General features: G+C 41.9%; 1 long non-coding RNA gene across 7 annotated transcripts; it reads right to left on the bottom strand.

The window, feature by feature from the left end:
- Positions 1 to 35,347: 35,347 nt before the first annotated feature.
- On the bottom strand, positions 35,348 to 70,113 carry LOC118247853 (uncharacterized). 7 transcript variants are annotated; one of them, XR_004778591.2, is made up of 8 exons: positions 69,548 to 70,113; positions 67,038 to 67,184; positions 54,314 to 54,438; positions 52,621 to 52,767; positions 51,587 to 51,709; positions 49,444 to 49,544; positions 40,244 to 40,380; positions 38,838 to 40,134 (listed from the first exon to the last, which is right to left on the bottom strand). It is a non-coding gene; the product is annotated as an uncharacterized LOC118247853 (long non-coding RNA). The 7 variants fall into 7 exon arrangements; XR_007707833.1 differs by lacking the exon at positions 52,621 to 52,767 and having other exon boundaries at positions 54,068 to 54,438; XR_004778592.2 differs by lacking the exons at positions 51,587 to 51,709; positions 52,621 to 52,767.
- Positions 70,114 to 72,089: the final 1,976 nt, after the last annotated feature.

The following is a 72,089-nucleotide window of genomic DNA, read 5'->3' as shown; positions in this document are numbered from 1 at the left end:
CTCTTATAAGCATGAACAGATTCACATCTTCAGGCAGGAAAGCACCCCATCAGTGGTTTCTTTTCTCTTGATTTGTATGCATGCCTCTGACTCTCGCTGTGACTGCCACAGCCAAAAGGAGAACCAGATCTCCATTTCACTCAGCCTTGCATAAATAAAAATATCATTAAGCGCTATTTAAAATATGTTACATTTAACAAACTGACATGAAATCCCTTACAATTTATTGCACTTGGCAATATTAATAAATGTGGTCTATATTTTACAAATCAAGAACATGTTTGCTGGAGGTGTGTGCACTTGAAATCACTTCTATCCAGAATTTTGCTCTTATTTCCATCAGGAAGTGTTTTCTCCTGTTTTACTGGATACATGTCTATCGGAGTGACTAAAAGATACGTTTTAGTCAAACAATATATTTTCTCTCTTCCCACCAGATGGGAAATGCTTTCTCCTCATTGAAAATGTCATCTTGTATTGATTGTCAATCACTATAAGTGCATTACTAGCTTAAATTGGTTCCTTTAAAATAAATTAAAAAAAAAAAAAAAGAATCAGAAGACAGAACAACGGGAACAAGAAAGTATCGCAAAATCCTTTGCCTCTTTACTATGAAAAGTCTTTGGGTTAAGTCAGTAATGCCATCCTCCTCATCCTTATGTGAAATAAATTTGTTACTACTTTTTCTTTTTCTAACTAAAAGGAATATTTTATCAAACTGTCACAAATCACAGACCTTTATACATTCCACAGGTGCTGGTAGATGCAGAGAGGTGTGTCAGTCTATAACCCACTGAAGTCCCTGATACGGCATTTGCATGATACATCTGCCTCATAAAAGGCTACAGAAGCTCCTGTTTTCTACCTGGGCAGAAAGCTAAAGCTTGTACATACAACTCAACTAGAGGAGCGAGCATGCAAGTCATGGTTGTTTTTTTTTTTTTTACTCCAGCTTATTTGGAGTCTCACCTTTTTACACCTTCTCTGAGCAACTCGTAAACCAGCCCAGATACAATTTCCTTGCAACTGTGAATCCTGCAGCTTTCTAGACTCAGATGGAGACATTTGGCCAGACATCTCTTCCTTTGACATCTCTGAGCAACCAAGACCCCAAATCAGTCCTGGGTCAGAGTCTGCCCTTCAAGGAAGAGATGAAGGCAGACATGAGTAAGAAGGCAGCAGGATCTCCTGGAATACTGAAGCCTTTGGTTCAGATATCAAAAATGAACCAGAGGTGAGTGGATCTGCAGAAATGCACCCACTGGTTTCAACCATCTTTGGACAGCTGGTCTTTCATTAACCCAAACACAGAACCAATGAGATCCTCATGCAAAGTGTACCAATGTGAGAACTGTGCTTTAAATGCAATGTAAAATTCAGGGGTTGATCCTCAGACTGCCTTGCTGGGATTACCTGCAGCTCCTTTCCTGTAACCTCCAGGCTTTGCCCCTTGTTGCTCCTGCCCAGGTTAGCCTGTTGACACTCTTTGTACATCCAGGGGCAAGCTGGAACTTTATGGCAAAACTTACAAATCAAGACGTTAGACTGCCTTATTGCATTTAAGTATTTTAAATATTTTCTTTTATGATGAAAGGGCATTTTATGTTCATTGTTAAAACTGTCAGGGCTCATTTTTCTAAATTTGTGGGTTTAAACTAAGCCAACTATTATGCTTACTCCTGATGGGTACGCTACACAGATTTCACTACCTGCCTTGTCCTTTCTGTTATGTATTAAAATTCTTACCCCCCTTCTTCATTGATAGCACTGTAAATGTGATTTGATGCATCTGTTGTCAAGAGGCTGTCATTCTTTTCAGTTTCATATTTCTCAAATGAAAATATGTTGGAGATGAGATTATGTACTCACAAACACATGCTCTTCTCCCACTGTGCTTCTTTATAGCAAGGCTGATTTTGACCGGCTGACCTCAAGTCAGCAGAAACGTTGCATGTGTTCATACTTAGGGGTTGGTGGTATTTTTTTTTTTTTTTTTTTTTTGCATTATTCTGCCCTTGCATTCTCTGTATCTGACTTTCAGTGAATCAACAATACAAATAAGACATTCCTAACTGACATTATTTAATTTATTAATCAGAGCTACAAAGAAGAACAAAGGGTGTTAATTATTCTAAATATATAAATATTTTTGTCATCTCAACTCTTCTCGGTCTTGAAAAAGGTGATCCTATATCACCTTTGCTGCTGAATCCCATCTCATATTTGCAGAAGCATTGCCTGGTTTCAATAAAGTCCTTCTTATCGATCCTCTTTAACTTCAGATACCCAGATGTCCTGTTGAGAGTCATGTCTTGACTTTGCAAAGGCATCATGAGCATCACTACTGGGTGCATTTATTCATTTTACCAGTTACTTTCCCCTGTGCTCACACTACTTGTCTGCAGTAGTGGCTGGGACTTATTTCCAACAACTCATTTTATGCAAAAATATTGGCATAAATCATATTGTCAGAATGGAAAACAAGTTTAAAAAGTAGCCGTAGGAATTCACTGCCTTGTGAAAAAGGCTGGGGGAAAGATAGAAGGTTTTAAGAGTTACTAACTTGTGAAGTGGAGCTTAGCCGAGGAAAAGATTGGGTCCAGGAAATATGTCCACAGTGAAATATGTAGACGTATGGAAGGACTGGACATTCTTCCCAGATAAACTTTCTCTATATTAATGGCTGTGTTTTTAGCATTAAACGACTATTCCACCCAGATTTGGGACAGAATCCAAGGATTTTGTTGCATTGAGGTATGCATTTAAATGGCATCTTGACCTGGGGCCAGAATTCAGGGGCTCCTTTGGGGTGGCTCTGTGCAGTTAGGGGAGTCGTGCCCACGCTGGAGCTGCTTGCCCTCTGAAATGTGCCATCACCCAGCTGCAAACACTCCCAGCTCCTCTTCCAGGAGCTCCTTACTAAAACATACTGTACGCTATACTAGATAAGGGCAAGAATTTCAGGGATTTTTTTCAAATGATTAAAGAAGTTGCATCATTGCTAATACATCATCTCTAACACAGCACTCTCTGCCAAGGAAAATCCCACGCAATCACATAAAGGCAACAAGCAAAGCAGCAGACATGAGCAAACCCAGAATTCCTGAATGCCTGTGTTAGGCTGCTACTGTTGCCTACAACACAGACTTCACATGAAAGACCCAGTACACTGATCCATACATTATTTAGACATCTAAGCTGCTTGCCCACAAATCTCCAAGGCTAGGCAGTGCAGGCTGCCTGGGGAGACGAGAAACAACAGGTACAAAAGGCAGACCCCTAGCCCACGTTGTACTCAATTAATGATAATTAATGATACAAAGGGAACTTGGGAAACATTTTTGAAGGTTTATTTTTTGTCTGTGTGGGAAGCAATACAGGTTTATTTACTAGAGGAGTATTATAAGAGACAAAGGCACTTTCAGAGGTTTTATGTGGCACTGTTTCATAACCATTATCAGCGTCTATATCTGAATCTGTAAAAGTTACCGTGGGTAAAAATGCTCTGGTGACTTAGGACAGCATGTAGAGAGTCCATTCAATAAGTGGGACTCCAAAGTTAAACTCCATGTGCAGCTGGAAGAAGGCAAGATTCAGGCAGCACCGCTCTCACAGGACAGGCTGGGAGGTGTGATGGCAGGTGTGCACCTTCTTGCACACCACAGCAGGGCAGGACTGCTGTGGGTAGGACAGAGTAGGATAAAACTGGGCAGGAGAGGACTTTTCCATGTGCTGTACAGAGGGAGCAAGTGCAAGCAAATCCTTGGGCTCATCTGTTGGGCATTCAGCCCTGGGGCTGTCTGCTTCCAAGGGTAATGCTGTACTCCTTTTTTTTTTTTTTTTTTTTTTGTGTGCAGAGTGATGCTGAGAAACAGGTCTAGGAGCAAGGCTAGAGAGGCCAAGGCTGTTCTGACCAGCACCGTATCCTATGCAACGCACAGTGGAGTGCTCTCTGCCCAGCTCCCACAAGAAAGAGATGGAAGGCCAATTTGAAGGTGTGTGCACACAGATGGCTCTTCCCTCCAAGGTAGATTCAGAAGCCTCAAAAGGACTTCCAGAGAGGATGTCCAAAGCTCCAACACACGAAGAAATACATTTTGTCATCCTGATGGATGTTGGCATGGTATATTCTTAAAACTCCCCCAGTAAGGACATTCTGAAGCCTTTCAAAGTAATCTATTATGGGGCTTCGTTGCCTTACTGACAAAAACATGTTCTTCTCTCTAACCAAAACATTTCTTGCTACAATTTAAGTCCATAACTTCTTTTCCTAACCACAACAGACAGAAAGAAGAAATTATTCCCTTGTGGCCAACAGCAGCCTTTTTTATGTTTGATATTTGCTGTCATATTCTACCCTCAAATTTTTCTCCTTCAGGGTAAGTAATTCCAACTCCTTCAGTCTTCCTTCCCTGTCCTGTTTTCCAGAACCCCATCATTCTCCAGATAGACCGCTTCTGGTTGATTCACATCTATCTCAAAGTATGGCACTACAGTGGAAAGCAGCAGTTCCACAGAGGCTTTGCCAAAGCTGAGAGGAGCAGAAATAGCGCTTAGCCCAGTAGTAAGTCTGGTAATGGTAGTCCAGTAATGGTGGTCACCATTCAAAGTCTGGGTGCAGCACTGGATCTTCACCAAAACTGGGTGCATCCACGGTCAAGGATCCTGTGATCCACTACAGCCTAAAGTCCTTTTCTGCAGAACAGCTGTCAAGCCAGTTGTTTTTACATTGTGTTTCAGCATTTGTGGTATTATCTCTTGAAAGCGTCCATAATATTACTGTTTTAGAGAATCTTAAAGTACTACTCACTTGATAGCATCATCCTTTTTTTTTTTTTTTTTTCAGACTAAATCTCCAGTCCTTCTGGAATTCCAGTCCTGTCCTCTAGTGTATTCCAAGTCCCTCTAAGTTGTTGTGACAGCTTATTTAAAAAGCATTTGACTGCAGCCCAATCTTACCAGCACATGTCGCTAGGGAGGAGACCACAGACCACAGACCACACACTGCAGTTGTTCTGATGTGCTCACTTGGGTCCATGGGATGGAGGCTCTCCATCCCTGTAGTAGCACCTTTTTGGAGCCACAGTATTGGTACATCAGCCTTCCCCCACGAACCGCAAACAAAACTCCAGTGTAGAGGTTAACCCTGGGTCACTGCAGTAGGGACTGCTTGCCCAAAGCTAAATTCTGTTTAAGCAAAGGTCCGTGCTTTTCCTTCCTTATGTTTCTACTAGGAATTTCAGGTCAAGTGATTTCATCAGGAAAAGAATTAAAAATTTTCTCACTTTTCTCTTCCATGGTCAGTGTGTTCAGTATGTCCAAAAACTATCGTAAAAAAAAAAAAAAAAAACAAAAAAAACAAAACAGAAAGGGTCTGAAGCTGAGTAGGAGTAGCTCAGTTTTGAGTACTAGGCATGAGGCAGTAGGATTTTCTTAGAAAATAAAAAACTTTAAAAACACACAGAGCACACGTTATCTTTAAAGTTAAAAAGCTCCACACTGTGCAATAACATAATAGCCATTGAGTGATTTCATGAGAAAAATGTAGCTGGAACCTTTTTCAGTTTAAACTCTAGTTTGTCTTCTCAAATTATTAGAAAATACCAGAGAAGATGTTACCTAAATTTTACATTATGTGGTCCCAATTCATTAAGCTTCTTTGCTGTAGTGTATTCAGTTCTACAGAAATCTGTGTCCAGCTCTCAAAGCTTGCTTGCTAGACATAGGATCCTGCAAGTCAGGATGAGGAGGAATTGTTTAGGGCTCACCAAGAGCATCCAGTGGACATTTTCTTTTGCATCCTGCTAGGCAACAAAATCGTTTGAATCTCAAATTGTTTGTTTTTTTTTTTTTTTTTCCCATACCACAGGACGGAAGCGGTCATTTGCCTCTTTTCATTACTGTCTTCAAGATCAGAACTAACACCAGTGAGGGTGTTAGGGTTATAGCTATATCAGGAGGACCTGGTAAAGCTAGGAGGAGACTCATTCTCAGATTTTCTTTTTTATGGCAGTAAAGAGAAATTTTATGTCATTTCCTATTGAAAAAAATTATCTAAATTCAAAATTTTATTTGTTTAATTTTGCATTTTGCAAAAGTAATACTTGTATTTTACGAGTCAGTTATACAATGAAAGTTATTTTCCCTCTCTTTCCATTCTGCTCCAGTTAATTACGTAATTATTGTCCATTATTCCGAACTTAAAAACTAACTTTTCATAACATACCTCTACATCATTTCAGTATCTCACATTACCAAAATGTTTCAAACTTCTGTTCTGTGACTTAATCGCTTCCAAGTGCTTCTTCAAGAAATCACTGAAAACATTTCCAAGTTTTATCAAGATAACTAGATAGGGAGAAATAAGAAATACCCAGAACATTTCAGTTATAATACAGATTAAAAGTACACCTCTAATACCTAAATTAAACGAAGTACTTTGTGACCAAGAAATGTTCTTTTAGTTTTGTGTCTTAGTTTGCATTCATAAACACCTAGTATAAATATACAGATCTGATTCAAGTCCTGTCATATTCCGATTTTCATACATAAAATGCAAAACTGAAAATATTAGTTTTGCAAAAATTGATTTAAAATAATTCTTAACATTTTTGGTTATCAAAATTCCTGTGTGGGTCTATACACCAAATCTTGGGCAAATATGAACCTAGCAGAGGTGTTTCTGGTACGGTTTTTCAATTTAACTCACCAGAACTCACAGGTGTATATGACCTCCTCTATATCTTAACCTAAGCTGGTGCATTGCCTCCTTCCAGAGTGTTGTACCATAGCTATTTAGAGAAGACTTCTGTACACTGCTTTCAGAGGGGTGTACTCTGGGACCGCTGATGTTTGACTACTTCAGAAAATCCTTCAGCCTGAAGAGATTTTTTGCATTTATGTTTATTTAAGAGCATTTCAAGTTACTGAAAGGACAAAAGCAGCAAGTGCAGATCACACAGGACCTAAAAACCATCTCCCAGCCTGTTGCATTTTGCCTTGAATCTGTGAAGTTGCAGGTTTACAGCTAACGTAGTTGAGACCTACTTCATAATTCGGACCTGAACGTGGCCTTCTATATTGCTGCAGATTTGACACATGTGTGTGCAATCAGAAGCAACCCCCCTGATATCTCTCCTACAGCAAATCCTGTAGCAGTATTATTATAACCATACATAGCTACATATAATATCTGGAATCCAACCAGCAGCCAGATTTGAGGGATCATCCATAAAAATTTCACATAGCTAAAGAGAGCAGTCAACCCACTCTTAATAAATTTAACATTTTCACAGATTCTCTGGTCAGCTTCACAGGCTAAGGTACTCTTTAAAGAGACATATACATTTATATGCATGTACTCAGGTCAGCTGGAAAACATCCAAACCCTTCCTTAAAGCAGTCAGGCACAAATTTCTAGATGTATTAAGCAAGATCTTTGTGCTGTAGTCATGATACTGCTCACAGCACTGCAGATTTATTTGGTGTAGCAGTGGGTTCAACAGAATTTCAGACCTGCAAATATGTCATAAGATAAGCACGTCAGAGGCTGTGGGTATGTCAGGTAATTTGACTTGTACACCTATCTTTGTTCTGGCATCTGCCCATTTGTGATATACACAAATGATACAGCATAGGGAGTACAGAAGACCTGACTGTTACTGGTACTTGTTAAAGTAAGACATAAAATGGTAAATATTATCTATCTACTTGGTTTAGAGAAGTCAGACAATATATTTCTGGCAGGCTGAAAGACTGTCTGATGTGGTACATGACATTTGTATCTGATACATGATTAAATGCCAACATGTAAGTTGAAACCTATGGGTCTGTTTTACTGTACGGTTTCTAACAAAAAGATGTTTAACAGTGGTAGGAGAAAATACATGTTAGAAATAATCTCAGTCTGAAAAAGAGCATACTACATCTTGTGAGCAAGGGCTCACTTCTAAGAGCCGTCACAGGTAGCCTGCTGTGGATGTTGGTGGAGAAGAGGAAAGAAGCAAGGACACAGAAAACAAGTAGTGACCTGGTATTAAGTAGCAGGTTGAAGGCTGTCACTCCACTGGGCTGAACAACATGCTAAGAAGGCTTGCAAATGGATGAAATCTGAGGTTTTCTGGGTTGCAAACTTTGATATGGGTCCAGATGTTGCAATAACCTACATTATGTGTGCAATAATCATAGTAACCGAAGCATACTGACACTTGCACATCACCAGGAGCTGAGCTTCAGAGTCCGAGCTGCCTGTATTTTTCAGCTTAGGTTAACTTCATCAAAAGCAGGCACCAGGACATTTGCACATATGGGTCAAGCTCTTTTAAAATAAGCTCCCTGAATTCTTATGGTTCCTTATTCTAGAATTAGGAATAGTCTCCAGGGTCTTCATGGGGAATGGTCTATACCTATTACTAAAAGAAGGTGCCCCAATGATGGACTGAATGGTAAGAGAAGAGCAAAGTGTCAGCTCCAGCCAAAAAAGAGCAGAAAATGCTTCTTGCAACTTAGAAAGGCCTCAGATGTAAAAAGTCAGGCAGTGTTTAGCAATTATCTGTGTTCGGCAGTCTCACATTTGTATGCCTACTTCTGATGGATCAGGAAGCAGAAAAGTCAGGGTAAAGGCAGCAAGGCTGGTCGTTTTTTTTCAGTATTTTGAACCCAACTAGGAGCAACAAATATTGAGAGAAACACTCGGTGACCTTTCATTACTTCTCAACAAGAAGAATTAATACAAGAATTAACATAATGAATATTTTGGTCAGCACTCTTATTAGCCATCCATATTTCTAAAGTCTGTCTTTTTCTCTCCATGTTTACTTGAACTGAAAAGGGCAAGGGAGCATGTCTTAAGGGAAATACTATCTGGAGGGCATCAATAATGCCATTACAGTTTAATAACAATTCATATATAGTCATTCCCTAATTGGAAAATTAAGTGTACATTGATTGACGCTTACAGTTTCTGATGTCTACTAGGTGGTCTAAATATTAAAACAATCCCCAAGGTATTTTTCTTCATCAAGCCCAGGTTTCTGGTTATTTCTGCAAATTAAGAAGTCACAACACTTCCACCTTTCTATAGCGTTTGCTTTCTCTAAGCTACCAAGAAAGTTATATTTCGTCATGAGAGAGGCAAATGAGAGGCCTGGTTGAATACAGGACCAGTAGATGAGAACACCCAATCCAATTCCATCCTAGCCAAAGCCCTCAGCATGCAACCTGTTGGAAAGGAAGAACAGCCCATATATAAATTACCAAGTTTAATAGGTGAAACTCAAGCCATTAATTTTTATGTAATATTTTAAGATAAAAATCTACATAAATATAGTCTTTTATGTTTTTTAGCTGTAGAGAGCATATGGTTTCAAGTCTTTTAAAAAGTTTTTAGTGTTTTAAAGGCTTTTAGGTCTTTCAAGTCTTTAGATTTTATAGCATATATGGTTAAAAATAAGCACGGAAAACAGTTTGCAAGAGTAAACAGATGAAGTAATTTAATTAGCAGCTAGAAGCTATCCCTTGTGTATTCTGAAGGGTAGCTTACAAGTGTATTAACCTAAAATCATTTTAACAGTATTTGAACTGAAGTCTTGCTGGAGAATCTTAGCAATTTATTGCTCTTATTGATATACTTAGGCCTCTTGTTATCACGGTGGCTATAATTGGAGTGTACAGAAATTGGTATTAGTATTTGGATTCGAGAGCTGTACTTGATAATTATGGGAACTGTAGGTGAGAACCACTCCAAGGAGACTATGCTTGCAAATAGCAGCTTTGTGTGTGTCCAGGACGCATGCAAAGCCATAGCATGGGTGTGGATGTTGATACAGAGACAGTCACCAGTTTGCTGAAAGTTTTCACTGGTGTTAGTTTCTAGACCTTTATACTTGAGTAGTTCAACCCAAGCAGAAGTCGTGCACATAAGACACAGAGTCACACTAAAAGATATCTCCAGGCGCCAACAGTCCTACTAGTCACCACCCTCCTTACCTGCTCTCTTCCATGCTCAGCTGGCCTGAAATAAACACTATCTGCACCATTCCTCAGTAATATCTGCTCCCCCTGCCATTTCTATAGCTACCAGTGGCACTAAAATCACCATCCATTTTCTGAATACATGCTTTTCAAGATCCAGCAATTAATTTAGCCTTGCAACATCTTTTTCTCTGTTTCTGTATACCAAGAAATTTTCTCTGTTTTCTAATACCAAGATGAAGCATGGGCTCAGCTTTAAGTGAAACACCACTAATTCCAACTTATTCAATGGGCTAGTGGGACTTACTGGGCTGTGGATGAATGAGTATCCCTAAGGATCAGCTTAGGGTTAGAGCCCATGGTTACAACATAGAATCTTAGAATCATTTAGGCAGGAAAAAGCCTCTGAGATCATCAGGTCCAAACATTAACCTATCACTGCCAAGTCTACATTAAACCACGTCCCTAAGAACCACATCTACATGTTTTTTGAAGACCTACAGGGATGGTGGCTTAACCACTTTCCTGGGCAGCCTGTTCGAATTCTTCACAACACTTTCAGTGAAGAATTTTTGCCTAATGTCCAGCTAAGCCTCCCATGACACAACTTGAGGCTGTTTCCTCTTGTCCTATTATTTGTTACTTGGGAGAAGAGACCGATCCCCACCTTGCTGTAGCCTCATCTAAGATAATTGTAAAGTACAATAAGGTCTCCCCTGAGCATCCTTTTCTCCAGGCTAAACAACACCAGTTCCCTCAGCTGCTCCTCATAAGACTTGTTCTCTAGACCCTTCACCAGTTTTATTGCCCTTCTTCAGACATGCTCCAGCACCTCGATGTCCTTCTTGTAGTGAGGGGCCCAAAGCTGAACACAGTACTCGAGGTGAGGCCTCACCAGAGCCGAGTACAGGGGGACGATCACCTCCCTAGTCCTGCTGGCTACACTATTTCTGATACAAGCCAGGATGCTGTTGGCCTTCTTGGCCACCAGAGCATACTGCTGGGTCATATTCAGCTGGATATCAATGAATACCCCCAGATTCCTTTCCTCCAGGCAGGTTTCCAGCCACTCTCCCCCAGCCTGTAGCATTGCTTGGGGTTGTTGTGCCCCAGGTGCAGGACCCGGCACTTGGCCTTGTTGAACTTCATACATTGGCCTCGGCCCATCAGTCCAGCCTACCCAGATCCCTCTGTAGAGCCCTCCTACCCTTGAGAAGGTCAACACTGCCTAACTTGATGTCACCTGAGAACTTACTGAGCGTGCACTAAGACCTGCCACAGCATCAGAAAATGCTGGTGCTGCAGGATTGGGCCATCTCAGTCTATGGAGGACAGTGAACACAGGTCGCCCGCATGTGGGTGAATGCTTTAACCATTGGGATGTAAGCACCTCAGACTGTGACTGAAAAAAAAAAATTATCCCCACCTCTTCTGAGTGCAGAGTATAATCTGATTGGCATGTGATAAGAGTAAGGAGAAAGTGATAATCCGACCAGATCACTCAGCTCTTGCTGCTGAAAGAACGTCCAGTTTATTAACCCATGCCAGAAGCAAGTGCCAAACTTCTCTAAGCAGTCCATGTAGAGGCAAGGGCAAAGCTCTGGTGATCTAGAAAACTTTGGCCCAAAGAAGGAGACTTAAAGTGAGTCCATGTACTACACAGGAGTTCAACTCATTTGCCCTGCAGAAACTTTGTTTGTTCAGGTCCTCTGCAACCCAAACTTTTGTACCTAGATGTACAGGTTTTTTTTTTTTTTCCTGATGTGGTCTGTTGAATGATACTGCTGTGTTTTTGCAATGTTTTCCATGGCCACAGCCATATCCACAAAAACATCTGAAACCAAATATTAACATGTTTTTAAACACAAGCACTAGTTCAAATTGATTTTCTATTCCTTCAAATTGTTTTTACTGCTATTCACCTGTTCAAAGTCCTTTATTACTATTTACAGTGAAGATGTGGTGCCTCTTAGCTGACATAGACCATCTTGTACCAGGAAAAACAGCCACTAACAAAGAAACAAGCAGCTCTGGAATAATCCAGAGATTTAAGTTCCTTTGCATAAACTATTCCTTTAGTATTTATGAATAACAAATGCACCCACTGAAATAAGGTTGTGAATGACTCATGTTCAGAAAAAGGCCAAATTTCATTGGGCATTCTGTTTATAAAAAATAATTTAACCACTCTAAAAATATTTTGGGGGTTTTTCCTTACAGGGAAAAAAAAAAGTGTCTCACCAAAATGAACTTGTTAAAAGGGAAAAAAAGTCCTCGGACTGGCTCGTAACCCTGCAATCCAGCCCAAATAAGGACAGCATGTGGCTGTGCTATCCCAGGAGCAGACCGTTGACCAGACTGTGCCTGAAAATCTGATACTTCCCCTCTGAGGCGTGGGAGAGAGAAACCACTCAGCTGCAGCCTCACAGCTCCTCGCCTGACCCAGCGTTGGCTGGAGGAGCCTGGAGGTAAAGCTGGCAGGCTCTGCACCCCTCCAGCACTCTGACCAGCTCTGGTGACACAAGTCACTCACCTGGGGAGCTGGGCAGCACCTCGGACTTTTATCCTTGCACTGACATGCAAGGAATCGCTGCTTGGGTCCAAGTCTGCGAAACTCCTTTTCCAAATCTTGTGCAGTAGGTGGGTTATATAATGTTGTAATGTTATAATGTTGATATAGTTTAAAGTGTGTGAATATCTCACACTTTTGCTTGTATTCTCTGGGTTCTCGGTGCCCCGACCCACTGCTGAACCGTTGCCTCTGACAGCTCCTGCCTCACTGTCCCTCTAATGCTTTCTGACTTACTGGGATTGCACCGATGTGTGGTAGAACACTAAATGCATTCCTGAAATCCAAAGAAATTATGTCTATCCAGCTGGGATAATGTACCTCCAAAAATCCAAATACACTTATCAGACATGAGCTATTTTTTAATTGTTTCATGCTGAGTGACCTTTAACAAATCCAAGCTAAAAAAAGCCCTTATACGTCAATGCATGTATTTCCTCCCCTTAATGTGCTCCAGTCTATGGGCAGGTAGGAAAATGCTTAACTTCACAGCCTCCTGCAAACTTCTCCTAAGTGCAACAAGAATTAGTGCTGTTTTGGCTGGGAGCCTGTATGCATAAAATCTTGTAAGAGTTCATCTTACAAAAATGTTGCTCCCTCGTATGGCACGGGTTAGGCAGAATCAGCCTTACCCTGCTAGGACTGCCTGTGACATGTCTCCCCTAGCCCAGAAAATGTGGGAATAAGATGCCACCATTCAGACAGAAGCAACACGGGGAAATGCATGGATGCCTGCAAGGTGCAACCACTGTTCTCTGGGATCTCTTCAGGAAAATAGTCTGACATTGGAGAACAGAACATAAGAACAAGGAGACCAGTGTGTGATGATGACCAATGAGGGTGAAGCTGCTCCTGGTGAAAGGCCTGCTTGAATTATGGAAACAGCAAAGGGAGGCAGAAAACAGCAACACATAGTTCAAAAGAGAAGCTATGTGCAAGAGTGAACTCTTGAATCTAACACCATAGATTGCTTAGGAGCCCAGATGAAACCATGATCATGAACCATACACACCAGGTCACTGTAGTTTAGTTTAGTTTAGTTTAGTTTTGCATGTTTCTCAGACTCCCAGGGTGGCTGAGGCCGGCAGGGCCCTCTGGAGCCACCCAGTGCCACCCGTGCCCAAGCAGGGACACCCAGAGCAGGGTGCCCAGCACCACGTCCAGGCGGCTTCTGAAGGGCTCCAAGGAGGAGACCCCACAGCCTCTGGGCAGCCTGTGCCAGGGCTCCGTCACCCGCACAGCACAGAAGTGCTCCTGGTGCTCAGGGGGAGCCTCCTGGGGCCCATTTTTGGTTTGTGCCCATTACTTCTTGCATGTTTGTTGGGATATTGATAGGGTGAGTGGTCTGTGAACCTTTCAGGAAAAAAAAAAAAAATATATATATATAATAATAATAATTTCCAAAGCCTGTGTAATTTTTTGCTGTGCAAATGACTGTAGATTGATTCTTTAAGATAAAACTCTTGGTTCTATCTGAATAAAACACTTGCTTTTACCAGCTTATTTAAGAAAATACATTCATCTGGGCAGAAGATGGGCAGAGTGTCTGTATGTCTTGGCATTAGTCTGTGCAGACTCATGGGTCATGTCATATGTATGCAGTCACTCCAGCAGCATAATCCACACTCACAAGCTAGTGTCTCTGGCATCCAGAGTAGCATTATTGCTACCTACCTACCTAGCACAGCATACAAAGACTTGCTGCAAGTTCATATTACTGCAGTGGTTCCCTTGTTACATCAGGATCAGGAGATAAATAGCCTTACACCGGGGGGGATTAAATGATTCAGAGTACAACACTGGAAAAAGGTACGTGGAGGCTCACGGTTCATCCCTACCTCTGGGCTGTGGGACCCCAGTGAGGCACATTTCTGTCTTAGAGCAAATGGGATGCAAATTCCCAGTACACAAGTTAAAATGCAACTTGCAGCTATGTTAGAAGCAAATGAAATGAGTGCTCAGAAGCAGCTGAATGCTTTCAACTGCACGGTCCAAATACAGCTTCAATTCAGTTAGTCCACGAGGAAGGACTTCTTGCCCATACAGAGCATATTGCAGGATTGGGGCCAAAACCAGCAAAATTCTTCTGGAGCACTGAAGACATGAGTGATTTTTGTAACATAATATTTATACCAGCACCAGCCATCATATATCTTGTTTCTGCCACATTCTGGAGAAAGCACTTCACAAGATATTTACTGTTTATACATTTTTATTGATATTATGTATGTTTGGGAAGTCCAGAAGCTTTTATGAACTATACACAGCCCTTGAAATTAAAAAAAAAGAGTTTTTCCAACTGCCCTAAAATAACTTTTTGATGCTATCCTGGGAGTTGCAAGATTCATGTCCATTGTTTTTGCATAACTGTAGACAGAAAAATTGTACTCCTAAACTGAGCACCTCAAACAGGCATGCCCAGATCTGGCTGATGAGCCAGAACCCAGTGCCCTGTACCTATTACAGGTCTCTGTTGTAGACTGATGTAATTTGGGGCAGGGGGCTAAGAATGGAAACTCCATGTTTATAATGGAAAGAAGGAAACTTCCTGTGACAGGGTTTTAGCATAGGCTCAGGGTTGAGCATGAGCTGTTTGAGTGCTGCTCAGAGGTTTGCAGTGCCAGAAGTGGTCCCAGCAGAAATGGATTAGTGGGCAAAGAACAAGTAAGGAGATCAAAAGGTGAAAACTAAATGTAATTTATCATGTGGCTCTGGTGTTTATGACCTCGATAGAGAAATTAAGGAAATAGCATGGATATCATCACTTTGCATAGGATGACCCTACACACATACGATCTGATCTACTACTCTGGATTAGCTTCTTAAACCTGTGAAAAGGGACAGAGAAATAGACCCAGCTACTTTGCATCGTCTGGCAGGCTCCTGTTTGGGAATTAAACACATGTCAATATCTTTAACATGATCAGTCTCCACAGTAAAGGGACCGAGAGGAGAATTCATGCCCAGACTGGGAAATTTCCACGGCAGTTTTACAGTTCAGAAAATATACATATCACACACACACGCATATGCAGTAAGCATAAAAGATTAGCATTGGAACTGACAACTTGTAAGCCAAGTTTTAGCTTTATGTGATTCGAAACAGCTGAGTGATAAATTAAAATAAAAACAAATGCCAGCAGCTCCTTAGCGCTAGTGGGATTGGTGGGTGCTCCTGTCATGAGAGCCTGGTGAATACATATTGTTATAATTGGCCGGGTGGAGGTGGTAGAACAAACGTGACTCTTCCAAGGCAGTGTTGGCACTGACAATAATTGTTAACAGATTTGGTTTCCTATTCACCTCTTTTTTTCCCTTATAGCTCCTTCTTAACTTATCAGCAGATTTTATTTTTGAGTTATTAGAAATTGCATCCTTCTTTTATTGATTCTTGCGAGTTGCCAGCCAGCCACTAATTGCTTCCAGCTCTGGCTTTTCAAAATTACCAATTTCCTTTTAGATACTTTAATCATTCATATATCTTCCTCTCCATTCCTCCACCCCCTTTTGACTTTCTTTGGCTTGAGCTTTTCTCAGAGGAGCAGTGAGCTTAGTTAACCCTAGTAGTTCTAGCCAAGCACTGCTCTCATTCCTATGGCAAAGGGTAGTCAAGAACTGCTGATAAATGTAAATCCTCATCTAACTTAACTCCTAGCTCAAGCAGTCTGAATCCAAATACTTTGAATTTGAGCATCTAGTTCATGTGCTGTGCAGGTGTACACATATATTTTTATATATGCATGCACACATACATACACACACATTTATACTTACATATATGTACTCTCATAAAGTGAGTTTCTGTGTTTCCATGTAAATTTATGTAAATATATATCTTATATAAATATAATATGTAAAAAAATGCATAGCTGTATTTTGTAAAGGAATGGAAGCACTTGTCTTTAAGGTCCAGTATACTTCCCCTCCCGGCCTGATGGCTCTGGGGGCAGGGCAGACCTCATGGCACTGAGGCTGTCAGAGTCACCCAGGAGTCACCAATTAGCAAGTCACCACACATTATCCAAGCAACAGGAACTGCTGACAGATTTGCTGCTAACCCAGGGCAAAGGGAAGGAGAGCTGACTGCTTACAAGAGCTCTCTGAGTGTGAGCAAAGATAACTTGAATTAATACACATTCTCCTGGCACTAGAAGTGACTTGCCAAGGTGCAGTATCTGGTGGATGAGCCCGAGCTCTGCAGTCATGGTCTGCACAGCCTGCTTCCCCAGGCTGGAAAACCCCATCACAGCCTCACCAGGTCTTTGTCCTGGGATGCACACCTTGCTACTGCTGTCACCCTATACACACAGCCCTGCACTTCCCATCCACCCTAGAGACATCCCAGCCTGCAAGCCCAGCCTGCTGTGGACCAGGACTTTCCACGCTATCAGTCCTGTTCAGCTGCTCAGGAGGCTAGCACTTTCCCAGGTGCATGCTCTGAGCTGTCAGCAGCGTGTCCCATAAAGTAATCAATATAGGACCTGGGGTCACTTGAGGACATTCCTCCTTTCCCTGTTGCATAGTCACTTCTTCCCCAGACCTCACGTAAACTACTCCACTGCTTAGCTCAAAGAAACTAATGGCAGCTGCTAAACATATGGTTTAATTTTAGGGATCAGTCACAGTCATGCAAATTAGTTTTCACTTGTGTTAAATGCAAGCAGCAATTAAGAGCCTCTTTGCATAGTGAGAACAGAAGCAATTGGAAGCTGCTGCCCAAAGCAAGATCCTGCCTGAGAAGACCAGTAGTCCTCAGGGTGCAAATAGGAGTGCAGGCACAAAGGTGAAGAGAACGACTGGCTGTAGCTGAGCTCAGTAGTAAGGCAAAAGCCTGAAGATGGACATAGCTTTGGGAGAAAGATGCATTCCTCTATGCCACGATGCTCATTGGAAAGACGAGCTTGCCGAGGGTAAAATTGCAAAGCTTTGTCAGTCTTATTATAGTACTGTTTTGTCCTGTTTAGAACAGACCTCCAAAAATTTGTGACATGGAATATTTTAAAGAGCTAATTTTAAGAAAAGCAAGAAGAAAGGCATTATTTCAATAACCAGAATTTGCCATGTCTTTTTCTTCCACAGGCCACTTCCAATCTTATGCATTCTGTTTGGGTTGTAAATGCACTGCAGGAAACATGCTCAGGTTTCTCACTGAGTAGCAGTCAATATCCAGAGATGATGTAGATAACAAGTATCTATATGATGAAATTATGAAATTAGTTTGTTTTTTTTTTTCATTTAAGAGGACCGAATGTTCCTCCTCGTGCAGTAGTTGATGATCTTGTACACAGTTTATAAGACTTTTTGCCAATGAAAAGCATATTTCATTGGCAAAATTTCTGTTTAATAACCAGCTTCCATGGTGTTGATGTCAACCAAAATAAAGGTGGGTTCAAAGCTTCATGTTTTCAACCTGTAATGCTGATTGGTCGGTGAGGGTCAACATGCCACAACATCACAGTTACAAACCAACTCAGTGCATGTCAGTCAGTCTTAAAGTATTGTTTTTCTCTTCATATATGCAACAGAGGTTGTGACCCTAGTAGTAAGGGAGAACTAGCATGTCTCTGTGTGTCCTGAAGTTAAAATAAAATATATATTCACTGTGGGCAAGCCAAATCCTCTATCCAAGCCTGGCCCCTGTTCCAGATCACAGGTTAGAGTATACAGCTTTCCCATTCAGCAAAAACTTCAGTTTCCTGAGAGCTTTAAAAGTCTGCAGCAGAGCTAGCAAGTAGCCAAGGAGGGGCAATTCTATTTCCAAATTCACAAACTCACCCTTAAAATTGCAGTCTTGAATTCTTGTCTTATTTCTGTGGTAGAACCATGTCCCTTGAGTGATTTCTCATTCAAAAGAACATTTTTAGTCCTTTCTTTGACTTTCTAGAAGCACCACTGTATCACTAACTAGTTGGCTTTTGACAGATAAAGGGGATGTTACAACTGGGGAAAAAAAAAAAAGGAAAAAGAAAAGAGAAAAAAATCTTGACTGTTACGGAAGATTCTTCCTTTTAAGTTATGCGGGAGAAATGGTTACCCTGTTGAATCACAGGGGTGCTGTGGCTGGGTAATTTAAAAGATTTGCTGCCTGAGAAAGCACATTTAAAAATTATCTTTTCTTTCTTCAGCTATCAAGATACCATTGGGACTTCACCAGGTCCACAGATCTGCTACATAATGTGTGAATAGCTGTATCTCACCATGGAGTCAAGAGTTGAGCTGTTAGGAATACTATGTAAGTAAGACCAAAATCAGAGTTGATTTGTGTGAGAAGACTTTATAGCTGCATGCAAAAAGCAGGAAGGTCGAGGATGGAGAAATGTGATGAGTAAAATATAAAAAACAGCAAATATAAACAAATTGACTAGATGGATTTGCAACATTCAGCATCATCTCAAACAGTTTTATCAAACCCTACTAATCATTTGAAAATAGCAGTTCGTTTACGTCAACTCACAATTATTGAAGGGAGAGGTAGCACAGTTTTCTCAAGCTTACCTGTATGATCACCTGTATGATCTAGCAGCATTTCATACCTCTCCTGCAAATGCATCACCTTTTCTTTTTTCATGCTCTTACTATGTTAGTTCATGGTGATCATTCTGGAACTGAATTCTGGAACTGAACTGATCATTCTGGAACTGATTCATCATCCTTGCCTGATGTTATACCCATTTCATGAGCTTCCAGTTTTAACATGCTACTTATGTTCATCCTTGAATATCTGACTGTGCTTTTTGTACTAAGGACCTTAGTGTTCTCCTTGTGCCATCTTCTGCATGTTGTTAGTGCTATTTGCACAATATTCTGAGCCTACAGTGTTAAATGGTGCCACCTGCTAGCCAATAGTCTCTAATTATACTTAATTATACTCAAGCAATTAATATCTCCTCAGAAGCTACTTTCCCAGCTTGATCACTGTTCTTGTTCTAATCTCTCCCATCTTCTTGAACATGACTGTATCAAATGACACGCTGAAGTCCAACTGGATTGTATCTAGACTTGTAGCTTTGTCTAAATTACCAGACAAATATCTTTAAGTTGTCTAATGTGTCCTCATGGACTGTATTATGCTTTTTTTTTCCTGCATTTCTACACTTATTGTGCAATGTGGGTGAAAATGGGGAAAACTTACCTTAACCCGACAGCTAGAGGAAAATGTTAAATGAAGCTTGTTTTCCTCACAATAAGATGCCTCTCCAGGGTGGTATGCACATCATATTACAGAAAAGTTACATCACTGCTCATTTTTTGACATATTTGTAGTAGATGTGAGAGGACTGTTTTTGACCAACAGCTGTACCCACACTAACTCCCAAGGTAACTCCATTCAAAACTCCTCTTCTTCTAGGAAAGCAACCTCCCTTAGTCTTGGCAGATAGTTTGTGCTTCCTTCTTCTGTCTCGTCACTGAGGACAGAACTGGCTCCCAGTAGGCTGGGAAGGAGCCCAGCCCCAACAGCAGGGTAATTCCCAGCCAGGGGTATCTCCTTGGAAGCAGTTCTCTAAATAAACTTTACAGTCTTTTCTGACTGTAAAATTATTGTTCATTGTTTTGATACTCTGTCTGATCAGCATAATAGATTGGCACAGCTTGTCACATAAAATGGCAAGCAGAAAGATAGTGTCAAAATCCATCCATTATTTTGCAATGTAAAGTGTAATACCTTGCAGGAATCCAAAGGACTAATGCAATGTTTTCTTCTATGAAATGAAAGATTCATTTCAAATCAAACTGATACTCTGTTCAGCCTACAGAAGATAAGGCTCTGGGATGACCTCATTGCAACCTTTCAGTACTTGAAAGGGACTTATAAAAAAGATGGGAAGCAACTCTTTGCTCAATTGGATAATGACAGGATGAGGGGGAATGGTTTTAAACTAAAAGAGGGGAGATTTAGATTAGTGGTTAGGAGGACATTCTTCACTCAGAGGGTGGTGAGGCACTGGCACAGGTTGCCCAGAGAAGCTGTGGTTGCCCCATCCCTGGAGGTGTTTAAGACCAGGTTAGATGAGGCCCTGAGCAACCTGATCTAGTGGGTGGCGTCCCTGCTCATGGCAGGGGAGTTGGAACGAGATGATCTTTGAGGTCCCTTCCAACCCAAGCCATTCTACAATTCTGGTACAAAGCTGTGATTTCATCACCACATACAAAACTACAAAAAATATCATTTAAAAGATATTACTTCTGAGCCAGATCATCATATGTCACAAATTCAGATTAATTTAAACAGAGCTGCTTTAGTTTTTACCAGTTCTATATCCACTTCTCTTTTCCCCGTGGTCTGGAACATTATAAAATATTTCCAAATTTTGGATTTTTTAATATTTTCCAAATGTTGTTAGAATTTTAGGGAAGGGGGGTTATACTTCCCTTTTTCCTGCCTTTTACCACTCTGCTATCTTTCATAAGAAAAGCATCTTTCATATCTTTCATATCTTCTTCTTGATTTGACTGAGGATCTGTTTAATAAAAACAAAAAAAAAAAAGCTCATCTCCTAGTTTTTGTTAGCCAACACTGTAAAATGTCAGTCAGGTGGAAAATAGCTAAAGAATTGGACATTAAAATCTGTAAAATACTAGTCTTAGAAAAGCAGATATAAAATAAATGACAGGAAGGAAACTTTCTGCTCAGTACTTTAGAAATTGGCTACTGTTGAATGCAAAGATCAGAATAAATGCAAGGTAAAATGAACTGTTGTTAAACTCCTAAGTCTTGATTCATTTTTTTGTTCTCATAACAACAACTTTCTTTAAAAGTCCATTTAGCATGCAGGTTCACTATCTGTTTGGGACTGTGAAAAATAATATTCAGTTACTAAAAATTCATATTATTTCTTCAGTCATACTTTCTATTAACTCCAATTTTCACTGTAAGGAGTGAACCAGGGACTTGTAAGCCACATCTTGGGGAGAATACAAGGAACAGTATATGAAGAGAAAAAATCAGGAAGGCCAAAGCCCAGCACGAGCTCAACAAGGCCACTATGGTCAAGAATAACAAAAAATGTTTTTATAAATATATTAATGGAAAGAGGAGGACCAAAGAGAATCTCCATTCCTGACTGGACACAGGGGGGAACATGGCTACAGAGGACAAGGAAAAAGCTGAGGTACTTAATGCCTTCTTTACATCTGTCTTTACTAGCCAGACCACTTATCCTCAGGGTACTCATCCTCCTGACCTGGAAGTCTGGGACAAGCAGCAGAAGAACTCTTCCACAGTTCAGGTGGAAACAGAGACCTGCTGCTCCACCTGGACTGTCACAAGGGTGCTGAGGAAGCTGGCAGATGTGATTGCCAAGCCGCTTTCCATCATCTATCAGAGGTCGTAGTCATCCGGAGAGGTCCTGAATAACTGGAGGCTTGTTAATGTGATACCCATCTATAAGAAGGGTCATAAGGAGGAACCAGGGAACTACTGGCCTATCAGCCTGACCTTGGTGCCAGGAAAGGTGATGGAACAGGTCATCTTGAATGTAATCACACAATGTATGCGGGACCACTGGGGGATCAGGCCCAGTCAGCATGGGCTCATGAAAGGCAAGTCCTGCCTGACCAACTTCATCTCCTTCTATGACCCAGTGATGCGCCTGGTGGATGAGGGAAAGCCTGTTGATGTAGTCTACCTTGACTTCAGCAAGGCCGTTGACACAGTCTCCCATAATATTCTCCTGAAGAAGCTAGTGGCCCGTGGCTTGGACAGGTACACTCTTTGCTGTGTTAAAAAGTGGCTGGATGGCCGGGCTCAGAGAGTGGTGGTGAACAGAGTGAAATCCAGCTGGTGACCGGTCACCAGTGGTGTTCCCCAGGGGTCGGTGTTGGGGACCATCCTCTTTAATGTATTTATTGATGACTTGGATGAGGGAATTGAGTGCACCCTCAGTAAGTTTGCAGACAACACCAAGTTGGGGGGAAGTGTTGATCTGTCAGAGGGTAGAAAGGCGCTGCAGAGGGACCTAGACAGGATGGGTGGATGGGCAGAGGCCAATAGGATGAGGTTCAAATGGCTAAGTGCCAGGTCCTACACTTTGGCCACAACAACCCCATGCAGCGCTACAGGCTTGGGGAAGAGTGGCTCAAAAGCTGTGCAGAGAAAAAGTATCTGGGGGTGTTAATTGATGCTCGCCTGAACATGAGCCAGCAGTGTGCCCAGGTGGCCAAGAAGGCCAACAGCATCCTGGCTTGTAACAGGAATAGCGTAACCAGCAGGAGCAGGGAGGTGATTGTTCCCCTGTACTCCACTCTGGTGAGGCCTCACCTCGAGGACTGTGCTCAGCTTTGGGCCCCTCACTACAAGAAGGACATCGAGGCCCTGAAACGTGTCCAGAGAAAGGCTACAAAGCTGGTGAAGGGCCTGGAACACAAGTCCTATGAGGAGTGGCTCCGGGAACGGGGGTTGTGCAGACTGGCAAAGAGGAGGCTCAGGGGAGACCTTATTGCTCTCTATGACTACCTGAAAGGAAGTTCAGGTTTAGGTTAAACATTAGGAGACATTTCTTCTCAGAAAGAGTAGCCAGACATTGGAAGGGGTTGCCCAGGGAGATGGTGGCGTCACCATCCCTGGGAGTATTCAAGGAAAGGTTGGACGTGGTGCGTAGGGACATGGTTTAGTGGGTGACATTGGCAGTAGGGTGATGGTTGGACCAGATGATCTTGAAGGTATTTTCCAACTTTAATGATTCTGTGATTCTATGTTATACTGATCAGAGGCTAGAGCCTGAGCTGGAAAACATCATGTGGAACAAGGTAGATAAGGCTGTGATTTCCAAGGTCCTGCAGTTTTGCGACCTAACCTAACCCATAAAAGTGGTGTAAAAGAAAGCTGGAGAGGGACTCTGTCAGGTAGCCTAGTGATGGAACAAGGAATAATGGCTTTAAACAAAGGGAGGGGAGATTTAGATTAGATGTGATGTGAGGAAGGAATTCTTCACTCGGAGCACAAAGCACACATGGGAATTAGGACTGAAGATGCACCTTGCTTCTGTTCTTTTCCATAAAGAATAGAGTGAAATTACCTAAAAAACAGTGTTAAAAATAAACCCAGGGCACAGGATGGGAGATGGAGGGCAGTCCCTGTGGCTGAGGGGCAGATTTTCTCTCTGGCAAGCCAAATGGCCTGGGGGAGCCAGCCCCAGAAAAGGGGCCCTCAGCCCCCCCAACCCTCCTCCTTCTTCCACGTGAGGGCATCTTCCAGGCTGCTCCCAACACAGCCGCCTTTGGCCACGCGTGGGCCACTCCATCACAGAGCCTTGCTGAGGTCACAGTGGCCACCGCTGCCCCGCCTTTGCTCTGGGCCCTATAAAACAGGACCCCTGCAGCTGGCCCACCATTCGCTGAGCTTCTAGGCGCTCTGTCAGCCATCTTGTGTGGCAGGAAGATGACTAGAAACAGCAAGGCAAGTGGCAGGCCTCCTCGGTGTGAGAGGACAGCTATGCAGTCCAAGGAAGCACCGAGAAGGAACACACCTAACGAGAAGAAGTGTCGTGGGCAGAGGGAAAGCACCTGCAGCACAACTGACACCAGTGCTCGAGGGACCTCTGGCGCGCAGCCCACAGACACTTACAGGCGGTACCGTTGGCACCGCAACGACGCAGGGAACAGGCCGGCCCCTCACACATACAGCGACAGGGGGCTTGGGCCTAACCATTGGAACAACGGTGGCTTGGGGCAAAGGCAGGAGCGCCAGGCAGACAGCTGTGTGGAGCAGAGGCATGCCAGAACACAGTGTGGGACCCAGCCATGGCCGTGAAACAGACGGCAATGTTGAACCCATGCATGGAAATCAGCTGGACAGTGGCATGGGACCTCAGCGTGGAACTGGATGACCCCCTGGTTCTGCACCCTGGCCTGAAAACATTCCAGATGGAAGGCATCCCGTTTGGGCAGTCCCGGGCAAGGACTGGCTTGTCCTTCTGCCAGACATCGTGGAGCCCATGGAGATGGATCCACCAGATGTGGAGGAATCAATGGAAGTGGATCCACCTCAGCCAGAGCAGACCTGGAACTACCCTGGCATGTCTTTGCTACCTGCCATCCGAGCGCTCAAACAGCGTTGCAGCAGTGCCCGGCGAGCTCCCTACTCGTCTCGCAGGCTCCATCCCAAGCCTTAGCTTGGAGCCACCAAACACCACAGACATCCTGCAGGCTCACCTGCAAGATGTCCCGGCAATAAAGAACTCTGTTGCCGATTCTCAGGGGTTGTGTGAGTGCTTCTTTCCCATCCCCCAGCCCCTGTGCGAGAGGTGGCATCCCTTCTTCACAGAGCCTCAAGGAAGAGCACAAGAGAGGACCCAGCTCCCTTCGGGCTGCTGCACTGAGGTGAGAGGAGGAGTCCCCGGGGGCCACTATGCGCCTTTAACATTTGTGAAAATAGAGTGAGGGGTGAAAATAGTAGTGTGTAAGCGATTATGGCTGGCTAATTTCTTATATTAGGAGTGAGTTTCTATATCTGAGTAATTGGTAACGACAGATGTGGAGAAGGCTGAGGTACTCAACAACTTTTTTGCCTCTGTCTGCACTGGCAGACAGGCTTCCCTAGTATTTCATTTCCCTGAACCCATAGATGGAGGCTGGGGGAGCAAAGTCCCACCCACTGTAAGTGAAGAGCAGGTTCAAGACCACCTGATGAATCTAAACAGCTACAAGTCTATGGGACCTGATGACATGAATCCCAGGATCCTGAGGGAACTGGCTGATGTAGTTGCCAAGCCTCTCTCCATCACTTGAAAAGTCCTGGCAGTTGGGCAAAGTCCCTGGTGAGTGGAAAAAGGGAAATATCATGCCCCTTTTTAAAAAGGGATGAGAAAGTCAGGTCATTTAGAAAGTAGAGGAACTCCTACTCAGACTGGGGAGGAAGAAGAAAAGATAGGCTACTCTGAAGTGGCTGGGCCATCAGCGGAACAGGAGGATGAAGAGGAAGATATCATAAGAGTATCAATAACTGCGTGAGGCCTATACCAGTGTGAGCCTAACTGGGAATGAGTGTCAAAAGCACCCTATTGTGACTGGCCTGGATGCTCCGTGCATCCTTAATATAGACTATCTCAGGAGAGGATATTTCAAGGAACTTTTATCTTCAGAGAGCCAATTTATGAATGGGACAGGGGGAGATGTTTTTCCCACTTGTTCATTCTTTCTTTCTCCTTCACCTCTCTCTTCTCCTAGTTATGATAGTTCTTCAGGTCTTTGAATATCCTTGGGATGTTCAGACCAGCATGCTCTTATAGTTATGTGTCCTGAGTGCATTTCAGGTTTTGTTCAAGGTTAAACAACTACTTTGGAATGACATCCAGAGATCTGTCCTGAGGCAGGATAGTTATGAGTGGCAGGGAGTGTGGGAGAACAGGGGCAGGCATCTAGAGCAGTGGGCACCTCCAGTGCTTTGGAAATTCACCCCTGAACAACTGCAAAATCCTAAAAAACTGGTAGAATGCTTGAAAAAGGTGTGTCATCACCCTGGCAATTCCAGAGAGACACAAATCACTGCCATGTGCTGGGGTTGGCCTATGCCTATTGAGCTGCAATCAATGACACTATAACCCCAGTGATGGACCCTGTGGCCAATCCAAGCCCTGTGACAGGCCCAGCAACCACTTCAACCCCTGCAGCCGCTCCAACTCCTATGACGGGCCCTGTGGCCACTCTGAGTCGTATGACAAGTCCTGCAGCCACTCTGAGTCTTTTGACAGGCCCTGCAGACACTCCAAGCCCTGTGACAGGCCCTACGGCCACTCCAAACCCAGCAGCCACTCCAAACCCAGCAGCCACTCCAAGCCAGACCATCACCTGTCCTGCTTCTGTCCCCTCCCATCTCCTGCTGCACCCTCAGCCTCCTCGCTGGCAGGGCAATGTGAGAAGCTGAAAAGTCTTTGACTCAGTGTAAGCACTACTCTTCAACAGTTAAAACAATTAGGAGACATTTCTTCTCAGAAAGAGTGGTCAGGCATTGGAACGGGTTGCCCAGGGAAGCGGTGGAGTCACCATCCCTGGGGGTGTTCAAGGAGAGGTTGGACCTGGTGCATAGGGACATGGTTTAGTGGGTGACGTTGGTAGTAGGGTGATGGTTGGACCAGATGATCTTGGATGTCTTTTCCAACCTTAATGTTTCTATGATCTCTGGTAGCTAGACCAAAGCATGCACTGTGGGCAAAGACATTTGGGCACTGCTCGGCCCAACTTCTTGCCAGGCTGGACCTCTGCTTTCTACTGGGGGCATTATTTCACCACAGAGAGAAGACAATGACTAATTAGTGTTCAGAGCATAGGCAAGGGGCACACCAGGACCTGTGAAACATGTGGGGATTCATCTCAGAACTCCATCAAAACCCAGAGCAGTGATGTCTCCTGACCATCTCTCTCTGAAACTCTCCTGTTTTCCATTGATGTTAGCTGTGTAAATACATGTGCCCTCACAATATGGCAACGAAGCTGGTGTGGGGTCTGGAGAACAAGTCTTATGAGGAGTGGCTGAGGGAGCTGCGATTGTTCAGCCTGGAGAAGAGGAGGCTCAGGGGCGACCTTATCGCACTCTACAGGTACCTTAAAGGAGGCTGTAGCGAGGTAGGGGTTGGTCTATTCTCCCATGTGCCTGGTGACAAGACGAGGGGGAATGGGCTAAAGTTGCGCCAGGGGAGGTTTAGGTTGGATATTAGGAAGAACTTCTTTCCTGAAAGGGTTGTTAGGCATTGGAATAGGCTGCCCAGGGAAGTGGTTGAGTCACCATCCCTGGAGGTCTTTAAGAGACGTTTAGATGTAGAGCTTAGTGATATGGTTTAGTGGAGGACTTGTTAGTGTTAGGTCAGAGGTTGGACTAGATGATCTTGGAGGTCTCTTCCAACCTAGATGATTCTGTGATTCTGTGATTCTGTGTAATATTTATGGAGAACATGAACAAGTTGAAAATGTCAAGATAACTGTGCTTCTGACCTTTTAGAAGCTGTATGTCCCCCAGATAGCCTGTAAATGGATTATTTAAGAAAACCATACCCTTTTGACCCAGTTTTCCTCTGAACAGTCTATTTTCAGTACATTCAGTACATTCATTAATAATATGAGAAATAACTTTACTGAATGTCTTTGAAAATTCTGCTGTATAACGTCTGTTTTTCCATAGTTACTGTGGCAACTACATCTTTGAAAAGTAATCAGTCACTCAATTAAGTATGACCTATACCTCATAAAACCATATTGGCCATCTCTAATGAAGTTACGCTTCTTATTTTGTTCACTTACTGAGTCCTCTTAAAGTCTTTACATTGATATCCTTACCAATAATGCAGAATACACTGGCTTATTGCTGCCTCTTTCTAATCACATATACCACAGCCATATTTTCTAATCCTTGCAAATGTGAATACCTACCTACATTTATCAGTAGAAACATCATTCTTTTTTATGCGTGGTTCCTTCTAAACTCAAGGATGAGAGCTAGTCAAAGCTCACTTCATCAAACTCTGCCTAACTCAAGGGCTACTAATCTTTCTCAAGCCTCTGAAAAGGTGTTTGTTTAGGATGGAATTCCTCTTCTGGTGCACTGGAGGACCTCTTGCCAGTGGTGTGTGGCTCTGCTTGCCTAGGCACTGTAAAGTCTAGAGGGAAGAGAATAGCTTGCACTGAGTGACTTCTTAGCTGAGGTTTGCTTCTAATGCTCTTTCGCAGATTTTCAATGCTTAGAATTTCCTTCATGCTATTCTGTAATCAAAATGGATTTCTAAATGACCCGCGAGTACTTCTTGGCACCTGACCTACCCATGGGTAGTTTCACTGGGAGTAGCAAGGTACAAGACTCAGAACTGTAATGGGATGAATTAAGTCAGAATGAGTACAGAAATGATCTGGATGGAGGTAGCTTTTGGAGTATTGTCAATCCCAGTATTGCTCCCAAAGTGAGAAATGCTGGTGCTGCCTAACCTGTGGCTGCAGGAGACTTCCCAGTATGCAGAAGAGAGAGAAGTGTATCCTAGCCAGTCTGGACTAATGGACCAGACACTCAGTGAGTACCTCTCTGCTGCAGAGTTGCACAGAGACACCATGTGTTCTCATGTGTGAGGAAGAACCAAGTGCTCAGAACTACTCAAATTTTAGATAAATTTTCCTAGAACAACCCACCTCTCTCCACTGGGAACTGAGGTCAACTACTGAAGCTGAACTCTTAAGTGGGAGACTTCATGCTAGTTGCCTAAATTTAGGTGGAATGAATCCAGGCCCTAACACTTACACTAATTCTTCTGGGTAGCTGCAGACACAGCAACAGTCATTATTTCCATGAAAGCACTTGTTAGTCAATCTTTTGCATAAAATATCTAACAGCAGCACAGACAGAACTGTGTGCTTATAATAATAAAACGGAAGAAATACAGAGAAAGATTTGAACATGTTTTGCAGTAGTTATTCGGGCCTGTTAAACACAATTTGAAATATTTTTAAAATGTTTGTTTCTTTGTTTATGAGGTCTATATCTATGTTTCTTAAAGGAGATTATCTTAATTTTTTTTTTAATTATTATTTTTTAATTATGCCACATAGCATGAATACATGTAAAAACCCATCACCATGTATAGAGTTCCATTGGCATAGACCCTTCTAACGTTAGCCCTACATCTCTGTAACTGGACTTTCTCCTGACATGGCCCTCCAGCCATTTCTAGCTTCATCTCTCCAAAAAGATTACACTACTTGAATTTTGTTTTGGGGCTTAAAGATTTTTCCTGTTCAGGTGGTGATCAGATACTCTACTGATGCCAAGGCATACACACAGACTTAAAACTACTTGGGACTGATAATTTCATTGCTACTTATATTTATTCAACAGAGGTAACCCCATCACAGCCACTGGGTTGTTAATACTGGTGCCTATAAGGTATTGAGAACCATCAAAAGATTTGCTACCAGCAAAAGCCACAACTGACCACAAGTGCACACAAACGTGCAGCAGCTTGACTTCTTGCACATGTACAGAAATCACTTTACTTGTATGAGCATACATAACTCACTTCAGCCTATCCTGCTAAGAAGAGCTGAGTTCAGGATTCTTTTGTTTTGAACTTTGAAAACCTTTCACAGTGTTACTCCTACCTCCTCATCCAAATGTTTAAGTCCCTGTACATTTAAATATCAAATCTTATTTTTCATTCTCAACTAGTAAATCTCATCTATTTCTAAATCCCTCTTGAAATATTAGTGTTATTGTGCATGTTCTGTCATAAGTATTACTTTGTGGATTACATTGCCAAAATACTTTTGTGATCTGTCTGAGCTTAGCCATTTTAAATCCAACCATTAATACACATCTGCTCACAGCTGAGCAAAATTCTCTATTGGAATTATAAAAGATGAAGTTATTGCTATATGTATTTTCTGTGTGAGCTTTTTGTTCTATTTACTCCTAGACACTGGGTCCTGTGGATCTGCGGGATGTCCCTAACTGGGATGAGGCACTTGCTCTTGGCTTCTTTGGAGCTCCCTGAAGCTGCTTTAGTGGGACAGGTTTCCAGTCCATGGTGATGGCTTTGAAAACTAGCTGACTTCTGAGGGGATCATCACAGCTGATATTCTTGGTAGATACATGCTCTTGTAGTGGTGAATATGGCCTGGAACAAAGCTCTTCAGTCTTCCCAAAGACCTGCAGAGGGGAGGTGATGGCACCATCAACAGTGCAATCAGAAGGTTTCTTCTGCCAGCCTCCCTGCCCTATCAGCCAGGGTGACCAGGTTGATCCCTTCCACAGATGTCCAGGAAACAAGGCCAAACCTTTGCTGTCAAGGGCATAAAGGGCATGTATATCATAGGCCTTTAAACTTTATTATCACACCAGATCCAGTAACTTTGATGTGGTTAAAAACTCACTTCAGAAGTACCTCTAATGTGATTGAAGGGAACCAGGAGAACAAATACCTGCTTGCACTGCTAGCTTCCCAGACTAGCCAGTCATCCTTCCTGCTGAAAATCTGTGTCTTTATTTCTAATTTTAGCTTGTCTGTCTGCAGCTCTCAGACCTTGGCTCTAATGTCTTGGCTCTAATGTTCCCAGTTTTCTCTCCCTTGAAAGGTGCTTACACAGTGTACACAAGACGCTTCGCAACCTTTCTGACTGATCGCGGTCCTGGGAGAAGGCCCCAGACTCTCCAAGGCCACTGACTCCAGTCTGCCATCACGGTGGGTGGTGAAATCCTTTTCCTGCACTGACAGACCGGGCAACCCTGCTCTGCAGGTCTCTGACTGGAAGGAATCCTTTCCAGGGACTTGAGCAATTTCCATGATTTTCTATCCTCACTGGTTTTTAATAACTTCTTAAAAATGCGTTCAGAAAAGCTGGGGATAATATTCCAGCACTGGTCACAGCAAGGATCCTCCTGATGTAGTCAGGGCGTTCAACTCCTCCCTTTTACACCTTCCCATTAATATAAAAATAAGGGAAGCCAGGCCTGGAGCAGGACACTGCATTGCAGGTACTGTTTTCCAACATTTTGTTGTGCCTGATCCAGATGCCTGAGGCTGCTCAGATTGTGCTGGGGGAGTGCAGCCGTTTTTCGTCTTTGTGGATTTTCTGTGGACAGGTTACAAATTCTCAGGCTTTATTTTCTGTGCTAAATCAGCCTGAGAGCTGCCACTTCCAAGAGGTGTAAGTGCCAGCGAGGTGTGCTCTTCTTCCCTTGCCTGGGTGCCAAGGAGTCTTGCCAGGTGATGGAGGAAAAGGGAAGGAGTCAGAGGGAGAGGGAAAGGGATCTCCATCATGAGGAGAAAGTGGGGAATGTTTGCCCTACGTAGGGATGCTTGGGGAACCTAGCTCAGCTTCTCACACTGCCTGACAGTCATCAATCTGTCGTACTTCAGCAATGTTTCTGGAGACTTCTCAAGCTAGTAAAATTTTGTGCTTGCAGCAAGTGAACACAAGGATCCTGAGCAAGATGGAATCAGGTTCATCTTTCACCTGAGACAAGTATTGGTGAAAAATCTGCACTACACCTCTTCTGGCTCCTGTCCCCAGTCCTCTTCTCCACACCTTTCTGACCGAATTCAGCAGTCAGCTGATGGATGCCACGTTTAGTCCAAAACCTGCGGACAGGCAGGAGGCATGGGATTCTTGCTTACAGCAGTGGCCTCAGGCTAGGCCAGGCAAGGACAGTGGCCCCTAGGATTTTTCCTGGGAGGACAACATGGATCCAGAAGGAGTGCTGTGCCCTTCCTTCTGCAGAGGAGTAGAGCACTCAGGACACTACAAATTTGCAAAATGCCATACAAATGCAGCAACCACTGCAGAGGTGACTGATGTGCTGAAGAAGCAGAGTCCAAGGCTGAATGAAGGCTGACTTGCATCAAGACTAAAGAAGAAAATTTCTCTTTGTTATTGGGAGAAGTCAAACGTGTCTTCCTGTTATGGGACAAGGAGAAGAGCTGCCATCCCAAGGATGCTCACCCCCAGTCCTTGTCCCAGACTTTCTCCATAGAATTTGTGCCATGCGGGAGCAGGGAGTCCAGCCCTTGTATACCCACATGGTGTTCTCAGCATGGGCAACATCTGTCTGATATAATCCCTCCTTGACTTCTACCAGGTGTAGAGCAGAACATCCTGTCTGCTCTTCCACAGGCAGTGATAATGAGTCCTTTACAACAAGTGAATGTTGCACTTACTTCCCTTCTCTCTATTTCTGCAGGTTGCTGGTCCATCTGGTGCCTTTCATGGCTAAGACAGAAAACAGCCGGGTTTTGTCTCCTCTGTTTTGCTGGTAATATTAGCCCCCAAAGCTCTATACCTATAAGGGCTGCTACACACCTGTGACTTGGATCTGTGAGCCGCTTTGCAGGTCAGTAATAAAGAGAGGTCTCTCCTGATCTTTGTTCTTAAAAAAAAAATAAATAAATCCTGAAGTGATCCTGCCTAGTGAAGCAGGGTGGTCGGTGCAATGCCATGCCATAGCTGGCAGCTCCAAGCCCCAGGTGCCAGCCCCAGCGAGATGTGCTGATCTTGCCTTCAGGTTCTCCTGTGCTTTGAGCCACTTCCACAGCCCTTGGGAAGAAAGACTGGCCTGGGTGTGACCTCTTGATTTTCTTACCTTCACCAGAGGCACAGAGACTTCCTCCAGAACAGGGCTGAAAGCAAACTGTCTTGCCAGTGGCTGCTCTGCATGAGCTCTTTGCAGGTGACGGAGCCCTGGCACAGGCTGCCCAGAGGCTGTGGGGTCTCCTCCTTGGAGCCCTTCAGAAGCCGCCTGGACGTGGTGCTGGGCACCCTGCTCTGGGTGTCCCTGCTTGGGCACGGGTGGCACCGGGTGGCTCCAGAGGGCCCTGCCGGCCTCAGCCACTCTGGGACTTTGTGAATCAAATCAGCAGACTTGATAACAAACAAAAAAAAATAATAATGTGATTTTGCTTAACCCTCAGAACTACCACCCCTGGGCAGCTGACACACCACGATAGGGACATTGCAGGAATTGCTGCTGCAACAGCTGCTACAGCACTGCTTTCCGTGGTGCAGAAAATGGTGTGGCAAACTGTGTGATAAAAGGTGTTTATCACTCCTAGACCTGTACAGTCAACTTAGGACCCATCAACCTTAACTCACCCACCCCGACTGTCTTGCAGCCATCTGTGCCTGCAGGGACTCACTACATCAGCTGTGATGACAACTGGAACTGGCCCCATCTTTTATGAAAAGCCTCCTCCTCTTCCAAAATGAAGTGGCACACGTCTCATAAACTTTTCTTTCTTGGCTCTAGTGAGAGACGTGTGTCAGGGCACAGACAAGAGGAACACATTCAGGCACAGATGTACACCAAAACAGATATGACTACAGGAAAAAAAAAAAAAAAAAAGGAGGGGGGAGGGAAGTTGGCTAGGGAACAAGTATTTTTAATAGTGTTCCCTTTAACAGAGCCTAAAGAGAAGTAACACTTCATTTTACCTTTTCTATTAAAGCAAAGAGCTCACCAGTGTCAGTTGTGTGCAGGTGCTATGCACAGTGGGAAACAACCCAAACCAGCATGTGTTCTTTGAAATATTTCTTTTAAACAGACACTAAGTATTTTCAGCTTTCGGAGAATGTGGTTCGAAATAACAAGTAGATAAAATATCACTGTGCTGTGCAAGGGAGGATACGTGCAGTTATCTTCTGCGATTTCACACTCATATTTAGCTATCATATAGCACTCTCCCTGCTGACCCCACTGTATAAACACGCAGTAATTAACCAGCAACTTTCCAGCTATGCAGCCCGTAGGTTGCTCGTCCCGTCCCCAGGTTACAGGCAAGGAATTTGGAGAGATGATGAAGCTTATCCAGACCCACTCAGGATTTCTAAAGCAAAGCAGAGAGCAGGATCAGTCCCTGCAGGATACTTTCCCCGGCTCTGCCTTTAAAGTTACAGCCTGGAGACATGTCAGAGCAGTCCTTGGTGGAGAGGAGTCCACCTGCAAAAACTACTAAAGCCGTTTCACACCCCTGGCAGTGTCTGGAGCAGAAGAGGCGCAGAGGGGAGCCACAGGAGTGCTGTAAATCAGGATGGAGGCAGAGCAGTGTGGGAAAGCTTTCCTGGGCTCTGCCGCTTGCTGGGAGCTTTTCCCAGCGTTTTTGGTGCTTCTTGTTCCTCATGGCTAGAAGCTGCATACTGTGTAAAAGCTCCTCATTGACTAATCATCCAGTTTAATTACAGTGTGTGGTTTGGTTGTGGAGGAGGTGTGAAAATGAGAATGCAAGCATTGCACTAATTCACTGCAGGTACCGGGCTGCAGGAATGGCTCGTGAGCATCCTACGGCTTGTAGTGCCGTAGCAGGGATGTCATCCCTCACCTGATTCCCAGCGGGGCTGCCCATCTCTTTCATTTCATCCCATTCGCAATCACTGCCATCAGAAGCAGAAAGCTGAATAACAGAGAGTAGTTCTCAAAATAATAATAATAATAATAATAATAAAAATAAATAAATAAAAACTAGTAGTGTTACACATGAAATTATTAGCTTCTCACACTTTGCACCTGATTTTGGTTTAAGCTTTGAGTGATGAGGAAGAACATGTCATGGACCACTGAGATTATTTTCACCATAGGAAATGACGTGAAGCAAAAGGCAATCTTCGTGTGGAAATTATAGAATCATAGAATCATTAAGGTTGGAAAAGACCTCCAATTAGTCAAATCATGTTGAAACTTCAATTCACTATAAGGGCTGCATTTTTTTCTGCAGCGAGGTCAGTAAACTTGGGGATGTACTAAAAAGCACCGTTCCATTTTTCCCATTTTCTCCTGAAGGAATCTATGGATACAATTGCATGGACAGTTAGTTGAAAAACAGGCTTAAGGAAAGCAACAACATTTTTCTGGCACAATATTCAGGAAGTTTTGGCTTGGCTATTTAGAAAGGCTGTTAGTTTTTTCACTTTGCTGCATGGAAACTGTGTATGGCTGCTATTTTTCATGGCCCAACATGTTCTTATGCCCTTGCATAAAAGTCTTATACTGCAGCAACATTGCCACCACTTCTAAAACAGGCAGCATAATGCAGTCCTGACCATAGGAGCTCGTATCTATTACAAAAATCAAACTGCATGTTTTTTCAGGTGCTACCATCTTGGAAACAAGGCACATGGGGACCCAAAAATGTGTTTCAGGACTTAACATGAGGCCTACAATTAGAATTTTTTATTGAATCTCGTTATTGCAAACTGCTTTCAACTGAAGTGTGCATTTGTTTAAACACCTTCAAACCCAAATTTGCTCTGACCATTGAAGTTATATTTTCAGAGTCAGTAGAAGAAAATAGTGCAGTTTAATTGGCAATGTTATTTCTTGTGACTGAAACACTTTATTTAAATCAGTAACATTTTGCAAAGATGAACGTTTTAAAATACACTGCAAACATTTTAAGTGTGCAGGATAAAGTTTCTTAGTGGAAGCGTGTTGTGCTGTACATGAGCAATGTAACACTTACACCCCAACCCAAGTGCACATGGAAAAATATGGATGGTGCAATTCAGAGTTCCTGCGTAACTCAGACAAGTTGCCCGAGGTCTGTTTTCCAGCATTATCTAGCACATGTATCTTCAGTTGTCTCCAGATGGATTTAAGTCTGATAGCTGAAGCACCTCGGTAGCTGAAATTTTAAAGGAGTTTGAAGAAATCATGCAGGCTTTTTATAAAACTCTCCTGGCTCCTTTGAAAATGAGCCTTCAGTTCCTAGTTTTCCCCTGCAAAATGGGAGCAGTGACATTTCCTGTTCTCTGAAATTTGCCTACATATTTTGCATGTTAATACAACATTTAACCCACCTTGTCTGTACTCTCCAGGTGTTACTCCAGTTTGCATGGCACAATGCAGACCAGTCTGCACAGGATGGTGCCAAGCTCCCAGCTGTCGTCTCGAGAACCTCATGGTTGCAGAAGAACAGGTTGCAGGAGAACTGGCACTGCAGCTACTCCTGCAATGTCTCTCAGTGTCAGATCAGAGAACTGATGTGTTGCTGTGAGCTGGAAAAAGACTTCTGGCATGTCCAAGGATGTCGGTGAGACACAGTCCAGCCCCAATATTCATGTGGGGACTCCTTTTCCATTAGATCATGACAGTTTAAGCATTAAGTGCAGAAAGAGAATTAGGTGTTAGGAAATTCTGAATGCTGTCTAGTTCTGGGTTTGACCAGAGCATACAATGCATACATGCGCGCACACATGTTGAATTACTAATTTTCTGTATTACAACACTTCTCAGATTAACACCAGGAAATTTCAAAAAATATCAAAACTAGGACTCCTTAAAATGAAGTCAAAATACCTTGTCTTGGATCTTCATAGGTTTTCTTGGGAGTTTTATCTAAATCACTCATATTTATCAATTGTCAAACTTTTGTACATGTTTTGCAGTCATTATTAGATGAAGAATGGGTTAGAATTGCACAATGATATTAATTTTAGAGATAAAACTTAGTAGCACAATGTGCATCTGATCTGAAATCATAGAATCACAGAATGCTTTGTGTTATCATAGTATATCATAGAATATCATAGAATGTCTTGGGTTGGAAGGGACCTTAAAGATCATCTAATTCCAACCACCCCGCCATGAGCAGGGACACCTTCCACTAGACCAGGTTGCTCAAAGCCCCATCCAACCTGGCTAATCTGTAGCTCTAGGCTGGAATATGTTGAAATTTGCTAACTCAAGACCTGAGTTCAAATAATACACAACTCTTCATGTAGTCATAGTTATATATACCAAACCTACTGTATCAGCAGTGTATGTTATAAATGTAATATTGACATATTAGGGAGTACAGCAAACAGTAGAATGTCCTTGAGAAAGGCTGAGTATAAAGGAAAGAAGAGATCACCTTTGCCCCAATGGGAAGACTCATAACAAATGGCAGATGTCGGGAATGTGGGTTAGTGACAGACAAGAGCCAACAGCCAATGCTGCTTTCTTTCAGCACATCCTCAATATGTCCCTCAAGCCTCCCTCACACTGCCTCCTGGCAGGGTACAATGTAGACATTTGTGGTGTCTCCTTTCTCTTAGGGAGGGCAGGTTAGAAATAAAATCAGTGTTCCTCTGGGATGCCTCCAAGGGTGTAATCTCTTTCACAGTTTACCAAATTATAAGACTGATGGCCTCTCCTTAGGCATCACGCCAGGAGACCTCACCACCAGGACTTTTCTCTTTTTCATCCACTTGTCACTGATTTTCTACAGGTTTCATTGTGATCTTCTCTGCTAGACCCTCCTAAGCAATGTCAAAGGGTTCCATTCCTCCCTGTGTTCAACATGGGGTCAGGCCCAGCCCAAACATCATGGCTAATCCCACAGTATTACGAGATCCTAGGTAGCATTTATGCAACATTTGCTACTTCCAACCCAGCCGCATGGACTAGAGCACAATGTCTGTGATGATTTTGGCAGGAAGAATAAAAATACATGAACCTTTTCTGTAATGGTGTTGGCATATCTGTATTTGTTACCTTTGTCCTGCAACAGTAAGGAACTTCCCTCTTTTATTCACTGTTCTTAGCAAATATTGACCAGAGTGATCAATGAGTAGAAACGCCTTTCCAGTGTAAATCAGGCATGAGCTGGTTCAATGTTTTAAGAAGTCCCTCTGCCTACTCTAGTCCCTTATCCTGAATACTTATGTTCATTGCTTTCACCGTGAAGAAACAACATGCAGGAGGTCAGGGTAGGTATGAGAGGAGAGAGAAAATTCCTTGGCAGCCAAGGTGCAAAAATGAGTAACTCCGTAGTAAGTCCTGCAGGTCTTTAAAGTGGCTTCACATATCCTTTTCTGCCTCTTCCCCCCTCCACCATGTGTAGTGATTGCTTACCAAAATTTAGTTCTCAGAATCCTTCCAGTTTCTCTCTCTATCCTTGACCATGTTGGTGGCTCATTGGTAGGTTCCACTGACATAGTCCTAAATGAAGTAGGGACTTCACTCTCAAGACAAGGATCCCAGAACTGCCCTGAGCATCTAATCCCACAGGAAAGCCTCTTGCAGCACCTCCAGACGGAAAACTACCTCCCTGAGAAAAGACAAGATGGCTCTGCACACATGACCCACAAGCACAACTGCGTCTTTGCCCTGAGAAGTTATTGCTAGGTCACATCTGATTTGTTACCTATTATCTATCCTAAATCTTTATAAACTCAATGGCATCCAAGTATTTCCCTCCTGCTGATTATGCAGTTAGGATGATTTTCCCTGAGATATATTAGTTCGTGTGTTAGGTTTTTTTTCTCAGTTGAATCTAATTGTGCTGTTTCCTGCCTGTATTTCCAACCCTGAAAGTCCCTTTGGAGAAAGGATTTCTCTGTCCTCACCGCTGTACACGTGAGGAAGACTAAGCAATCGCCCAGGGCAGAAAAACAGGAAGGAGAAAAGTAATAAAGGTTCTCAGTTCTCAGGTCCCATTGATTTCATATGCACTGAGAGGTCTGCAGTGGGAAATCAGCACCATGCAGGCATGTGAAACACAACTGATCCCTGAGACAGAGAGGGAGACAGGAGAGCTGGTAACGTTACCAACCTCCAGTAATTTAAGAATTGTTTTGTTAACTACTTCAACATGTTGGGCTTTTATATTAAAAAAAAAAAAATCCTTTTATAGTGTAAATAAAGTCATTAAATAAAATCAGGATCAGTTATAATCCCTACAGATTTCTCTCCGACTCACTATATGGCTGTTTACCATTAGCATTTGTTTCCAATCTTTTATTCAGTTTTCACTCCACATAATAAAGTTCATGTCCAAGTAAGACACTCCAAATGTTAATAACAAAGAATTTACCAAGTGCTCCAATCAAGTGAGTATTAGAGTGAAACCATCCAGACACTGAAGTGACCTGCTTTAATATTTCTTTCACACACACATACATGCACAATTCTTTTTACACATTTCACGTCACTTTGTTGCTCTGGCATTACATTTTTGGCAAGCCAGTGACATATTATTAAAAAAAAAATACTCTGACATTTTATCCAATAAGAATGAATTAAAGAATATTGTTGCTTTTGGTCAGGATCAGTGCATCTTATAATTTGCAAGATAAATGTCAATAAAAAGTACATAATTCCTGTAATTTATCAAATTTTGAAAATTTTAATTGGCTGTACCCAAGACAGTGAAAAAGAATTATACAATTGTTCTTCACACAAGAGGTGTTTACAGCTTGTAGTAATTATTCCCTTCCGAGATTCCCAGAACACTTCAGAAGATCATTGAAACCAAGATCATGAAACCAAGTTACTGTATGGTGTTAAGAAATTCAGGAAGCCTTACAGCTATTTAGGGTTCTTTAGGCTACAACTTTGTAAAACATGGTCCAAAATTAGAACATGCTGATAAAGATGTTCTCCCAGACTCCTGAGTCTTTGAGGAGAGCCTGGGTTATTTTCCAGCTGCGCACCAATATATATATGAATTTTCCAGATTAGGTCAGCTTCACTTTGAAAAATGAGTAGAGCTCAAGAGCTCTGAATAAGTTTTGTTCTGTGATTTTTGCCATATTCCGAAGTTTACCGGGTAGAAATCCCCACACATCAAAACCAAGAAAATGTTCCCATGAACTCCTGTGAAGACTGAATTTTTGGCAGCTCTGCTGAAACCTAAAACAAGCGTGAGAGAGCTACAATCGACAAAAATTATTCATCAACATTTTCACTATATATGGATGTGTTTTATTTATATGAATATTTTATATGTGTTACGATCTATGAGCTGTTTGCCTGTTATTCATCATCAAAGAATCTCTGGGCATGCACCAGGATTTTAGTGTCCATTTTCTTGTAGCCTTACTTCAGAAGTGCTTATTTCCTACTGATCTTGCTTTCCTGAGGGCTGTAAGCACTCCCCACCACTGAGCACGAGACCACTGGTCATGAAAAACGCAGAAATAGTGTCGTGCTTGTGGCATGTCTGCTGATCTGAGTAATGTGAATTAAAAAACCCTGATACGGTCCTAATGCTACCATGTTAGCTTGAATAAAACCAAATCAGATTATACTAGGCCACCTGAATTCAATTCTGTTATCAATCAGAGGGGGAAATCGTAGATAAAATAGCAGTAGAAGATACTTTTCTTTAGAAAAAAAGATATTTACAGAGGCTCTATATTCTTTGCAAAACCTGTAAGAAGAGAGAAAGAGATTTAAAGTAATCTAGTAATTATAAATATGTTTGTCCCCATTACACTTATCCACATTTCCATAATTCTGATGAGGTAAGAAATACTTACAAGAAGTGCCAACACATGCCAAGGTGGCACGAAGGGGCTCATCGCAAAGGATGGACAAGCCTTTGTTCATCTCATTCGTCTTCACCGTGTCTGTCTCCAACCTTCCCTTCAGCTCCTCACCTCTGAGTCTCTTCCCCCTCAACCAAAGAAAGAAAAATGTGCAGATGGGTCTCATAGCTCTGTGTGAATGGTGCCTTTGTGAATATTTGGGCTTCAGGAATGAGAGACAAAGTTGATAATGTCCAGCTCCCAAAGTACTCCAGAGGCACCTCTCTGACAGAGTTATTGTTGCCCCAAATGAACCTTCCAAAGATTGTATTAATCAGAGATTTCTATATCCCACCACCACCACCAAGATGGGGGGGAAATAAAGGAATGGCAAAAACTCTTCCAAACGTTTTGCACGTAACTGATGATCCTGTTAGCAAGCTGGAGTACTGTTCTCAGAGTTACCCCTGGAGCATTCCCGGCCTGCAACGTAAACCGAGGTAATCGTGTGCAATAACAGTCAGGAGGAAAAAACAAGTCATTCCCACAAGAGACCATCCATAGCCACAGGAAAACGATACAACACTGTAAGTAAATAACTAACTGGAGGGGGCTGACAGTCTTCTTTTGGCTAACAGGAGGGGATGCACATTTGGATTCAAATTGACAGCCGCTTCTGGGATGGAAGGCCTTTCATTCGTGGCGCTGAGTATGATGGATCAGTACCAGCATAAAATTTGCAGATCCAAGGCTACATGCACTAATAGCTGCTTCTGGGAGGATTTTAGAAATTCAAGAAGAGAAGGAAAAATGTTATCATGTAGGAAGGGAAATTCTGAGAGTGTAAGACATCTGGCTTGTCAGTAGACTCTGTCTGGAGAGAGGAAGGAAACTAGCATGTGAGGTGCAAAACATCTCTTAACTGTAGAGTTTCAGAGCAATATTCTCCTGGATGTGCCTCTGTTCCTATGTTTAGGTTTCTTATTTAACCCACAGACTATTTGGCCAGTGCTGTTCCAGTGCTATGTGTAATGCAGAAATATTTGAAATGAAGAGCAATTAGGGTTACCGCAACATTAAGGCTCAAGCATTTAGAAGGCAGGACCCTTTTAAAGTCAGGCTTTGCTAAAAACAGCACCTTCTATTTTTCAGTTTTTACATCTCGGAGCTGGCTGTTCACACTGCTGGCACATGGTGGGGTAATCACAGCAACAGGGAGTGGTATTGCCATATGGGCCAAGTGGAGCTAGGCTGATTTTCCCCACCTGAGAATGTGATCCATAATCTTTCACAGGTGGATTTGGCCAAAACTAGGACGTAGCAAGGTGAGCACAAATAAAAAGTGATGGTAGAAAAGTTACTGTGGCCTCTTCTGCACACAGTGAAAAATCCCCATCAAACCTTTGCAGTTCCTTTCACCTCTTTCTCTTTTATTTTTATTTTTATTTTTATTTTTATTTTTATTTTTATTTTTATGTTTATTCTTATTTTTATTTTTATTTTTATTTCTCCCTCTGCATGTATTTGATGACTGGGTACATTGCTCATTCCTGCTCGCATGGTATCAATGCACCATTTTTGCAGATGTTCAGGTTCCTGACAGCTCAGGGTCCCTGCTGCAATGGAGACCTCTCTTCCCCTTATTCTGCTGAAGGAAAACCATTCCCTACAACTATTTTCCTCACATATGAAGACCAGACCTGGGGCACCGCTACCCCCAGGCTATCATGTTTAACTAGTTGCAAGTGGGGGAATTTTCCAGTGGTCCAGCCAAGCAAATGCTTATGAGGACGCAGAGCATACACAGGGCCTGTACGTATGCACAGAGGGGATGATCTAAAAGTTTCCTGTTACTGCAGTACAGCTACTAAATGTAAATTGACAGAATGCAAAGAATATTATCATGGAAACATCAGCAAGCAGAGTAGCCTGTGGGAAAACATCACAGGAAAAGGAAAAAAGAGTTCCCCTCCACATTTGGAAATTTGGATGAAGTGCTAAGCTGCAGGGGTTGGATCTTGAACTAAATGTCAGTGCTTTGGGGTCAGTGACCTTACCTCTACAGTACTTTATTGGTAGTGTGATAGATAATTTATAGCTTTAAAAAATGCTGGAAGGACATACTCTTTCATGGAACATATGGTTTGGATTTGTACTATGTCCATTACTCTTGTTTCTGACAGTCTGTAATAAGTCTATATAAATTTGTTACTAAATTACTATTTCTAATAGATATACAGTATTTCCATTATTCGACAATATTATTGTCACAGGGATACATACGTCAAGTCCAAAAGCTCTTATGAAATGTGTGACTATGTGCCAGGATTTCACTTTGACATGCAAGCTTTAATTTTAAATATAGTCATATAAGCAATAAAGGTTCAACAATTCTGCTTGAATTCCTTCTAATAATAGCCTTTTTTATTTCCTTCTTTTAAATAAAATTGACACTGACAGCATATTGGCAGGGTTAAAACAATCCTGTTATTACAAGCCTTTAATCACAATAAAAAGGAAACAATGTATTTTTTTGAAAATATTCCTTTGAAGCATTACTGTCTGATTACCTCATAATTTCTTTATCTCTCAGCTAGTCCCTGCCAAGCCTGTGTTTCATTCCTCTATCCGTGAAGAATGACATTTTTTCCCCAAATAGAAGAAGAATTTCTTTCAGTGGCTGATAATTTCCTTCCTATTTCTGATATTCCAGCAAGAATCACCAAGAGTGATTTATCAAGGGAAATAAGTTTTAATTATTTTGATAACTTTCTTCAATATTAAAACAATCTGTAAGTTTCTGCCTGTTGTTTAGCAGAATGTGACTGTATAAGCAATAACTAGCCATTTCTTTCATGTTGGCAACACTGAGTTCCTGTGGCCAGAGAATTTAGTGCCTGAGTCAGCTCCCAGCTAAGTCAACAGAGTTTTGCCATCAGCTTCCACGGGAAAAGGTTCAGGTTCCAGGTAAGGAACAGCTGAAAGGTCTGTTGGTCTGTTTTTTGCACTTTTTTTTTTTTTTTTTAACTGAAAGCTAATTCTTTCATGAGATTCAGGGAAAATTATGCAAAAGCTTTTGTTTCTTTCATTATTCTGTCCTAGCAGCAAAGGGTCACTGCTGAGATGTTATGTCTAGTAGAGACTGCCAAGGTTTGTCATTAAGCACGATCACTTGGGAATGTTCCAAACACTAACACTTTTATATCCAAGATAATGATATTTTCAGTCAAGTGATATGCACTTTTTGCCAAACCCAAGCAATGCAAATGCAACGTCTCTTTGGTCATATTGGCGGGGCCTGTATTGCGTGGCAGGTGTCCTCCACAGCTTTGGTCCCCTGAGAGGTTGCTCTGGGGCCCTCCTGGAGCATTTTGGGGCTCCCTCTTGACTTTGAGCCTGGGTTTCCTCTGCAAAGCTAGCCAGGATTGCCTGGAAATGGTGCACATCTGAGTCTTGTCCCAGCAGGAGAAACACTCCTGGATCCCACATTGCAGAGGAAGAATTTATCATTGCCTATTCCCATTATTCTGTCTCTCTGTTCATCTTATGACAAACCACAACAACAGAACTAGCAAATGTTCTGTTTGCCATTTTTTGTTCTGCATCTTTCAAACATAGTTTGCTATTTTCATTTTTCAAAAATCAAGGCCTATTATGTGGCTGTTCTATTTCCAAGCCAAGTGTTAACTCCAAATTTACCTGTGCAAAAGAGACATTACAAACATAATTACTCATCCTATTGCCATTGGAGATGGGCAATCTCTCATCAGCACACAAAGAAAACAAGAGTATTCTGTTCCAATGTTTGACAGAACTGTGTCTTCTATTAGTAATAAAAATACATCGCACATATAAATTGCATTTTATGCAAAGGTCCCTGTGTGCATTACAAAGGTTGAATTACCATCATCCTTGTTTTACAAATTGCCTACCAGTGTCACAGTGAAAACCATTATATCATTATTCCTTCAGCTAGATCTTTTTAATCACTAGTGGCCTGGGCTGAGCTCAAAATCCAACTCCCACGCAAGTATCAAACTAGTATTTAACCCTCCTCATTGTCCCCTGGTGACACTTCCATGGAAGTAATAGTGATGAGCTTGAACATGTTGCTGAGTGCTGCATATTTGTGAGAGAAGAGCTCTAAGAGCATTGTACGCTCCAGTCTGCCATCCCCATGAGCCACTCCTGGGGTAAACAGTGCATTGCCAGTAAGTTGTGAAAGAACTGCAGGTATCAAGATAGATTGGCTTCAAGAGAGGAGAGGTGGCTCCAGATCATGTATGATTAGGGATCAGGCAACACCTCCTTTAAGTGATAAAGTGCTGCAGAGATCCTGTAAGTCATTCCCTTTTGCATGTGCATCAAAAGGTCTCCTGACCCTTGCATCGCCACAAGAGCAAGCAGTTAGTAAGAAACTCATCCTAGACCAGACTCAAAGAAGGCTCCCTCTTAACCTTGTTCCCGTGAAGGAGAAAAAAACTATTGAATGGTGTTGTTGTGGAAACACTTTACCCAACCATCTGCGGGGCATCCCAGCCCTAGGACTCTGCATGCTTCATATGGACACCAACCTCCTGCAAGATGGATCTGCTTGTGCTGTAAGGCACTCATCTAAGGCAGCGTGAATCCCAAGGTAGGATTTCCTTACCACCTCACTGTCCTCCAGAAAGTGAGTGCATATTTGCTGGAACATGTTGGAAAGAAAGTACTGCTGTGTCAGAAGTGGTGGCTCGGCCTGCTCTTCCTACCCAGGCCTGCTCTTCCTTCCCACCTGTATGTGGAGGCCATTTTCCACACATGTCCATGAGGACAACCCAGCCCTATGTAACTCCATGCTCCCCACAAAGCCAACGTCAGTGTACCTTGTATTATACCTGCTATGGACTCTGACTTTATGCAAGAGAGGAACCAAAACCCCTGATATAGACCTCACAGGAGTTCGGAGACAAAAGCAATTATTAGATCGGCAAGTCTGACTTCTGCTAGTTCATAAGATAGAGGATGTCACAAATCCTTTTCCATTCTTTAGGAACAAAGACTGAATAAACTAAGTTATTTCAGACTTCAGGTAGCTTAACCATATGCTGCTACAAGCAAAGAACAGGAGAGGATGAGATGCCCAGGATCTGGAGACTCAAGAGATGAGAGATGCCAAAACAGCTCCAGCTTTCATCATTTTGCCTGATGAAAAGCAAGGAAGAAAACCATTGTGAAAAGCTCCTCGTGAAACAGGCCAAGCCTCCTGCTCGCTTCAGAGAAGACCTGGCAGTGCTAGGACCAGCTTCATCAGAGTACACCAAAACCATGTGGATGCTTACAGTATTTGCAGTGGTACTGAGCAAAAGAGAAAGTTGCAGAAAAGACAGAACTTTTTCTTTTGAACCTTGCTAACCTCCTGTGCTAAGACCCCCATTCGAGCCATTCAGACATGCTCAGGTACTTGTTGGCACAGGTTATATGTTTTTTACCTTTTCTTAGTGTTTCTACATATTTCTGGAGAAATATGTTCTCAGTATTAGCTGAGTTTCCAGTTCACTGGGAATATAGAAATAGCCTCATCTCAAATGGGTGGATCTTGCAGTACTGAGAGAGACATTCCCCTTCTTTCTTCCTTAAAATGCATAGACATTTCTTTTTTCGTATGCATTTAAATTACAGCACTAAAAGCATCAATTAGCATCATTATTTATTATTTTTTTTAGGAAAAATCCATATTTTTCACCAGCATGCCTGGTGCATACCCCCTGCCCAGGGATACGTATATAATAGTTTTGTCTCCTACGGAATTTACTTCAGCTCTGATGAGTTTGAGAAATCACGTATATGAACTCTAGTAGAAAAGTCCAATATCTGGTCTTATCAATTTTAATCTCAAGAGGAGTAGCCAATAAGTAAGCACTAGAAATAAATATAATAATAATAATGTATTTTGAGAATTTCAGTGGGATAACATGTTTGAAGAAAGTATGTAAGAGCTGCTATCTTTAGGTGTTAAAAATACTTTGCAATGTCTTTTGTGGGGTGATCATTTCATGCTACTTGGCTTTTCAATAGTTTGCTTTTTCACAGCTCTATGTGTTTTCCTAGTAAGAGGTTTATCCCCTTATGAATCCCAACTCCAGTCATTTAGAATCTTAGCACTTAACTTACTGAAGCTTGACCCAGCTGTTGACTGCCTTTGCTCAAGAGGAGCCAGGTAACAGCACTTGGGGAAGGATGCAAAGCCCCAGACTGAGCTCCCGTGTCTTTACACAGACCTGCAGTTGCCTTCATTGCACCTACCTGAAAGGAAGGGCAGGTGGGAGGCAAAACTGCTTATAGGAGGGCAGGAGCTGAGGCATAGGATGCATTCATGCATCCTTTGGTGGTGAGGGAAAAGGAATCAGAAGGCCTGGATTTGTCCCACCTCTGGCTATATCACCTCTCCTTTCACTCCAGGAGCACAGACAATGATAAACAAATCCTTTTCTCCCTCCTCTTCCCTGCCAGTGTACACCACGTCATTTTGCTAAGCACCTGCCTTTGTGACTGCAGCCGTGCTCATTTTGGGGACACCTCCACACAGACCACAGCAGCAGCAACATCACTTTCACCTGTGTCATGGCCAGTCCTCAGAGGTTGCAAGCCATACATAGTGGCCAGTTTGTTTTTCCTAAAGGTTTTCACCCTATTCCTACTTTGAATTCACCTAGTATCAACTTTCAGGCTTTATACTCTGCTATGCCTTCATCTGCAAGGCATTCCACTGCCAGCTTTACTGGCGTTCCCCTGGGAATTGAGTGTTTGCCCCTTTCCAGGGTCCCCAGCAGCTGTTGGACAAGTGATAAAAGGGAAGTAAAATATTGGCCAACAATGTAAGTATATAAAAGAATAACCAAAACACCTTGGAAATCTGGGTAGAATTATTTCATACACATAAAGGATCTTATTTTGATATTTCTGTTTTAGATGTATTTATTTTTTAAGAACACCTGTGATTTCCACATCTGGAGTTTAGCAGGATGAGAGGTTTGGGTCCCTCTCTGTAAAATCAACTGAAGCTGCAAAACAGATCCAGATACCAGTGGCTGTGTGACTCAAGGACTGATAACTAGAGGCATTGGATTTACATTGAAGGCCTTCCTTGAAGCCTGTTTCTGTCCAGAACTGAGCTAATGCCGTTGTTGTATGATGGCTCACAGGCATGCCGTCTCTGGAGTGCAGGGAAAAATAAATGGTGATGTTTGTTCAGTTTTTGAAGAACTGCTCACGGTCACTATCTAACACCTTTTCAATAACTTCATTGGAGAGAACAAGTATGGAATGAAAATGTTTTTATTCCTCCAGACCAGAGCCGATTATAGCAATAAGTCAGCACGAGGACAATTGCTTTGTGTTGCCTAGGCAAACAAACGTAGAGTAATATTTATTTTGTGTTCATAGACCAGTTTGCATAATCACTGACTAAAACTGTAGATTATATGTCCTACATGTTGATAGACCAGATTCAGGCTAACAAGCTATGGCAAAGACAGTAGCTTGATTTATCTACTACCTGAAATCCTTTTAATTGAAAAGTATGAATAACAAAATGTGTCTCTCCATGAACACTTGTTCAAGTAAGGTTATTAAGGAAATTTGGATGGACATGGTTTCCATGGAAATAAATGAAGGTCTGCCCAAACAGAAAGATTTCTTAGAACCATTTCAGCTCTCTTGAAACTATTGTTAAGAATTAAAAGAAGAAACTGATGAGAATGCTGAAAAAGACAGTTTTGATATTTTCTGAATTAATCCTTTCTGACATTTAATTTTAAAACATTTTCCAAATTCAAAATGAAACAAAACTTAATTATATAAATCAAAATCTTGCAATTAGACAGCTTTTTTTTTTGTCTGTTTGTATGGTTTTTTTTTGTTGTTTGTTTTGTTTTGTTTTGTTTTTTTCCTTACAAAATGAAGGCAAATTTTAAAATCCTAAAACAGCTCTGGGAGATGACATTTTATTCTGAGCATAAATCTAGCACACATGGTTTAGTGACTTTATTTTAGTTACATTCACTCATTTCTGCTTGTGTATTGCAAAGAGTTTAGTGCTTTAGTACTCTTTTAGGAAAGAAAATTTCAAAGTCACATATCTCAGCGTTTCTGAAGTAAATACCCCTGATGTGATGAATGACAAATCACAAACAGGGAATCTGATTTAACACTTGAATTCATTTCTGATTTAGAGAGTAAAGCAAACTATTTAAACAAGTTAATGGGAGAAATGAATTCACGAGAAGTCCGAGGTAATGGAATTTCCCTTTGTGTGTTCCTTGAGCATGTTTTTCTTTGTGACTTACTTGCTTGTATCCATTCATGAAGTAATATTCCATATCTAAATAACTGAGGCAGCCTTTTTCTGAGTATTTCTCAGGCACTTAGAATATATATAGCCTATAATCATTGCAAAATGCCAAGAATTTAACAAGATTAGAAGATGCAATCAGATAATTACACAGATATTAAGTATCTTTACTTGTGTGCTACAATATTTTTTTAAATCTTCATATTTCAAATTTAGAAAATGCCTCAAGGGGAGAAACACATTTTTCAATGAATATTTAACAACATACATAGGGACATTTCAGTTGTCTGAAACATCTTGGGAAGTAGACTGGTCTACACAAAGACTTAAATGAGGAAAGGGAATGAATGAGATGCCACATTTATTCATCATTTTTCTTCACTTCTGTAAAATCCTAAGCACAAGGTAACAGAAAAGAAATGCATCTCATGATTTTCCCTAAAAACAAATTGCTTTGTTTTCCACTAATAGTAACTTTGTCATAACTTCCCACAGAACGATCCAGACTGGCAAAGGCAGTCATAAGTCAGTACAACTTCTACAAGCTGAGGACCTGTCCTGCCTTGATGCTCCAGCCCCTCTCCAGCCCTGCCTAGATGAGCAGATCACCTACACAGTCAGCAGAGAAAGCAGAATGCTTCCCTGTGAAAAAAAAAAATAATAAGAATATTTTTTAAAAAATGAACCTGCAGCTTGGATAGTTGCAGTAGAGACCAAATTGATTGTTCTCTCCAATTGTGTGGGAGATCACATCTGTAACTAACATTTTGCCAAAATTCTCCCTTCCTTCAAAGAGATCTGCAGTGCCAGCAAGGAACTTGACAATATCCCATCACCCAAAACCAGGACTCGCTTGGTGTCCTGTGTCTATATTAATTACCTTCAAGCTGCTTTGTTGCTTCAACCAAAGCAGGCTAGTGTGCCAGGACACTGTTTCTGGTGAACCTGATAAGTGCACAGCAGGAGCACTCTTCCAAATGCCTGCAAGAAACCTTAGTTAGATAGTGCCCAGCTACAGTGACAACAGCCACAAAATGTTCTTATATGGCTATTTTTACTCTTCCACCTGGCAGGACTTCCTATGCTGCCCTCAAACCCACCCTTTTCTTTTTGAGATGTTCTGTTATCTGTCTCTAAAGGAACCATTTGCATGGGGCATTTCAAAACAAAGTGTGAACCATTCCAAGTTACATTTCAAAAATTTTGCATATATCTGTGTTTTGAAAAATAGCCAGTGATACAGCTCAGTTTGCTAGGTAGGTGCCAGGTACCAAGGACTCAGTTTGCAGAGAAAGTGCTTTAAAAAAGTGCTTTTTTCCACAGATTTCAGCCTGAATTAGAGGAGGACGATGCAACTTCTTAAAACGTCTTAAATCAGCCAGCAAAAACAGATAGATGCTTAATAATCAAGTTTGAAAACTTAACACCTCCGCTTTGTCCCATTGTATCTGAAAATAAGGGTAACAATTGTCATCCAGAATACAAGATATTAATTTACTTAACATCTATACGACATTTAAAAGAACAAATAATGGCAAGTTTAAACCATAACAGCCTTTGCAAATGAAGGTTTGGGGGCCTTTCTTTTTTGTTCTTCTTTTGTGCACTTATTTACTGTCATGTACAGTCATTATACAGTGATGCTTACACAGAGAGAAACCAAGCAGAGCATTTTGAAGGGTTCACAAGGTTTGAGAATTTAAAAGAGAATTACTGTCACCATATTTCAAAAGGTCTTATCCCTCCTTTCAGTTAAATTGATGTTTATAAGGTCACATGTAGAGGTTACATGGTCACATGTAGGCCCAAATTAAGTCTTGTATGGCTTAAGGAAGAATGATCTGCCAGGACCTTACAATACCATTGATATAAGCTACACATTTGATATAATTGATATAAGCATTACCTTTTGATGTGAGCTGTGAGTTTCTCTCTGCCCTGACCCACAAAACAAACTTGGATCAAACTAAAATACTGACTGTGACGCTGAGACCAAAGCTGTCCTAGATATCAGTTGACCATCAATTTGCACTGGCACATCTTCCTCAGCAAGCCAAAGTCCCAGAAGCATGCCTGTAGTCTCTGATAACAAAATTGTGATTTTGCTAAGTTGTGTGTTTTCATCTGCTGACTAGGAAAGTGAGAAGAAAGCCCAGCAGATTATGGACAGTAGGGAGCAAGAAGAGGCTGGGAGCTGCTAGAATAGAATAGAGTGGAATGGAATGGAATGGAATGGAATGGAATGGAATGGAATGGAATGGAATAGTTCAGTTGGAAGGGACCTGCAAAGATCGTCAAGTCCAACTGCCTGGCCACCTTAGGACTTAAAGCGTATTGATGAGGACATTGTCTAAATGCCTCTTGAACACCGACAGGCATTGGACATCCACCACCTCGCTAGTAAGCCTGTTCCAGTGCTCGTCCACCCTCATGGTAAGGAAATTTTTACTAATATCTAATCTGTTATGTTTTAGGTCATGCAGTTGCATTCCCAGGTGTTTGTCCATTAAGCTCCAACTGTGCTGACCCTCCTGCTGTGCCTGCCTGCATGCACGTGGAGGGGATAGTATGCATCCTGTCTGCATGAGCAGCATCTCCTGCCAAACCATGGTAGATGTCCTTTCTTCTTCTGTGGAAACAAATGCTCCCAGAGGGGCCATGAGAGACACACACACCCCTGAGATACTCTTAAAGAAAAAAAGTGTACACTACAGGACCTGACTCTGGGAAAGCCACAGGGGAAATCCCAGCAGGGGTTTCTGTCAGTCCCATCAGACGTGTGCAGCCATGGACGTGCCCTGAAAATATCCATACAGACACACAGTGCACTTCTGCTTCTCTTCACGCTCAGAGCAGGCATAGCAGCTTTTGCAGTTTTTCAGCCAATGTTTTTTCCCTTCCAGGTGATGTTTGGCTCAATACAGAGACAAAGGAGAGGGAGGGAAAAGAGAGTGCACTGGGGCTCTCTTTCTGTTTTTAAATAAACCAGACTGGTGAGGTTTCTGTGGCTGATGGGCAAGTACCTGTGTGAGCTCCCATGCATCTGCTCCACGTCCCCTCCTTGGCAGCACAGCCATGCCCAGAGCCTCTCTCAGCAGAGGTCACTGGCATATGTTAATATTGAAGCATGCCCTGGAGATAGATGTCTATGGATGGACAGAACAGGTCAAAATTAGGCTAAGATATGTATAAAAAATTAAAGAACCCATGTCTCTGGGAGCCTGTACCCCAGTCCTTAATTATTTATTGTAATAGATGCAGCTGCCCTCTCCTGCTGCCACAATCTGTGCTTAAACTGCCCTCACACCCTGTTGGAGGTAATTTAAAGCCCTGGAGGCGTCTCCACGGATGCTGTGGCTATGGGGCAAGATGCTCTGGCAGGTGGGACCCTCCTTAGGGGCCACAGGAATCCCTTGCAGACACAATCCTTCCCACAGACCCTTTCCCCCTACCATCTCTGTGCACCCTGCAGCTGGTGGGACACTCCAGACCTTGCTGGAGCCCTGTGCCCATCCATGGCTTTCTCCTGTCTGGATCACTCATAGGGCTGCTTTACTTCTTTCAGATTTGGTGTGCCTGCTGCAGAAAAAAAAGTCATGCTGCGAGACTGCATGAAGGAATTTGGACTATTTCTGCCTTGTATTTGGGCACTGAGATTATATTTGCCTGTAATCAGAAACATTACCTTCTCCTCCCCCCAATAAAATGATTCTTCTAATATTTAAGTTCCAAGACCATACACTGTGTTTATAAGCCTCGGGCCCTGAAGTAAAATCAGATTGAGTTTCCCTCAGGTAAGTACTTCCAGACACTTTATCTGCTATATCATTACAACTATACTCTATTTGTTACTGTACTATGTAACACAATACTTGCATTATATTCCACATGAAAAGCTGTTTCTGCAGCATCTTGTCATCATTTCACAAACGCGGCTTTGAAGCCGTTTTGAATTCTGAATTCGGTGCATAACAGCTAAGGCTCAAGTGCACAACATCGTATTATTTACTCAGATGGGGTTAATTGCTGAATAAAAGAATGGTTCCTTTCAGTTTACCTTTTTACAGCCTCACTCGCACTGGATATGGAAGACAGGAAAGTCTGTGATAAATATCAAACTTTCTAATCAGAAACTAGCCCAGTCGTATTTGAAATCTTGAACTTAATCCAGAATCAGGAAATGCAGCCACTTGTGTTACTGTTGCTGAAAGAAGAAAATGACCTTTTTATTGTAGCTTACATTCACTATTGTACCTGTGAACCATGGGGAATGGAGCAGAAGAAATGCAAGGGCTTAACGAGACCTTCTTTTAACAAGAAAACTGAAATTGGGTGTAATAAAAATATATAGCTGATATAAAGGCTGTGTTTCTCCAGGGGATATTGGTGACTTTGACATGGATTCAATCCTAACTTTCCTGCTTCTTAGCTATTGTTAAATGTTTTCTGTCAGATACATTGCTTTAAATTTTACCAGAAGAAGACCGTTTGAGAAAAATTAATAAGCCACACCTTTAACAGGAACACAAAAGTGAAATAATGCTCTAAATTTTGAAGTGAAGATTGACATTCAGCAAATACTTTTATTTCCCAGTGATGTTACGGGGTGAATGCCTGCAGGATTATTTCAATATAATGACCCTCTGCCGATGACTAATTTATAGCTGAAGTGGAAGCAACACCAGTACCAAAGGGCCATAACTCAACAGCATGCTCCTGGACTGCACGCAGTGGTAGGTGACGTTGGACCAGATGAGATCACAAACATAAAATTATTCACCCAAACCAAGCTTTTTTATTTTATTTTATGTTTTTATTTTCTAATGAGTGCTTCATTGTGGTACCCGCTGAGGTTCTGAAGAACTGGAGAATCAGATGCAAAGGGTATTGACAGCACAGGTGGAGCTAGATTTGCCAAGTAGTCATAATACTTAAATGAAGTGGATAGATTTTAGAATAGTTTTAATATATTTTTAAATATTTTAGAAATTCTAAGAGCGTTACACATTCCTTAGGGCTGGCCATTCTCTCTGGAAATTTGTAGTCTTAATTCTCTGGAGAAATCAGATCCTAGTTATAAGTGAAAGTTTAAGTTGATGGGTCAGAGAGTGGAAAGCTGTAAAAGCTTCCTGTGCATTTTTATACAGTTTTCAGTACCTGGTAAAAGAGAATTGGTCTTGATTTCTGATTCCTAGATCTCATTTTTCACTCTGCTGGATTCTGGCATTAAGGTTTTCATTTCCTTTTCACTGTTTATGATATAAAATTCTCCAAAAGATATTTAAAATGGGATCAAAACAAAATCACACACCAACACAAAAGAAAAATTCACAGGAATTTCTTTAAGCTTGCCTGTTACTCAGTGAAACATTGGTATTGACTGAAAGGATAATCTTGTACTTTTCTGGAAAAAGGCTGTATGGATTATTTTATCAGATCACCAGTTCTTATAGGGCATAATGAAAATTTTGCCATGAGTTTCAGCTGGAAACTTTAGGCCTTACCCAGATGGTTCATCGGCTGTGACATGCAAGGACTGTCTAAGTCCAGCACCGGCCACTCTTATACCAAAGGATGAGAGAGTGAGTGATTAAATCCCACCACCAGCAGCCACCAGCAGCGCTGTGTGTGATTCCCCAGGGTCCAACCTCAGCACTGGCAATTACATGGTGCTCCCCAAGGAATTAAACTGCATTGACATGTCACGTTAGCAGGTGGAGTTGCAGCAGATGGGATGTCAGTAAGCACACCTTGAGCCCAGCAGCAATTCTCGGACTGGAGTTGGACAGGAAGCAGTTTTATAGTCCCACCTTTACTGCTGTGGATATTTTAATTTTTCACTATGCTTCCATGAGAAGAGGGAAATCAAGACCTTCTGAAATGAAAAGAAAGAACAACAAAAATCAAGAAAATAACTACATTGTAAAAGCCAGTCCTGTAGTTAGGTCATTGGCTTGAAATCTGGGAAAGTAACCTCCATGTCATTGCTCTAAGTCATTTAGAATAAGAGCTCATTTAGCATAAGAGATGATTGAAAGGGACATAGCTAGTCAGAAAGGCTGCTGTAATAAGCATCCACCACACACAATTATTTTTGCAAACACATCAATTTGTGTGTGTCTAACCTGAGTGCTGATTGAAAGACATGTTTGTTGAAATACAAAACTAGACCAGCCATTTGCCTTTTATACTCTGCTTGGATGTCTGTTTCAGAATATCCCTGTTACAGAGAAATTTCTTCTCATTTCCACCCAGTATTTATATGTGTATAGCGTATTCCCACCTGTTCCTACATGAACAGTTTCCTCTAACACAAACTGTTTTTCCCACTCTGATGTTCCTGTGATGTATTTTTACAGATTAGTTAAATCCCTTCTCACTCTTCCTTCTGCTGAGCTAATGAGGTTTAGCTGCCCACATCACAGAATCACAGAATCATCTAGGTTGGAAGAGACCTCCAAGATCATCTAGTCCAACCTCTGATTAACAAATCCTCCACTAAACCATATCGCTAAGCTCTAAATCTAAACGTCTCTTAAAGACCTCCAGGGATGGTGACTCAACCACTTCCCTGAGCAGCCCATTCCAATGCCTAACCACCCTTTCAGTAAAGAATTTCCTCCTAATATCCAACCTAAACCTCCCCTGGCACAACTTTAGCCCATTCCCCCTCATCCTGTCAACAGGCACTTGGGAGAATAGACCAACCCCCACCTCGCTACAGCCTCCTTTAAGGTACCTGTAGAGTGCGATAAGGTCGCCCCTGAGCCTCCTCTTTTCCAGGCTGAACAATCCCAGCTCCCTCAGCCACTCCTCGTAAGACTTGTTCTCCAGACCCCTCACCAGCTTTGTTGCCCTATCTCACCTCATACAAGAAGAGATCCTCCTCCAGCCATCCCTGCCACTGTGGCAGCAGAGGACTCGCACACAGTCTTTGTAGGAGGCTTTGCCACCAGCATTGATCCTTCCATCCCACTGCTGAAAATTCTGGGTGTAAATCTTTTTCATTTGGACCATGCTGAGGGCTCATGGATGCCCTGTAGTTGACTAGCACCCCCTGGTCTTCCTTCTCTTCTATTGTTTTATAGTTATGAAGTCTTAAAACAGCAGAAAACTCTTGTAGTTTGAAAATAAAAGTGTGACTTTGCCGTAAAACCTGTGTTATTTTAACCTCTTACTCTTATTGCAGACCTCCTCTGAGCTGATGATGCTTCCCAGTTTGTTATCAGCCAGTGCCATCAATACATTTATGTCTCTGTGTTAAAGTCACTAATGTAAAAATTTTTGTAAGATGAGTTTAAAAGTATCTTCCATATACTTTGTCAATAACATCTTCCCAACAGTTTTAATATAACTAGTAATTACATTGTCTGCTTAGCCGGTTTTTAGAGTTTTAGCATAAAAATTATACAAGATGTGTTCATACAAAAGAGAATCTCCATCCTAGCAGTTTTGTAGCAAGCAACAAAGGTATCATGTATGTTTTCCTTGTTCCAGGTATGCATCACGTCACAGAAGAAAGTATTGCCTTAAGTCTGGTTGATCCACTTTTGTTATATCCCTTATGTCTTTTATTCTACTTTCTGTTTACTTGTATCTTTTCATTCCAAGGTTTTCTCTAAAACCTTACATGCTGTTGGAGGACACCTAGGAAACCTGGGGTTTTCAGAATTACTTTTTCCCTCCGTTTTAAACTTCTTTCTTTTCTGCCTGTTAGACCTTTGCTGACAACCCAAAACACCAGAAATCCAGGATGGGGGTTGTTCAACAACCCAGTTTAAATTAGGAAACTTCTAATCTCAGCCTCCTATATGAGCTTGGAGTGCTCAGAATCATTTGGCCCTACTTCCCTGATGGTGCTGAATTCACTGCTACAGTAACTCCTCAGCAAACAAGCAAGGAAATTGATAATCAGTTGCCTCACTTGCTGATGTGACATTCAGAAACAAAGCATGCCATATTTATTTAGTCTATCTCCAGTTGTGCTTTAATGATGGCTTTGTGACGGCACAAGAAAGAGTTAACAACAAAAAACAAGTCCTGCTTCAAGTATTTTTATACCTTCATGCTACAGAGCTGTGGAGAAAAACAACATTTTAAGTGTTGCTTTTTTTTTCCATTAGGTTGTCTGCTTTTACAGGTGGTGTGTCAATATAAGATCTGAAAATCTCCACACATGAAAATGTGATGGAGAGATGGTCTGCAACTGAAACACTCAACCTATCTGACCCGTTGCTTAAGGGTGTATAACACAGTCACTCAGTGACTAACAGTAACAGTCTGGTGTGTGAACACCTAAATCTATGAAAGCCAGAGATACAGCTGTCTCCCTAGCAGCTGGTTCTCTTTGTCCTGGAGCAGTGGATATAGACTCAATTCCAAATCCCCTGACAAAAGAGTCTAGCAGTCACAGCATTCACCCAACAACCAAGTGAAGAATTTCACCTGTAATCTATTTAATAAAAGACAGACCCCCAATGATTCTTTCCTACCACTTTCATTGTTTTTAAGATTTGCATGGCTGTTTATCACCTTCAAAAGTGAATTATTTGTGTACCACTATTCTGCCAGAAAGCTGGATCAAGATGAACATTTGGAGTCAGAGGGAACAGAGCTGACAGCTTTGGCTTTACATCTTCTCACAGTCAACTGATACCACCAGACTGCTATCACAATCAGAACATTACTGGATAATTCAGGTGTAAAGGGACCTCAGGGGGCTGCTAGCCCAACCTGCTGCTCCAGGCACGGTCTGCTTTCTGGTCAGCTTAAGTTGCCCAGGTCAGGTCTTGATAACTTCCAGAGATGGGCACTGCACATCTTCCCTGAGCAGTTTGTTCCCCTGCTTGATTGCCCTCATGGGAAAAGAGTTTCTCCTTGTATCCAGTTGGAAATTCAGTTGTTTTAATTTAATCGAAAACAAAATTGTCTGTTGTCTGTTGTCCTGCTACCATGCAACTCATCTGGTCTCATGGACTTGTAGAGGTTGGGTTCTTGCAAATAGTTCCTCACTGGATCCTCAGCCAGAGCTGGCTATTCTTATCACCCTTGAACCCATTAAATAAACACAGATGTCTGGGAGGCCTTGCCGATGAAAAGGCAAAGCAGGCAGCAAGTACCTAAGCTCTGTTGTGTCTTCTGGCAGTAGATCACCTTCCCCTTTCAGCAACAGAACCTTGTTTTCTCTGCTTAGCCTTTTCCTGAGCTAATGGTAGAAGTTCTTGTTGCCTTTGACATCTTTTGCAACCATCAACTATAGGTGAGCCTTGGTTTTCATAGCACTTCCCTTATATGTCTGGGCGTGGGTTCCAAATCCCTTTGTGGCCTGTACCTGCTTTCACTTCCTGTGTGCTGTTTTTTCCTGCAGGAACTTGTACTTGTGTTCTCTGTTTAGCAAAGTCAGCCTCCTGATACACCTACCTGATTTCCTGGGTGTTGGGAGGGATTGTATTTGAGTCTGGAGAAGGTTGTCCTTAGCGCCTGCCAGATTTCCCGAGATCTTTACCTTCAGAGCTCTTCCCATGGGATCCCATCTGTCCATTTCCCAACTTAGCCAACCTCTGGCTGCCCCTATTCAGCTATTCTTCCTCCTCACACCCCTCAGGATCTTCAATTTAGTGGGCACTAAAATAGTGGTTGCCTCTGATTATCACATTCCCAACCAACTCTTTCTTGTTTGTAATAGCAGATCTAACTGTGCATAACCCATGGTTGACCCATCCAGTACCTCTACCAAGAAATGACCCTGCCCTCCATAAACCTCTTAGACTGCTTGTGTCCACAGTGCTGCTCTTCCAGAAGATGCCATGAGGTTGAAATCCCACATAAAAAATAGCATCTCTCATCCAAGGACTTTCTTGAGTTGTTTAAAGAAATCTTTTCCCACTTATTCACCTTGTTTGGGTGGTCTGTAACACCATCACACCACATTGCCATTCTCACTGAGCTCTCCTCTGATCATGATGCACAAACTCTCACCCAGCCCATCAACCATCCCATTCAAGCACTCCATATATTAGATCTGCTTCTTCACATAGAGGATAAGCTACCGTTGTTTTTTCTGTGTCTCCCGAAGAGCTGATATCCACCATAGCACTGCAGTCATCTGAACTTTCCCCTGCTCATCCAAGTTATTCCAACAATGTTGTAGCTCTGTAACCACATGCAGAGCTCTAGTTCCTCCTGCTTGTTTCCCACTCTCTGCGCTTTATTGCACCTGTACTTGAGTCAGGCTTCCCTTCACATTTTTTTATCATTCCTGAGGAATTTATTTTTCTTATCCCCCCCAAAATTTTCTTTCCACCCATGACCATGGTTTCTGCTCTTAGAGGTGGTTTGCAGTCTCCTTTCCCGAATAGTTCAAGTTTAAAGAACTTTCAATACCTAAAATACTCGATATCTTTCAATATTCAGTACTTTCCAATATCCAGTAATGTTCAAAACTTTGCTTTTCATTCTTCCTGCTGTGGGTGTTTTGTTATTTATTTTGAAACACATTAAACGTATTCATATCAGATTTTTCATGCTGTGTCACCATGACATGTTTTCTTAAAGCACCATGCGATGTTTCCTTGAAAGGGGCACTATGTGGATTTTCCATGGTGCTTAATGATCAAAAGTAGCAGGCTGCTTTTAGCTGCCATCATTGGGAATCACCACACAGAAAGATAATTTGGAGTAAATGTATCAAGGGCAGTGATGGCAGGAGAGTCTGGTGCCCTTAAGTATCATTTTTTGTTTTTATCCAAAGGCAACCTTTTCTAACGAGTTCACAGAACGCATAATAATACTGTCTTAAAGTGTCTGCCACACAGAATAAGGTCATGCACCACCACAGAGGAGGCGCAAGGGAATGAAAGGTGGACAAAAAATATTGCAAAATATTAATTCGTATCATTTTTTTTTCTGATCTCTGAGAGGACATGAATCTGTGAGGAGGAATGTGAATGAACCAGAAGGAAGAAGATAACATATGTCCTTCAGAGAATAAATGAAAATTGAGTTTGTTGCCTGTTCTGTTCCTATCAACATGCTATTTTTGGAATTTAATGTAAAACTCCTGTATATTTCTAATATCCGTGAAGCTGACCACAATATGAAACAGCCACTGGAAGATGTCCACAGATGACCAAGGGGGTTTTGGAATTAGACTGACTGATATATATTGCCAGACAGCACAACATGGGCAGTCTAATGGAATAAGACTTTCAACATTGTAAAAATGCTTGAGGCATAAGTAGAATTATTCTGAACTTCAAATTAGAAACTTTGGGTCAATTGGACAAAAATTCTTTTAACTTTGGGGGTTGATCAGGTTTGACTTGTTCCTTTATGAGACTGTCCAATAATTTAGGAACTAGGTTTATCTGTTTGTTTATTTGCTTTCCTTCACTTTCTTGTCTATGCTGAATCTTTCTGTACCAAGAAACACGAAGAAGTCAAAGGCCATTCAAGACTTGCTGCACTCTTTCCGAGACAGAGTCCTCAGACAGCCAGAACTGCTTTTTATGCAATTTATTGGCAGCGAAAAGGAATGGAAGAGAGGTGAAGAGATGGCCCATAAAAAAGGTTGTTCTAGGTTGGTGTCTGATCTGGAATTTCACATCTGGAAAGGTGGAAAGTCAAAAGGCTCAGTTTTGCCCTTTAGGTGTGGAAAAGTGAGTATGTTTTATAAATAACATGTCCTTTCACTTGAGCAAAAAATAATAGCATGCTGTACATGACATTCCTTCTCTGAGTAGGTGAGAGTGAGATGAGGGCAGTAACATCTGAACTGAAGAGGAAGGTGAATCAAATTCTACCACTTCTTGCCTATCACAAAAATTGCAACTTGATAGGAACAAATCAATCTGGACATAATAATGACCCTTTTCCCAAACATAAGCATCTCCGTACCAGTGATTTAAAGATGAAAAAAAGGAATTTCAAACTTGTATTGATTTCTTGTTTCTTTCCATTTTATTTGAAAATGAATGTTGGAAAAATTTATTTTAGCTTGGTTCAAATTTTTAAATATATATATTTAAAATTAGATATTCATATTCCAACCAGGCTGAAAGATACTGTGACTGGGGGACTGGTAGAGTGGCAACACCATTGAAGAATTTGTTAAGACAGGTATTTTAAGGTAACTAAAATGACTTTTAGAGTTTATTACTCCCATTTAACTTCAATATTTAGCATTGAGAAGAGAAGACTTCATTGAAAAACTAAGAGTCAAACCATTTTAAGTATTATGATTCACAGTAAACACTGCTTTTACCTTCCAGTAATTCTTTGAAAAAACAGACAATGCCAAAATTTTACTCATAATTTTAATAATATAAAGGGGTAAAAGAAGAAAAACTCTTCAGATACAACTTCCAGGTTGTTCTGCTGTGAGGCAAGGCAAGGCAAAAGGCAAGGCAAAAGGCACGGCAAGGCAAGGCAAGGCAAGGCAAGGCAAGGCAAGGCAAGGAAAGGAAAGGAAAGGAAAATATTTTTAACACGGACATGACTTTAAGGAAAATAAATTTCTAGAGTGAAGCCCTAAGTCCTCTTGAAAATAGTAATGATGACAACAGTCAAGTTCTGCATGATTGATTCTTAACTTCCAGGGTAGAAATCCAAATAATTTCAGTGGTTTACTGAATGTGACTAAAATTTTTTTTAATACTTTGTTATTTACCAGAAACAGAAATTCAACCTGACAGTTTTTTGCTCTTTAAATTTTTTGTATTTTTGTTTGTTTGGTTGGTTGGTGTTGTTTTTGCTTGGTTGGTTTTGTTTGTTTGTTTGTTTTGTAAATTACCTTTCTATATCACAAAAGATGATTTTATTTTTCAGGGATTTCTGATCTGACTCTCTAGGTCAGAAGAGCATTGGTGGCAGCCATCAAAGGGCATCTGGTATACCATGCAGCTCTGCCCAGCCCACTGCCTTTTTTGCTGATGATGTCAAGGACTGAAGGTTAACCCAGAGCAAAGATAGCACAACATGAGGGTTCCAAGAGCCAAACAGCTCCTCAAATGCTTTGCCACAACTTGGTATTTAACGTATGGGCTGCCATGACTGAAACCTAACACCTAATCGCTCAGCCTTCAAAAGGCTGGACAACCTCATGGCAAAGCCATTAGATTCTGGAGGTCTCCCTTAGTGGCATATATACAATAAAAGAAGTCTTTAATGTCATATTTCAGTGAACCAAAATCTCATATTTTCTTACCTGCTCATTACTGCTTTTTGTTTTTTCCAAGTCTGAGAGAGAAATGTAAGTAGATTTCCCAGTGATGTTGGTGACGTGACTATCACAGCAATTAACTGATTGCATCTGGGATAACAGCTATCAGCAATATTACTTATGGGTTATTTTTAGCTGTACACATTGCATGGAAAAATGAGATGCCCAATAAAGGAGACTTGCTGCATCTTTCATACCTCAAATGGGAAAAAGGAGGGCAGACATGTTTTGTCTGTTCTGTTTTTGTCAAACAAACTGAGCTCTGATCTTATGGATGAGTCTGGAAGGCTGTGAGTGTCACTATCTCATTATACAGCGCAGTTTGGTTACTTGCATGGATGATTCAGCAGAATGTGCAGAAGTAGAGAAGTGACACATTTGTGATTTCTGAGGCCTTCTTCCAGCAGAGATTTACAGTAACTGATGATGAGACATATTTTTAACTATTCTTAATGTATACAAAAAACCCAAACTTGAACTATTACGTGTCCTTTGCATGCATCAGTCTCTCACATGTTTTAGCCATCTTGACAATTCAAGACTTTGCTGTTTTTAAGAGTTTACAAGGTAAAAAAGAATTGCACTTTGGTTTAGTTAAGGTTTCTGGATTAATGTACATGGATGTTTCTGCATGTTGTTGATAAGCATCAGAGTGCCTGTTCAATAGTGAGAATATATATACCTGCATCTCAGAAATGAGGAAGAATGGAGAAATTTCCCTACAATTAAGATTTCAAAAGGCTATTCTTCTAGGTCCATAGGAAGAAACTTTCTAAAGTCCCACCACCAGCATGCTTTTTGCCTTTTTGTTTTACATACAATACACTATGTAAGTGAGGTACGAAAAACACATTTTCTTTGGTATTGTGTCTACTGAAATGAGGTCTTGCTAAGGCAAAATCATGGGGTTTAACAATCTAAGGTTAAGGTCCAGCCTCCTAAACCATTTTGTGTGTCTCCTTCTCTGGAGATTGGGAGCCAAGACATGTATCTGTATGATACCTACTATTGAGGCACACATATAATTCATTTGATTAACTTCGGGAATGAATCCCTTGACAAATCAACTCCTGGCATAAAGCTTGCTTAGGTCTCTGCCTGCTGATGTGAGGGAGCTATTAGAAAACATTTTGTGAAATGAAAACAGAAGTGCCGTGCAAATGTCTCAGATATGAGGTGCCAGCAGACTTGAATATCTGAAGGTACCCACAATTACCAGGAGACTTCTCCTTATAATGGATGTAATGATTTGTGTCAGGTTTTGGAGTTACACAGGCTAATAGGTGGATTGAACTGGCACAGAATGAGTTAAAAAGGTTCAGGGATGTGCATATGATTCAAGGAGCAGTACCAGGAAATATCCCTGGCCAGGATGCCCCAGGAAATCACATTTCTTTTTGCTCCATTAATGTCTCCTGCCAGCTGCCTGGCTGCTATGTCAGCTCTTCAAGCCTGTCATGGCGCTGCCTACTGGCAGCTCTTACGACATTGCAAGGAAACCTCTAACAAAGCTTGCTGCCCCTGCAGTCGCCTCTTCTCCCCCTCTCCAGGAGTGCAGAAGAGATTGCTGAGGACACCAGGACATCTTCTGACATGGCCTGTGCAGCCAGGACATGGAGGTGCTTGGAGCACAGTGTGCTGCAGACCCAGGGTAGGTATTGCTGTCTATCTGACAGATTTTATCTCAGGTTTCGGATTTGAGCTCTGAGAGCTACTTCGAGCTGGTATGGTGGACCAGTATGCTGCTGAGCAGGGGTCATTCTGACATGGAGGAGAGCTTGCAGTGGTTCCTGTTCCCATGCATGACACACAGCAACCGAGGTGGCCCAGAGAGAGAGGCCCCTAGAGGGAGGCCACAGCAGTGTGCTGCAAATGGGCCTGGCACAGACCCAGCTCTGGGGACAGAGATGGGAGCCAGAGGGGTGAATCTTGCTCTGCCCATAGAGAACCTGGCCAGGTAAGCAAAGCCATCTCCAAGTACTGCTTGCCCAGAGGTGCAAGCACACCCAGCAGCCCAAGTACTGCACTGCAGATTGCAGGCCCCATCTGCTGCACAGCTCTTGCACCTTGGCCCAAAAACTGGGGTGAGGACTGAAGAAGGGATATGAAAATGCCAAAAGAGCAGACTGTGAACTTCTGACCAGGACCCAGATTAAACTTTCCCGGCACTTAAGGATGCTCTCCACAGAGCACACACGGCAGGACCCAGAGTGCCTGTGGTCTCCTCCATGGCCGCGACTTGGGTGGCTCTGGATTCCTCCACACAAGCATCTCCGCCTGGAGCCGCAGCCAGCTGTGCCAGCAGCACGGAGACCGGAGCTGGTTCGATATCTCTGCTAAGTGACTCATTGCAGGAATCCAACTTCTGGTGCCGTCACGGGGATCCTACTCTCACTGCAGTGCCGTCGCCCCGAGCGAGCGAGGAAGGAGCGGGCTCTGGAGCCAAGCCTGCAGCCTCCGCTGTTGCTCTCAGCATGGGCTCGCATTCCTCCAGCACAGCTGCATCACGTCGCACAGGGCTTTGCATTGCTGGAGGACAGTGCCACTGGCAGGCCTGAGCACTCCTATCTGCTTTGTCAGGAAAACAACTGTTAGGGCCAGCTTCGGTCCCGTAGTCACGATTCCCCCATCCACACAAGGCTGCATGGGGAAGGTGGGGGTGCCTCAGGGCAGGAGCTGACTCCCTGCCACCAGCTCTGCTGCTGAAGTAATGCTGTGAGATACAGCATAGCATTGTCTGCAGGGGGAGAGCCCTGAATTACAATCTGAATTAGCTTTAAGTGGATTAGTTACACCCTATCAAACTCTTGTGTGCATGTTGCTATTCAGAATTACAGTGACCTGATTTCAGCACAACTTAATTCCACTCGTAGTGTGGTTAACCTAAATCTTAAGATGAATGCTTTATTACAGCTGGTAAATCTGCTTTGCACCTCTGCTTAATTTGGATTAACTTCCCAGAGGGACCATCCGTCCTTGAGCCCTGCTGGTGGCCAACTCGGGTTAAAGCCTCTGCTGCTGCCCCTGCCACTGTCACTGCCAGGAGGTGGAGTGCTCCCTGCCAAAAGGAAGGAGCAGAAGAGGGTCAGTTACTGTGGACTACTGCCATAAATCAACACTCAAAGCCCTTCTCTCTCTAGCTTTATCACCACCTGTCTCCTTAGGCAGGTACCACAGAGTCTCAGGGCCAGGACAGTGATGTGGGAGAAGGAGGTGCCACCACCCTGGGATGGGACAATCTGACACTGTTGCTGTGGAGAAAGAAGAAGGTTCCCAGCTGAGGGGAGGAAAACTGTCCTGGCAGCACCCCCTTTTCCCAGGCAGAGGAGGGAGGTACACCAGGGGTCCTCTTTAGCCTTCAAGGTAATCCCTACAGTGGAATTCCCCACTCACATGGATGCTTCCGTAGACTGCTACTTCCCAAACCCTTGCACAGGCAAGTCAATATTTCCTAAACGTGATGAGTCCAATGGTCAAGATGACCCAGAAGTGTATCTGGGCATCACCGCTAACCAAGGAACAACATTGCAGTCTTTGATTGCAAAGCTCTCCTACAACCACAGGGCATTTCTGCCCCTCTGGTGTGTGCACTTGGATGTGTTTCTTACCACTCCGAAATGATCAGCAAGAATCTGGTTCTGCCTGAATCTGAGCATTTTTCACTTTATGAATATTTGTCTAAGATGTCTGATTATTAAGGCCAAATGAAGCCTTCACTTCCTCTATAAATATTTGTGCAATGACCTATAACTACTGGCCAACATGCCTGCCAGCACTCCATTAGATGACATCCCATTTTACAATTAACTATTATCATTTGATAACCTCTTGAGGTTAAGAATACAGATGTAAGATCTCCAAGATTTCTGATGGGAATACTTCATATCAGAAGTATGTTTCCCTTGAGGATGACATCACCACAGGGACACATTTTTCAAATATTTTGGCCATCATATTTTGAAAGCTTCTTTAGAAATACAAAAATTATTTTTGAGCCCTAAAAGAACTTTTCTATCGGTTTCAAGTAAACATACTACCATTTAACTCTTTTGAAAGCCCTGCACAATAACAACAAAAAGCGTCATGGGAAACAAAGATAAGTATTGTTGTGTAGCCAAAGAAAGAAGTATGTCCAATATATAGTATTTATATTACCTGACAGAAAAGTTCTTTGCTGAATGCTATCCTAGCTTTTTGTGTGTGTGTGTGTGTGATGAAATAGTTCAAGTGGTGCCTAAGTCACAGTTTCAGATCAGGACCCTGACAGATTGTGGAGCTGGACTCCAGGTTCAAATCTAAGAAATCTCTGTGCACTGTGGAGCATTAGCTAACCTAAAGCCCTAAGCCTGAACCCCTCCCAGACATCAAACTCTGGTAAAAGGTGGATGTAAATTTAGTCTTGCCCCTGATTATAGACAGGACTTTTACCAGTGCCTGAGTACTGAAGGTAAATCAGGCAGAACCCTACTCAGTTTGGGTCCTCTTCTGCTGGCTGCTGCAAAGAGCCAACCATGTATGATTGACAAGGCCACGGGCTCTCGGGTCTTTATTGTAGGACAGCACTAAATAAATGAACATTCATTACCTCTTTTTTTTTTTTTTCCTTGTAGCTGATGAGCAGGTCTATAATTGCTCTGAGATGTTCTCTTACTTCCATTTATCATGCTAGATTAAAAATCTCATGTAACCTCAGTAAAATCTCATGAAGTATTACTCCATCATTCAAAAGGTAGCTATGATCTAATTAGTATTATCTTTATAAAACCTCATTTACTTATAATGTTATTTTGATAATATAGTATGCAAAATCATCCAAATGAGACTTTAAATTTACCCTAAAGACAATATTCAAACTAAGAATGAGCACTTGAACTTCGTTAAATAAGACTAGTTTAAGTGCCCAACCCCATTAATGCTTCTTGAATGCAGCACTAAAGTCACTTCCATTCTCAAAGGCTTCATAGAATTTCTAATAGTTTGATAGACAGTCTCTGAAGATGTGTTTAACAGGAATGACAAACATAGCAAAGCATAATTTAAGCAATTAATTAGGTCTGAAATCTTAGTGTAGAATTAACATTGTGTGTCTAAGTTTCATAGTTTGAAAACCCATGGTATATTTTAAAATGTGAGTAGTTTGAGCTTTAAGAAGGAAAACAAAGTCAGTGTTGCTTTCAGAAAGCTGTATTAATACCTATGTGTCTTGATGGGTGTATTTATATTGTGAGACATATTAACTAATAAAAGAATGGTACCTTAAGGTAAACTGTTCTTCACTTCCACCAGTTTAGACAGCCAACAGTTTGGGTGTGTTGATAATAGAGGAAAACAATGGCTCCCATTGGCAAGGGCACCCACTCCTCTGTTGCATGTGCTCAGAGACTTTGCACCACTGGGAGACCCTGAAAAGCAAATTGCGGCATGTCCACATAACAGCAAAATACAGGCTGTTTTAAAAAACATCAGTGAAAGAGTGTTAGACTACTGCTGAGAAAGTGGTCCATCCATTTTCCAGCCTATGCAGAAATCTTGTGATAAGCTTCATCTTAGTCTTTTCAGAATACATACAAAATTCAGTTGCGCTATCTGGATTGAAAAACTGAGCGAAAGAAAAATATGTATCTATATACAGACTTTTTTATGTTTTATATTGCAGTATAACTGTCACTCTGGTCATCTTTCTTATCCTGCAAGGAAATGATCTTTTTTTATAGGGGTAACAGCTTGCAAGTCTGTTTTCCGTGAGACACCTCCCAAAATAAATTAAGTGTATACAAAGTGGGACAAGTATTCCTTCTTTTTCTTTCTCTCCCACTTCACTTTTATTGTACTTAGGCATTTATACCACACATACTAATAAACTGAATTTTCCACTACATCATACTGATGTAGATTGTGAAAAAGGAAAATAGAATATAATCAGATTCTGTTAGGTAATATGGCTCTCGCCTCTACCTTTCTATCATATTCAAAACGGTCAACACTCTTGGGATTATATCAAATCTATTGCTCAGAAAAATACTTTAACTACACATAAACTAACAGTATAGTTAAAACATAAAGAACATACTTAAAGACCAAGCAATGTGATACAGAAATGCGATGATGCCTTTTTGATATGAACACCAGTCTAAGAATAGAAAGAGAAAAAGAAATTCACAGGAATTGTGGTTTAAGTTGATAAACACATGAAAGTGCATGAAATATGCATTTACTGGTCTAACAGTCCATGAGAAATTGTCACTCCAAGAAGAAATATTTGCAAAGCATAGAGAAGTTCATACAGTAACACCAAATTAAATAGATTTCATTGTCAGTTTTTGACATTACTAGACAAAAGACCACAAATCAGTAATACAGACTAATTCTAATGTGACCTAAAATTATAGAAACATAAGAGAAGGAATGAAAAAACTTTCAAATTTAGTTTAAAAGTACAGATGTCTTTGTTTTTTCATTGGCAACTTCAGCACTATTGCCTTTGGACATTTTATTTTTAAGAAACATCTGTCCAATTTGGATCTGTCATACTGCAACTGTGATTAGTTAGAGATGTTACAGAAAGCAAAATTATTTATGCAAGTAAAGTCTACAGAGATAGTATCTCATGAATACAAAGTAATAAACTTCGTGAGAATGACAATTTGAATTTTTCTATTGTCTTTTACCCATGGAGCCTAAACCACCTGAAAAGCATTATTTAATTGTATATTGCATAACCTAGAGAGATAGACAGGATGCATAACTAAAGCTCTGTAAGACTCCACTGAGATGGAAAACAGCACATATTCAGAAGTAGGAGTGCAATGCCACAACTTCAGAGGACATGAGGATGGAAGTCAATGAAAATTCAAGAACACGTAAGCAGGTAGCCTGTAATTATTTATGTTATGGTTGGCTGAGCTATCACCTTTAACATCAAAGCACTTGGGGTCCCTGCTCCGTGATGCTTACAACCACAACTGGACAGTCATTCTTCCCCTCCAAATATGGCAGTGGTAACTGCTCTGTTTTAAATCGTTTTTGTGAGAACTTTCAGATAAATTTTAGAGCTGGACAAAAAAATTTTAGACAAATAGTTTACTCGCCAAAAAATGCAGGATGACTGAAGCTATTTGGGAGCTTGGATTGAATTCAGCAAATTGTTTCAGCCAAACAATGTGGGGGAGGAAAGTGGAATTCTGAAAATGTGAAACATTTTGTTCTGACATTATCAAAATTACAAAATTCTTCCTTTATTTTCTTCTTTTTAGTTCAAGCATTAGAAAAAGTGGGCAGTGTAATCAAAAGAGAAGAAAAGAGGAGAATGACACACCACAAGAAAAACCTGGAGTGTGTCACACTTGGAAGCTTTTCAGTCTGACCATTTCCAGTTTGTGCAAGAAAGTCTCCAAATGAGAATGAGCTGTACCACAGAGAATAAGGATACGTGCACATTCCAGCTGAGAACATATTTCTCCTGTGAGTTAGAGCAAAGATGCACCAGTTGAAAGCTGGAAAATGCCGTTACTGAAGTCTACCAGTTTGATCTATTTGCTTGTCTTACATAACATGTTTGATGAGAAGTGATTTAAATGGCTTCTCATCTGCCTTGACTGAACTATTTTTGCACGGGTCATCCTCTGCCTTTTAGTGGTTACAAATATCAAGTAGACAAAACTATCAGTACTCTGGAATTGACCACACATCTTAGTCAAATGCTTCTCTTAGCAGACTACAGTTGCCTAGAGCTGACAAGTGCAGAATAAAGTTAAAGCTGCCTTACCTGCTCACCGGAGGACGGTTTTGTGGCTGAGGAGACATCACCTGGTGACTGAGGAACCAGCTAAAAGCAATTATTTTCCCACTCACCAACAGAGCAGCATGCAACTTTTCTTGAACTCTGGAAAACCCATTGAATATAATCCACATGACTTAAAATGATTGTCCTATGGCACACATTGGGCTAGTACAGTTATACAAATGGCCACAGCCAACTAGCTCAAGATCAAGAAATCCAAGAAAAATAAATCAACCTTTGCACATTCTCTTGTCCCAAGCTCCCCAGCAAGATCTTCAGCTGCAGCTGAAGGTCAAGACCAGTGACTGTATTAGTTTCTGAGCCCTAAAATACTGCCTTAAAGAAAAAAAAAAAAAAAAAGAAAAAAATTAAATGTATCTAAGCCTTTGTGCTAGAAACCAATTCTAACCATGGCTCTCATCTCAGCAGTCAGAGGTAAGAGCAGCTCTCGTGGCACTGCTGTGTACATTCAGAGAATGTCTGGGAGAGATGGCACTCTGATAGGACCAAACAGTTGTTCTAGCAGACTGAGCTGCTCAGGCTGCAGATTTGGAACTGACTATTTAAAGTGTTTGGGAGACCCTATGACTCAAGCCCTAGCATTGAACTCCTGCTTGATAACAGACAGAGGGAGAGTGCTTACTCATAAACATGAGTGATGTTCAAATGTCTGAAATATCATTCCTTCCACTGTAGGAAACTGGCAGGGAAGCAAAAGATTAGAGGACCTACAAAGATGCATAGCTCAGGGACGTGTGGGAGGCTCTGACCCATTTCTGGCTGGATGTGTGAGCCTGCTCTCAGGGGCATGTTGACCAATCATCTGCAATACAAACCTTCAAGCCCTGGCAATTCACCTTGAACCTCAGAGACTCTGGAGCCTGACCCCAATCTGTTGTTGCTCATGCAGTCTGGATGGATTGGGCAGCCCTCAACAAACTACAGCTTCCACTGCTGGCAGAAATCCCAAGCTCAGCTGTACTGAGGCTCGATGGCTTCTCTTGCCCTTTGAGAGCTCATATAAGCTCCCTTGCAAGGCAAGAATCTGGCATCCAGAGCTGCAGCTACTAAACTCCATTTACAGTCATCTGCATATGATTTGCCATATGGAACTGAGGCACCACATTGTTGTGAAGGGAGAAGAGTGATGTGGAGGAGTGAAAAACACTCCTATAGGATCCAAATCTTGTTTCAATATTTTCGTAGGTTCATTCACTTTTGCGGTGCACAAGGAATGGGAACAGAGGAACTTTTGAGTATGTGTATGGCAGACTCACACACGATGCACTGGGCTGTTGATGTGAATTTGGCTGAGCTTTACAATGGCCATATATTGACTCATGTTAGGAAGCAGCTCATCCCAGCTGTGTTTGTTCTGATGCTGATTTCTGGTTAGGGGTCTTCTCAGGGCCCAGAAGTTGTTATCCACAATGGTGTGTGGGAAAATGCAGTTCACTTCCACAGGGAAAACCTTCTGCTACCAAGATAACAGAGAACAGGTGTTGAAATCACCAAAAAGAGTGCTATGCTGCTAGCCAACTAGAGCCACAACAGGGTATGAAACAGAAACTTTTTCTGGACTTGAGTTTGACTGATTTTGGTGTGAATGACCTCTATCCTATTGACCACAGTGGTCTATTTTCCTGTTTGCTTCTTCAGAAGCTACCTGACTACCATTTATTTCAGCATACTTTTCCCTCCCCAGCTCACATTTGTGAAATATATGTATATATATTCTCAGGCTCCAAGCCTGTTGGAGTTCAAGTCTGCCAGCTGATCTGCTCTTGAGAGCACCACCTCATCTGATTCATCCTCATTAGCAAACAGCAAAATATTTTACGTAGCCTTTCTATTTGAACGGGTTCAAAAACACACCAGAGCAGCCCCACCAGCAAACCCAATGGTCAGTAATATCTGCAGGAAGGAAGCAATGAGAAGGCAGAACTGGGGAGGGTTGGATACTCTACACAGCAAGTTGAAATGACTTGTCACAGACCGCAGTGCAGAACAGAACACATACCTGATTTCCGTGTTGGCCTAAACTTCAAATTGATCTTTATTCTGACATTTAAAAGCAACAGAAAAGGGTAAAACTGTCGGTCTTGTTTGTTTGTTTTCAGAGTAACTAGTACTTTCATATATAATTAGAGAAGAACATGAGGAGAAGGAATAAAAAAGAATCAGAAGAGGAAAAGGAGTAATTATTTATGAATTTCACCATTTTTTACTGAAAGGGAAAAAAGCAGACCTGATGTTTACCAAGGAAAAGAATATTTTCCCCTGATCTTTGGTAGACATAACGATTATAGCAAAGAAAAAGTAATAGAGAATTTGTTGTGTTTGCTATTTGCAAAACATTGTTCAAACTCAATCACTAAGTCACAGCAGTTGTGTAATCGCACCTAAACATGATCGGGTTATCTTCCCTCTTTCTCTCCTCACGTACATTCAATTTTATAAAGTGCTGAGGAAAAGGAAATTGAGATTACACTACTTACAGATGTCCTGAGAATGCTGGAAATTGTTG

This window comes from Cygnus atratus, chromosome 2, assembly GCF_013377495.2.
Source record: "Cygnus atratus isolate AKBS03 ecotype Queensland, Australia chromosome 2, CAtr_DNAZoo_HiC_assembly, whole genome shotgun sequence".
Classification (NCBI taxonomy): Eukaryota; Metazoa; Chordata; class Aves; order Anseriformes; family Anatidae; genus Cygnus; species Cygnus atratus.
Note: the sequence above shows the minus strand (reverse complement) of the source record. Positions and strands in the feature narration are given on the sequence as shown.